Source organism: Pelobates fuscus, chromosome 5 (genome assembly GCF_036172605.1).
Source record: "Pelobates fuscus isolate aPelFus1 chromosome 5, aPelFus1.pri, whole genome shotgun sequence".
NCBI lineage: Eukaryota > Metazoa > Chordata > Amphibia > Anura > Pelobatidae > Pelobates > Pelobates fuscus.
This window is the reverse complement of record NC_086321.1, coordinates 322,738,193-322,810,281: the sequence shown is the minus strand read 5'-3', so window position 1 is coordinate 322,810,281 and position 72,089 is coordinate 322,738,193. Positions and strand designations below refer to the sequence as shown.

General features: G+C 45.1%; 1 protein-coding gene across 1 annotated transcript; it reads right to left on the bottom strand.

Annotated features, from left to right (window-relative positions):
- Positions 1 to 36,750: 36,750 nt before the first annotated feature.
- Positions 36,751 to 61,189, bottom strand: UHRF1 (ubiquitin like with PHD and ring finger domains 1). Its single transcript, XM_063455598.1, has 16 exons — positions 60,804 to 61,189; positions 54,866 to 55,102; positions 54,626 to 54,783; positions 53,363 to 53,578; positions 53,112 to 53,221; positions 52,664 to 52,850; positions 52,369 to 52,492; positions 52,181 to 52,288; positions 51,451 to 51,555; positions 49,314 to 49,420; positions 48,537 to 48,699; positions 46,731 to 46,868; positions 46,316 to 46,421; positions 46,066 to 46,220; positions 45,870 to 45,968; positions 36,751 to 37,970 (listed from the first exon to the last, which is right to left on the bottom strand). The coding sequence occupies exons 1-16, from the start codon at positions 60,954 to 60,956 to the stop codon at positions 37,824 to 37,826; spliced, it is 2,313 nt and encodes a 770-aa protein (XP_063311668.1). The 5' UTR covers positions 60,957 to 61,189; the 3' UTR covers positions 36,751 to 37,823.
- Between the last annotated feature and the right edge of the window lie 10,900 nt (positions 61,190 to 72,089).

Sequence of the window (72,089 nt, the reverse complement as noted above, 5' to 3'; positions counted from 1 at the left end):
TTTAAGGACACAAGCCATTTTTGCATTTTTTGCTGTTTGTTTTCAAACGCAATTTGCATCTCTGTCATTTATTGCACCAACACATATTATATACTGTTATTCATAGGGTAAAAAGGGCTTTAATTCAATGTCACGTATACATAGATAAATTCTCATTAATTATATTTAAAAAATGCCCCCCAAAAATTGGCAATATTACCATGTGCATAATATGTCCAGGAAAAGTACGGTAATTCAAAATAAATTAATTTATATGTCTTGATTTTTAGAGTATATAATATGTATAGGATTTTAGCTTATTTTAGCTTATTTACAGCTCACAAAATACAAGGACTAAAATGAAATTTCAATGTGAAACAATTTTAGAAGTTGGTATGTTTGTCCTGTAGGTTTAGTTGCCATCACAGTAAACAAAATTGCCACACAAAAGTATATATTTATATAAAGTTGACATCCCAGGCTATTTACGTAAGGTTATTTTGACACTTTTTACGTAGCCATTTCATCGCCAATCTCTGCTAAATATTGGAGTAAAATTGTGTTTTTTCTCTATTTTGACATATACACACATAACAAGGTTTTTGAAATGTGTATTTCGTAAAGCTGGTGTGTGCATTCCTGCACAGAACCCCATATTGTGTTCAGCTACATCTGCTGAGTATAACGATACACCCATTGTATGCCTTTGGCGCTATTCTGTGAAGCTACAGTGCCATATAAGAGACAAGACTATTTCAGTTTCTATAGTCAGAATTTTCATATGTGGATTTGATGGGCCAATGTCTCATTTTGGAGTATTATAGCAGTTTGACTGTTCAAATAACCCCACAACGGGCTTCCATTTGATAAAACAGATGACACCCAGGGTATCTTATATGGCATGTATTGTGCCTTAAATTGTCATAATTTTTTCACCAATTTATGTCAATGTTTGTGGTGAGGGAAAAAAAAGTTTAATTTTTACATACATGTTGCATTTCTGCTGAGTATTTCTTATACTTGATATGTGCCACTGTCATAAAGTCCCACAAATTATGCTCAGTTACATTTTCTGAGTAAAACAATATGCCCAGTGTATGATCTAGACACTGTTTTGTGAAGTTACTGTAGCCCCATGTAGCTAGAGCGCAGCTAAGCGGAAAAAGGCCTTGACAGGGGTTAGGAGGCGGGCTTAGGAGGAAGTAAGCAAGGGTTGGATTATGGGTAAGTAGGATTGGCTATTTAAATGAGCAGCCATTTTAGGTGAGTCATTCTAACTTTCTACCCGGTTGAGTTTGTGTTCACCTCGGTGTGCGCGGACTTTGCTCGGTTGGATTTTCTTTGTCTCCTCTGCAGGACCAATGGACGACGTGGAGCGATTGCTGGAGGGGATCAGGTCGGCAGCACGGCATCAGGGTGTGGACTGGCTACGGGCACAGCTCGGCCCTGCCCTGGCGGAGGCGGCGGATCGGGACGGCGATGGCGGGAGACCGGTCAGGGCCCGGAGGCCCCCGAGGAGGCTGAGCCCGGGCACGGGGCCCGGTGAAGTTGTCCCCGGTAGCAGTGGGGTTCCGGTTGCGACCGGCAGCAGGCCCGGGAGCCGCGTGGTCGAGGCCTTGCCTCCCCGCGTGCGGACGGAGCCTCGGACGAGCACTCGGAGGCAGAAGGATGTCGTGGACGGGGGCGCTGCTGCTGTCGGGTCGGAAGTGGCCGGGCGGCCCCCTGGCGTTGCAAGACCCACGGAGGGGAGGTCGGGGCGGGCTTCCCCCCCATCGGAGAGTACCGAGGATGACGAGGCCGGATCCGGGAGACCGCATGGCCGGCCTGGGAGGCAGCAGGCAAGTGCAGGGGGCTCCGGCCGGGGCCCTCTTGGCGGGAAGGTTGTTAAGGGGAGCTCTGCCACGGAGAGAGGCGGGAATAGGCCAGTGGGGGGTGCCCAGGCCTTAGTCCTAAGGGGGGAGGGTCCCGGGGCCCCTAAGCGTAAACGTAGATCGAAAGGGGTGAGTTCCAGGGGCAGGGGGGGTCTCGAGAGGTGGCCAGGTCGGAAAGCGGGTCCCCCGTAGGGGTGGTGGGTAGGTCCGGGCTGTCGGGGTCTAGTCAGAAGGGGGGTAAGGGTAAAGGGGCGGTGGGGATGGGCGCAGGAAAAGGGGTTACGGAAGCGGTCAGTCGGAAGAATGCAGGAAGTCGTGGATCGGGATCCTCGGTAGTGGTCGGGCGGCGGGGGGGCCCGGATTCTGAGAGTGGTAGCGATAGTCCATCACCCGTTAGGTCGCAGGGGTCCCGGGAGGCGCGGGGGAGGTCGGGTCGGCACTGCTCCCCCTCGGACAGCTCGGCAGGGGAATGTGCGGCAGCCCCTAGGTATGGTCGGCAGGGGCGGCCTACTAGTAGAGACGGGAGGAGTCGTAGCCCCAGGGGTCCCAGGGTGCCACGTGGTGGTAGAGGTCAGCGGGAGGCTTCGGTACAGAGCAGGCGCTCCCGGGGTCGTGACGGGAGGGGTATTGATGTCCGTTACACCCTACCCAGGACTTCTTCTCCTTGTCCTAGGTCTCGGAGCCGTTCCGCCTCCTCGCAGGCTGATCACCGGGTGGGCTCCCTGGTCGGCGAGACAGCAGCGGAAGTTCCTCTTCCTGGATGTCGGGCGATCCGCACTGCAGCCCCCGCCGTCCCGGTTTCGGGGGGCTTGGCCGGTGAGTCCAGTGGGTCACTACACTCTAACGCATTAATTACCACACTTCAGGCACTACTCCACTCATTGGGGGCGGGGGGTGACACTAGCGGCATTGGTCAGGTGTGGGCCCCGGGCGTTGGGGCTACGGGCTCTCGGGTTGGGAACTCCACTGGGCCTAGTTCGGGCGGGGATATGGTGTTGCCGCAGGACGTGGGGGAGATTGGGAGCGAGAGGGCTGAGTTGACAGGGGGCATTCCCGACGCGGCTAGACAGCACGCGTATGTGTCGTTTGCGGGCCCGTTGGGGGTCCATTTGAAGCAGGAAGTGAAGGATAAGATATGGAAGGGGGAGTTTTGTGAGATCTTCTCCCTCCTCCCCTTGGAGGACTTTATAGACCTCAAGGAGGAGGATAAGAAGGACGAGAAGAAGGAGGAGGAGGAGAAGAGGAAGCGGTATCGCAAGATTCCGAAATCCTTCGGGAATTGGCTGAGGGCCTTTTGCGTGCTGGCTAGCGTGCTCGGCGAGAAATCGCCGGGGTTATGCTCCTCGCTGTTTTGTTATTTGGATGGCATTTGGGAAGCGTATCGGACTTACGGAGGGTTGGCGTGGTGGCGGTACGATGAGCAGTTTAGGCAGCGGCTGGCGGCTAACCCGGGTATGCGGTGGGACCAAATGGACCTGCCGCCCTGGATGAAGTTAATGATGGCGCAAAAGGCGCAGCCCTTTCAGAACTCGGCCGGCGCTAGGGGGCAGTCCGCCTCGTCGGCCGCCTTACCAAAGGGCTTATGTTGGCTCTATAATGAGGGCCAATGCAAATGGGGGACCACCTGTCGCTTCAAGCACGAGTGCTCCGGCTGCGGAGGCGCTCATGGGCTCAACCGCTGCTTCAAGAAAGGGAAGTCCGGTGGCGCCGGTGCTGCGGCCGCGGCCGGTGGAGGGGGAGCATCCGCTTCCCCTGGGCTTAACCCCAGTGAGGCTAAGCGCGATGGAGCCATGGCTAAGCCGCTACGATAACAGGGCGGATGCCGCTGTGCTCCAGGCGGGTTTTGAGAGGGGGTTTTTCATTCCGTTTCAGGAGCGGGAGGGGGGATTGGGAAGGCTGCGCAACCTGAAGTCTGTGGCTGACTTCCCGGACGTGGTTAGGGAGAAGCTGGGCAAGGAAGTCGGGCTAGGCCGCATGGCGGGCCCATTCACAGTGCCTCCGCTGGGAGGCCTGCGGATTTCCCCACTCGGGGTGGTTCCCAAAAAGGAGCCGGGTAAATTTAGGCTCATTCATCATCTCTCGTACCCGAAGGGTGAGTCGGTGAATGACGGTATTCATAAGGACTTGTGCTCGGTGTCTTTTGCGTCTTTCGACCGGGCGGTCGATTTGGTCCGGCGGGCCGGGCGTGGGGCTCTGATGGCGAAGGTGGATATTGAGGCCGCGTTTCGGCTGCTGCCGGTCCACCGGGACTGTCATCACCTGCTGGGGTGTTTCTTCGAAGGGGACTACTTCGTGGACTTGTGCCTGCCCATGGGTTGTTCCATCTCGTGCTCCTATTTTGAGAAATTTAGCACTTTTCTCGAATGGGTGGTACGGGTGGAAGCAGGGAATCGTTTTATTGTACATTATTTAGATGATTTTCTGTGCGTGGGGCCGGCTGATTCCTTGGAATGCCTGCGCCTGCTGCGGACGGTTGAGTGGGTGGCGGGCCACTTCGGGGTTCCGCTGGCGGCGGACAAAACTGAAGGCCCGACCACGTGTCTGAGTTTCCTGGGTCTGGAGATTGACTCTGGGTTGGGTGAATGCAGGCTGCCTCGGGATAAGCTGGACAGGCTTCGAGGGGCGGTGGCCGCTGTGGCGGGGGCGCGCAAGGTTACTCTGCGGCAGCTCCAGTCTTTGATTGGGCTGCTCAATTTTGCGTGTCGGGTAATCCCGATGGGAAGGGTTTTCAGTGGCAGCCTGTCGGCTGCTACTGCGGGGGTTCGGTCTCCGCACCATTTCATCCGGGTGTCGGCGGCCATGAAGGAGGATTTGGGCATTTGGGATGCCTTCTTGCGGGATTTTAATGGGACAGTGTTGTTCAGGCAGGAGGGCCAGTCATCGGCCGAGCTCGAGCTTTTCACGGATGCTTCGGGTAGTGTGGGTTTTGGGGCATACTTTGGTGGCTGTTGGTGTGCGGAGAGGTGGCCGGACTCTTGGGGTTCGAGCCCTCTTATGCGCAACTTGGCTTTCCTTGAGTTATTCCCGTTAGTGGTTGCGATGGCACTATGGGGCGACAGGCTGCGTAATCGGAAAGTGGTCTTTTTCTCGGATAACATGGCGGTGGTTCACGCGGTGAATCGTCAGTCTGCGGCCTCCAGGCCGGTGGTTAGGCTGCTTAGGCGATTGGTATTGCTGTGTATGTCTCGGAATGTTGTTTTTCGCGCGCGGCATGTTCCCGGTTATTTGAATGAGGTGGCTGATGCTCTGTCTCGTTTTCAGTGGTCCCGATTCTGGCTGGTGGCGCCGGGGGCTTCGAAGGACGGGCAGGCTTGCCCGGACGAGATTTGGCAGCAGGGAACATCCTGCTTGGAGGACTTGTGAAGGCTTCTCTGGCACCGGCCACTTGGGCCTCGTACAGTAAGGTTTGGGGCCTGTGGGAGCGGTCGCTGGACGGGCTGGCCGTGGACAGCGGGGAGGCCCTGCGGGATGCTTTCCTGTGGTACACTTGTCAGTTGCTGGCAAAAAGGGCGTCACCTGCCATGGTGGACAGGTCCATGGCGGCGATGGCGTTTTGGTTCAGATGGCATGGGAAGGAGGACTTTACTAAGACCTTCATTATCAGGCAGGCCCTGAAGGGCTATCGCAAGGGACGCAGGTCGCCGGATACCAGGCGCCCGGTGTCGGTTCGACTACTGGGGGATTTGGTGGGTTTGTTGCCTGAAATCTGTTTCGATGGGTTCGAGGCTTCTCTGTTCAAGGTGGCGTTTATTTTGGCGTTTTTTGGGGCATTCCGAATTGGGGAATTGGTGAGCGCTAATAAGATGGTGCAAGGGGGCTTGCAATTTTCGGGGGTTCGTGTCTTGGATGGGAAGGTGGTGGTGCACCTGGGCAGCTCCAAAACGGATGTCCGCGGCGTGGGCCGGGACGTGGCACTGGGGGCCTTGCCGGGCTCGGCTTTGTGCCCGTTGGCTGCTACGGCAGAGTACCTAGCACGGAGGCCAGTGATGGGGGGTTCCTTGTTGGTGCATGCCGACGGATCCTCCCTCTCTCGGTTTCAGTTCACGAAAGTTTTTCGGTTGGGCTTGGGCAAGTTAGGGCTTCATGCTGAACGATTTGGAACACACTCGTTCCGTATTGGGGCTGCCACGGAGGCGGCTCGGTTGGGATTGGGGGACGAAGTGGTGAAACGGATCGGGAGGTGGGAATCAGTAAGATTCCGTTCCTATGTCCGATTGGGTCTGTTGGAATAATGAGTTTGGGGACCGTTTTATGCAAAAAAAAAAAAAAAAAGTATATATGCTAGGGATGAGCGACTTGTAACTGGCTGTACTGTAACGGTTCTCTGTGTTATTTGGGCTGGGGTGGGGGTCTCTGTCGGACTTCCCTCATCATTTGTTTTTCCCCCCAGGGCGTGAGGCATGGATCGTGGGCCATTCGTTTGTCTTCTGGGCCGAGAGGAGGGCCGCAGCTCGAGCGCAAGGCCAGCAGCTGGGTTTTCCGAGGGGCCAGTTGGCAGTTCGCTGGTTTGGGTATCGGGGTTTCTGCTGGGGGGATGTTTGTGGTAAACTGTTTGGGATGCTGGCGGCGGGATACACGCCGGACTTACTGGTCCTGCATATTGGGGGTAATGACCTGGGCCTTACGCCGCAACGACGGCTGGTGAAGTGGATGAAGCAGGACATCAATAAGTTGAGGGGCCTGCTTCCGGGGGTCATGTTGGTGTGGTCGGAGATTGTCCCGAGGCGCCGGTGGCGGCACGCTCGGGATCCGGTAGCTATGGATAGGTGCAGGAAGAAGGTAAATAGCTTGATGGCAAGCTTTGTGCGAAAGGTTGGGGGTGTGGTAGTAAGGCACCTTGAGCTGGAGGAAGGGTTGCCGGGATACTACCGCTCGGATGGTGTTCACCTCTCGGAGGTGGGTTTGGACCTGCTCAACTTGGGTTGGCAGGATGGTATCCGGATGGCTCTGTTTCTTCGGGGTGGCGGAGCTCAGACAGCTTAAGGGGTCAAGGTCTGAGCTTGTGGCGGGACGGGGAGCCGAAGGAGAGGAAATAGGCTCCCCTGGATGAACGTGAGGTGGAATAACAGATTGTGGTCATCGGTGGTTGAGAGGTTTCGAGTCCTGGAGGTGACTCAGAACCTGGTGTGGCAGGGGTATCCGGGTATACCCCTGCCGTGGTTAATGGTTGGTTGGCACTTTGGAATGTTGGTGTATGTTATAAATATGTTATAAATATGTATAGGTGTTATTATATGGGGGTCATTGCCTTTTGTATGGTAGCCGAAGGAACAGGATGCGAGGGGGCGGAGTATGGGGGGCAATGACCCATGTTGAATATGTTAATTTATTATTGTTATTATTATTATTATTATTATAATTATTGGTTAATAAAGCTGTGGACAAATTTCCCCATAATACTTAGTGTCCGTGTGTTATTGGGTTAGGTTATGGGGGTGGTTTGTCCTGGATTCCGACTGCCCAAATGGCGACTATACACCTGTCAAGTGCTGTAAAAGAGATGTGACAAGTTCAGGTTTTTTTAAGTGTGAATTTTCACACTTGAAGGAGGGGTTTGATGCGTCCGTGTCCCACTTTGGAGCACTTTAGCAGGCTACATATTCCAACTACACCATAAAGGCATACCATTTCTTAAATATGACATCCCATGGTATTTTAATTACCATATTTTGAAACTTAGCGTGGGATGATTGTATCAAGTGTAGTGGTCATAAATATTTTTTCTGCCTTTTTGACACACAAAGTGAGTCTTTGCACAGTATATTTTGCAAATCTTAGGTGAGCTACGGCTGTATAATATTTCATATGTTGCTCAGCTATGACTTCTGGGTACAACAATACCCCCATATGTGCCTTTGCCAGGTATATGTGAACGTTGAAGGGGCACACTTGAGACACAGCTATTCAGTTTTTATTTAACTTTGAAGATTTATGCTGTGTCCATTTTGGAGTAGTTTAGCTGGTTAGTTATTCAAACTACTAATGCATACCATTTTTAAAGGAATACACCCTGGGGTAATTCAAAAGACATATCTTGAACCTTTGCGTGCGATAATTTATTCGCTAGTTTGTTTTACTTTTTTAAAACTTGTTTTTCAACTTTGTTTTTACTTATTAAATTTATTAAACTTTGTAAAACTTTCTTTCAAATTTTTTTACACTTTTAACATTTTTTATAAACTTTTTTTATTGTTAACCCCTAACTAGCAGTAGATTTTCCAATTTCCCATAACTCCCACCCACCCCAGCGAGCAAAATATATAATTTTAAAATATTTAAATTCATGAATTAATTAAATAAATTTAATCTCTGAGGGTTAAAAAAAAAAAATGTGATCTGTATTTTGATCACTGTAAGCAGTAATCAACTGGCAGGAAAGGGGTTCATTTTTATTAGGACTGGGTAAAGAAGGGATGGATTTTTTTTTACTTTTTTAAAACGCTATTAAAACATTTTGTTTTTACTTTTTTAAACTTAAGCCCTAGCTAGCCTAACACCAAATTCCCCAATTCCCCGCTAACTTACACCCACCCCAGTTAGCTAAATATATAATTAATGCGTCCTTAATGATAGGACAAGCATGACGGAAAATTTCTGTCTAGTGTTGGGAAGGGGTTAATCATATTGCCTCTAGTGGTCGAAAATTATACAAGTTTATTCTGAATATGTTATAACATATGTTACTTTGTTACTCAGAGACGAATTATGGTCGCCCAGGCAAGGGCCCCACCCTACAGCCCTGTCCTCTGTTTCCATGTGTTTTGCGTGTGTGAGAGTGTGTGTAGTGGCTGAGTATTGTGTGTGGAGAAGTCTGCAAGTTGTATGGGGGGTGCTGAGTATGTCTAACGTTATGAGCCTGTATATGTGCCTGAGAGTGTGTGTGAATTTCTCACTGAGTGTGTCTGTGTCTCTGGCATTCTGTATCTGTATATGTACCAGAGCATCCTTGAGTGTAAATGTGTGTGTCTGTGCTTCTGATCGTATGTGTGTGTGGTAGTTGCTTGCAGGGCCGCCATCAGGGCATGACAACCGCAACGGTTGTCATGGGCCCGGCGGTCCTGGGGGGCCCGGACTGCTCAGGTCGTCCGGGCCCCACATTCAGTGGGAACATACCGGGTCGCAGGGGGCCCTGCGACCCCGTTATGTTCCCACTGGGCCAGCCTCTTCTCCTGGGGGGCCCAGCAGCCGGTCACCTCAGGGCCCCCCAGAGGCTGGCCCTGCTGACACCCGGCGGGCGCGCGAGGGAGCACTCTCCTCTGAGTGCTTCCTCTTCAGCTCCCTCGCGCACCGTACTGATGCCGGAGCCGGAAGATGACGTCATCTTCCGGCTCCGGCATCAGTACGCGGCGCGCGAGGGAGCTGAAGAGGAAGCACTCAGAGGAGAGTGCTCCCTCGCGCACCCGCTGGGTCACCGGGTGTCAGGAAATTTGAGGGGGTGGGGGTGGGGGTGGGGGGGAATTTGAATGAGTGGGGGGGAGAGGGAAGGGAGGAAATTTGAGGGAGGGGGGAGGGAGGAAATATGAATGAGTGGGGGGGAGAGGGAGGGAAGGGAGGAAATTTGAGGGGGTGGGGGGGGAATTTGAATGAGTGGGGGGGAGAGGGAAGGCAGGAAATTTGAGGGAGGGGGGGAGGGAGGAAATATGAATGAGTGGGGGGGAGAGGGAGGGGGAGAGGGAGGAAATTTGAGGGAGTGGGGGGGGGGAGGGAGGAAATTTGAATGAGTGGGGGGAGAGGGAGGGAAGGGAGGAAATTTGAGGAGTGGGGGGAGAGGGAGGGAGGAAATTTGGGGGGGAGAGGAAGGGAGGAAATTTGATGGGGGAGGGAGGAAGGAAATTGGAGGGGGGAGGGAGGAAGGAAATTGGAGGGGGAGGGAGGAAGGAAATTGGAGGGGGGGTGAAGGAAGGAAATTGGAGGGGGGGAGAAGGAAGGAAATTGGAGGGGGGAGAAGGAAGGAAATTGGAGGGGGGGAGAAGGAAGGAAATTGGAGGGGGAGAAGGAAGGAAATTGGAGGGGGGAGAAGGCAATGAGAGGGAGGGGGAGGAAGGGAGGACATTTGAGGGGGGAGAGGAAGGAAATTTGAGGGAGGGGGAGAGGAAGGAAATTTGAGGGAGGGGGGGGAGAGGAAGGAAATTTGAGGGAGGGGGGAGAGGAAGGAAATTTGAGGGGGTGGGAGAGGAAGGAAATTTGAGGGAGGGGGAGAGGAAGGAAATTTGAGGCAGGGGGGGAGAGGAAGGAAATTTGAGGGAGGGGGGGAGAGGAAGGAAATTTGAGGGGGTGGGAGAGGAAGGAAATTTGAGGGGGGAGGGAGGAAGGAAATTTGAGTGGGGGGAGAGGGAGGGAAGGGAGGAAATTTGAGGAGTGGGGGGGAGAGGGAGGGAGGAAATTTGGGGGGAGAGGAAGGGAGGAAATTTGATGGGGGAGGGAGGAAGGAAATCGGAGGGGGGAGGGAGGAAGGAAATTGGAGGGGGGAGAGGAAGGAAATTGGAGGGGGGTGAAGGAAGGAAATTGGAGGGGGGAGAAGGAAGGAAATTGGAGGGGGGAGAAGGAAGGAAATTGGAGGGGGGGAGAAGGAAGGAAATTGGAGGGGGAGAAGGAAGGAAATTGGAGGGGGGAGAAGGCAATGAGAGGGAGGGGGAGAAGGAAATGAGAGGGAGGGGGAGAAGAAGGAAATGAGAGGGAGGGGGAGAAGAAGGAAATGAGAGGGAGGGGGAGAAGAAGGAAATGAGAGGGAGGGGCAGAAGAAGGAAATGAGAGGGAGGGGGAGAAGAAGGAAATGAGAGGGAGGGGGAGAAGATGGAAATGAGAGGGAGGGGGAGAAGAAGGAAATGAGAGGGATGGGGAGAAGAAGGAAATGAGAGGGAGGGAGAGAAGAAGGAAATGAGAGGGAGGGGGAGAAGAAGGAAATTGGAGGGGGGGGAGAAGAAGGAAATTGACGGGGTAGGGAGAGAGATTGACATCCATCACACACACACACACACACAATGCACCCCTTGCACACAGAAAAACACACAATGCATTACACACAGACACACATACACAAGCAATGCATCCCTTACACACAGCAACACACAATGCACCCCTTCCACACACTCAGTGCATCCCTTACAGACACACACACTGCATCCCATACATACACAAACTCACCTTGCAGCCCTTACACATACAAACACAGATTCACACAATGCATTCCTTACACACATCAGGACATCCCCCCCTCCCCCCCCCACCCCACCCCACACACACACACACCCCTGTGAACAAACTCATTGGTGGAACATGAAGGTGGACCCTGGGACCCAGACCTTGAGCTGTGTAAAGGGCCCTCAAAAAATGGAGCTGCTTCTCGTTCTCCCAGAACATTGATTTTTGTGACCACAGTTACAAACCGCCTCCAGAGAGCCTGTTCTACACCAGACCAGTGGAGCCAGACGGCAGCTGAAGCCCATCATCATCCTCATCTGGTTGTAAGTAGGCAATCTAGTATATTATTCGTGGCACTAATCTTTAATTTACCTCACATTAAAGGGACACTACAGGGAGTGCAGAATTATTAGGCAAATGAGTATTTTGACCACATCATCCTCTTTATGCATGTTGTCTTACTCCAAGCTGTATAGGCTCGAAAGCCTACTACCAATTAAGCATATTAGGTGATGTGCATCTCTGTAATGAGAAGGGGTGTGGTCTAATGACATCAACACCCTATATCAGGTGTGCATAATTATTAGGCAACTTCCTTTCCTTTGGCAAAATGGGTCAAAAGAAGGACTTGACAGGCTCAGAAAAGTCAAAAATAGTGAGATATCTTGCAGAGGGATGCAGCACTCTTAAAATTGCAAAGCTTCTGAAGCGTAATCATCGAACAATCAAGCGTTTCATTCAAAATAGTCAACAGGGTCGCAAGAAGCGTGTGGAGAAACCAAGGCGCAAAATAACTGCCCATGAACTGAGAAAAGTCAAGCGTGCAGCTGCCAAGATGCCACTTGCCACCAGTTTGGCCATATTTCAGAGCTGCAACATCACTGGAGTGCCCAAAAGCACAAGGTGTGCAATACTCAGAGACATGGCCAAGGTAAGAAAGGCTGAAAGACGACCACCACTGAACAAGACACACAAGCTGAAACGTCAAGACTGGGCCAAGAAATATCTCAAGACGGATTTTTCTAAGGTTTTATGGACTGATGAAATGAGAGTGAGTCTTGATGGGCCAGATGGATGGATTGGTAAAGGGCAGAGAGCTCCAGTCCGACTCAGACGCCAGCAAGGTGGAGGTGGAGTACTGGTTTGGGCTGGTATCATCAAAGATGAGCTTGTGGGGCCTTTTCGGGTTGAGGATGGAGTCAAGCTCAACTCCCAGTCCTACTGCCAGTTTCTGGAAGACACCTTCTTCAAGCAGTGGTACAGGAAGAAGTCTGCATCCTTCAGGAAACATGATTTTCATGCAGGACAATGCTCCATCACACGCGTCCAAGTACTCCACAGCGTGGCTGGCAAGAAAGGGTATAAAAGAAGAAAATCTAATGACATGGCCTCCTTGTTCACCTGATCTGAACCCCATTGAGAACCTGTGGTCCATTATCAAATGTGAGATTTACAAGGAGGGAAAACAGTACACCTCTCTGAACAGTGTCTGGGAGGCTGTGGTTGCTGCTGCACGCAATGTTGATGGTGAACAGATCAAAACACTGACCGAATCCATGGATGGCAGGCTTTTGAGTGTCCTTGCAAAGAAAGGTGGCTATATTGGTCACTGATTTGTTTTTGTTATGTTTTTGAATGTCAGAAATGTATATTTGTGAATGTTGAGATGTTATATTGGTTTCACTGGTAAAAATAAATAATTGAAATGGGTATATATTTGTTTTTTGTTAAGTTGCCTAATAATTATGCACAGTAATAGTCACCTGCACACACAGATATCCCCCTAAAATAGCTATAACTAAAAACAAACTAAAAACTACTTCCAAAAATATTCAGCTTTGATATTAATGAGTTTTTTGGGTTCATTGAGAACATGGTTGTTGTTCAATAATAAAATTAATCCTCAAAAATACAACTTGCCTAATAATTCTGCACTCCCTGTATAGTCCCCAGAACCACTGCAGCTTAATGTAGTGGTTCTGGTGTCTATAGCCTGTCCCTGCAGGCCTTTTATTGTAAACACGGCGGCACTGCAGCACTGTGTTAGTTAACATGGCAGATCATATGGGTGGGGCACTGTGATGTCACATGGGGGGGCGGCAAACTTTAACTTTGCCTAGGGCGGCAAAAATCCTTGCACCGGCCCTGCAGACACTGCATCCCTGTGGACGGACTCAGGGGGGAGGGGGGGGGGAGGGGACTCGGGTGCAGGCACCGGGGGGCCCAGACCTTGAGCTGTGTCAGGGGCCCCAAAATTTCTGATGGCAGCCCTGGTTGCTTGAGTTGTGTTATATGTAAGGGTGGGCTGTGTATGGTCTTTGTGTGATGTGTTTATAGTGAGGCTGTGTTTCATGAGTACGACTTGACTATTTATGATAATAATAGTAGTAATAATAATAATAACTAAAGGGGAATATATATCCTTTTTAAATCTGTTTTTTTCCTTAATTAATAATGTTTTTAGCCTTTAACCCTCCACTACTGCCCCTTAACAGCTCCTATACCTCTCCCCCTCATCAACCACAGCATCACTACCCCTCTACACCCCATATACCCCTGATCCATCTACAACTCCTATTACCCCCAGGTAACCACTACAACTCCTATTACCCCAAGGCACCCACAACTACTGCTTATCTCCCACTGCAGCCCCCTATACCCCCTTGCCCCCACTACAACACCTACACCCTGCATCCACCACAGCCCCTACCCCTTGTACCCACCACAACCCCTGCACCCACTACATCCCATACCCCCAGACACCCTCTAGATCCCCATACCCCCTGTACCCAATACAGCCCCTTCCACCCTGCACATACTACAGCCAATACCCTCCTTGCCCCCTCTACAGCCCCTAATATCCCATGCCCCCACTACAGCACCTTTTACCCCATTACAGTCCCTACTCCTAGGCACCCTCTAGGTCCCCATACCCCTTGCACCCACTACAGCCATTACCCCACTTGCCTCTTCTACAGACCCTATTATTCCATACTCCCACTACAGCCCCCTGCACCCACTACAACTCCTACCCTCAGACACCCTATAGATGCTTTATACCCCCTGCACTCACTACAGCCCCTGTACTTATTACATCCCATTACAGCCCCGACCCCCTGCATCCGTTACAGCCCTTACCCCACTACAGCCCCTACCCCCAAGCACCATCTAGATCCCTATACCCCCTGTACCTGTTACCCCTACCACCCTGCACATACTACAACCAATACCCCCCTTTCCTCCTCTACAGCCCCTATTATCACATGCTCCCACTACAGACCCCTATACCCACTACTGCCCCTAACTCCAGGCACCCTCTTAATCCCTATACCCCTTGCACCCACTACAGCCCCTACCTCCTTGCTCCCTGTAAAGCCCCTATTTTCCCCATTCTTATACCTCATTCCCCTATACCCTCTGCACCCACTACAGCCACTACCCTCTGCAGCCCATACCCCCCTTAAAGTCATTATTAAACCCTTGCCCCCTTTACAGCCCCTCCCTAGCATCCACTACAGCACCTACCGCTCTGCACCCACTACAGCTCCTACCCCCAGGCACCCTTTACAGACTTTCCCACCTACGCACCCTCTTGATCCCCTATACCCCCTTGCACCCACTACAGCCCCTACCCCAGTTCACCCTTTACAGACCCTACCCCCACGCACCCTCTAGATCCCCTATACCCCCTTGCACCCATTACAGCCCCTATTAACCCCTGCACCCACTACAGGTCCTTACACCAGGCACCCTCTAGATCCCCTATACTCCCTGCACCCACTACAGCCCATACCCACTCTACAGTCCCTATTAACCCCAGCCCCCTATAGCCACTACAGCCTTAGTGGTGGTTATTATTATTGTATTTACAATAACTCCCCTGCATTCAAGCACATTCACTCTCCGTACATATACACCCCTGCATTTACAGACTGTGCACACACATGACACATACAAATTATTGATTCAATGCATCTCTATGAGGATATGCTGATTGGCGCAGCATGGCATTTTGCTGCTCATGTTCAATTTCCTTCCAATGCTTTCCTATGGGAAAGTATTGGATTGTCTGAGATCTAAGTCGATTATCTCAGCCAAGGAGAACACCCAGGCTGCACCTTTTTAACGGGGGAGAGAGGGGGGGCTGGGACCTAAACGTCTATTTTTAAACCTATAGTGTCAGGAATACACGTTTCTGTTTTTTGACACTATAGTGTTCCTCGTAACGGTTAACACCTGATTTGTAATTTAAGACGCAAAATTTGGAGGCCTGCATACCCTTTTATACGTATTGCCATGCTACCTAAACACACATAAAAATTACTACCCTATTTAAAAAGAAAAAAAAAAACATGTATTTAACTATACTCTGAAGACTTACACCAGAGCTCACAGTGAATATGCACACAGAAACACTCATTCACTTTACATGCACATACAATCAAATACACGGTACATCTACACCAACATTTATATTGGTCCTAATTTTGCCCTGGGGCCCTGACCACTGTCAGTCCGTCCCTGGTCACATCTGCAACCAGTGTTAAAAAGGGATGAATGCACACTATATTTTTTTAAATGGAAGCAACAGGATTTAGTGATTAACTGGATATGAGGGGTGAAGGAGAAGTTGGAGTGAAAGAGAACTCATAGGCAGCAATCCTGTGAGGTAGAACTAATGCAATGCCATTGACTAGGAGGTAGACAGAAATGGGAGAAGCAACACTTGAGGAAGGAAAGACAGGAAGTTTTGTTGTGGACAGGTTAAAGGACCACTCTAGGCACCCAGACCACTTCAGCTTAACCCCTTAAGGACACATGACATATGTGACATGTCATGATTCCCTTTTATTCCAGAAGTTTGGTCCTTAAGGGGTTAATGAGGTGGTCTGGGTGCCAGGTCCTTCTAGGGTTAACCCATTTTTTCATAAACATAGCAGTTTCAGAGAAACTGCTATGTTTGTGAATGGGTTAAGCCTTCCCCCTATGTCCTCTAGTGGCTGTCTCATTGACAGCCGCTAGAGGCGCTTGCGTGCTTCTCACTGTGATTTTCACAGTGAGAGCACGCCAGCGTCCATAGGAAAGCATTGAGAATGCTTTCCTATGTGACCGGCTGAATGCGCGCGCAGCTCTTGCCGCGCGTGCGCATTCAGCCGACGGGGAGGAGAAGAGGCGGATCGGAGGAGGAGAGCAGGAGGAGATCTCTCCGCCCAGCGCTGGAAAAAGGTAAGTTTTTACCCCTTTCCCCTTTCCAGAGCCGGGCGGGAGTGGGTCCCTGAGGGTGGGGGCACCCTCAGGGCACTCTAGTGCCAGGAAAACTAGTATGTTTTCCTGGCACTAGAGTGGTCCTTTAAGTTTAACCCCTTAAGGACCAAACTTATGGAATAAATGGTAATCATGACATGTCACACATATCATGTGTCCTTAAGGGGTAAAGGAAGTGAACAGCTATCCAGTTAGAAAAAACATTGAGGCAGTCAGAGACATGAATCAAAAGCGAGAGATCAGTAGAGGACACAAAGATGTGTGCGTCATCTGCATAAAAGTGGTATTGGAAGCAAAAGGAGATGATGAGTGTTTACCAAGGGAGGCAGTATAGATCGAGAACAGTAGGGCTCCAAGAAACACTAAAAGAATGCTAGGAGAGGTAGGAGGAGAACCAGGAGTGAGCAGTCTTGTGGACCAAGATTATGGATGATAAGCAGTAGAAAGGTCAAGGAGAAATATGAGAGAGTAGCTACCACTGGATTTATCAGCAATTAAATCATTGGACACTGTAGTCAGGGCCATTTCAACAGAGTGCCGAATGCAGAATCCATACTCAAGCAGATCAAGCAGAGAGTTGAATTCAAGGAACTCTCTAAAGGATCTTGAAGGCAAACGGTAGTAGAGAAATAGGGAGGCAGTTGGATGGTGAGTAAGGGTCAAGATTGGATTTTTTAGAATTGGGGTTATGGTTGCAATTTTGAAGGTGAAGGAAATATGCTGCAGGAGAAGGAGGGATTGTATATTTTAGTGAGAGATAGAGCAAGAGAAGGAAACAGAGTGCAAATATGGTTACTTTTCTATTAGTATTGCTGTTAATACCACCAAGACCTTGGTGAAGACTCTTTGAGGTGAGGAAAGGCTTAAAGGGACACTCCAGGCACCCAGACCACTTCTGCCCATTGGAGTGGTCTGGGTACCAACTCCCACCACCCTTAACCATGCAAGTGTAATTATTGAGGTTTTTATAAACTGCAATAATTACCTTGCAGGGTTAAGTCCTCTCCTAGTGGCTGTCTATCAGACAGCCACTAGATGGACTTCCGTGCTCTTAGAACACCAAAAGTGTTTTAAACGACGCTGGACGTCCTCACGCTATGCACGAGGACCTCCAGCATCGCTGGAATCCCCATAGGATAGCAATGAATAATGCTTTCCTATGGGGAGGTCTAATGTGTGCGCGTGGCCATTGCAGCGTGGGCGGAGCCTGACCCAGCGCCGAGGGACATCGGCGCTGGATTCAGGTAAGTCACTGAAGGGGTTTTAACCCCTTCAGCAACATGGGATGGGGGGTGGGAGAGAGAGGGGCACTGCAAGGTCCTGCAGTGCTAGGAAAACAGATATGTTTTCCTGGCACTGGAGAATCCCTTTAACGCTAAAGCCTTAAATTGAGGATGAAAGATTTTGTTTTGACTTGTTCTGCTCGGCTACAGGAATGTGGAGATATGCAGCTTTTATATCTAAAGATGCTAGGAAGTCTCCTTCCCGATGGATAGTAAAAGCATGGTTTCCATCCTGTATCTTTTCTTTGAAAGAAATATAGAGTTAAAAGATCTGCCTGGTTTCTTTACCAGAAAGAGTTTTGAATATGAACCTCAAAATGATAATTCTTTTGTATCTTGTTCTATATCCTCTTTCATTTGAATATTGTATACTTCTTCTCTGAGAGCCTTTCTTATATCCGTAGACAAAACCTTTAAGCAAAGAAACATCTGAGAAGGAAGATTGTCAAATTCAATTCATAACCACATTGAATAGTGTTTAGCACCCAACGTTATATTATTTTTCCATCTGTGGGAAAAATGGATAACCTTCCTCTTTCGGACCTGGCTTTAGTATTTCTGTATGAATTTCTGTATGGAGACAAGTTACCGTATTTAGGTAGAGAAGTCCACATCTTAATTCTTCCTTTTTTCAATTGTTCTTACTGTAAAGAACTTTTCCCCTACTCATAGGCGTGCGCAGCCTATTGCATTAGGGTGTGCACCCTAAAGCACAAGCCGCGTGTATATCTATGTATGTATATATATATATATGTGCATACACATATATATATATACTCATAAATACATACACTGCTGTGTGTGTGTGTGTGTGTGTGTGTGTGTGTGAGGGTGCTGGTAGTGTGCTATGTGGGTGAGGGTGTTTGTGTGTGTGTGTTTGTGAGGGTGCTGTTAGTGTACTGTGTGTGAGGGTGCTGTCTGTTTGTGAGGGTGCTGTTTGTGTGTGAGGGTGCTGTTTGTGTGCAGTGTGTGAGGGTGCTGGTAGTGTGCTGTGTGTGTGTTTGTTAGGGCCCTGTTAGTGTGCTGTGTGGGTGTCGTGTGCTGTGTGTGTGTGAGGGTGCTGTTTGTGTGCTGTGTGTGAGGGTGCGGTTTGTGTGCTGTGTGTGTGAGGGTGCTGTGTGTGTGCTGTGTGTGTAGGTGCTGTGTGAGGGTGCTGTTTTTGTGCGTTATGTGTGTGGGTGCTGTGTGTGTGCTGTATGTTTGGGTGATTTTTGGGGGTGGAGGTGGGGGCAGATTAGTTAATAAATATCCCCCCTCCCTTCTTACCTTATGTAGGGAGGGGGGATCCTTGTTGCTGCTGCCTTCCCTGGTGGTCCAGTGGAGAGTGAACTCTTTGATCTCCCCACCGGCCCATGGAGGCTTAGAGCAGAGCCGGCGATTGGATAGCGCCGGCTCCTCATGAACCAACAGGGGAAATCCTGAGATCTCCCCTGCCGGTCTCACTCCAGAGGCATGCCGCTGGGATTAGGGTGTGCCCAGGCACACCCGGCACACCCCGTGCGCATGCCTATGCCTCTACTGTAAGCTCAGTGGTGACCTCTTGTCTGTTGTATACAATAACACAGCACAAAGCGGTTTGTATTAACTCTGTATATATTGGTATAGTGTTATCATATCCCCTATGAGTGGGAAATTTTCTATGGAAAACAATTGCAGTTTTTCTAGCCTTTCTTTATAAGTAATATTTTCCATCCACCTTATTAATTTTGTAGCTCGCCTCTTAGTTTTTTCTAGTTGTTCCATATCCTTCTTTAAAACTGGTGCCCAAAATTGCACCACATATTCAAGGTGGAGTTTTACCATTGATTTATAAAGCAGCAAAATTATAATTTGATAACATGAATCAATACTCCTTTTTATACATGAAAGCACCTTACTAGTTATCTATAATTGTTACAAATTCTTTTCCATTTAATGTTATCCCTAACTCAACCATATTTAATGTATACATACCTTGTGGGTTTCTTGTTAAAAAAATGCATGACTTTGCATTTATCTGTATTGAATCTCATCTACGACTTGCCTGCATAGTCCACCAATTTATCCAAAACCTTCTGTAGATAAGTTTTTGTTGCGCAACGACAAAATCAGCGGCAACAATAGACATGTCATCGTGAAAAAGAGGCTGCAGATAAAGTGTGATATACATGCATAGATATCTGCACAATTTTTAAAATATCTTATTTTATAATAATTAGAGAATGTATAAGAGATATGAATATAAACAATGATAACTAGAACTTTATCTAAACAAGGACATTTGCAAGACAAAATGAGTCATCTGTAGCAGTCATGTGTATGAAATATGGAATACCACTGGGTTTTAGAGAAACAGACATATTGAATAGACGGAGAGACTAGTACAATATAGGATCTATAGGACAAGTCACTGCCATGATAATATTTGAGTCCAGTAAACCACAGGGAATTGCCCCATGAGCCAGGCATTATCATAATCCAGCACAATGCTCCCTCCCACCAGCTTCGACACCGGAATTAGTATTTTGGGATCTTTCCATAGAACGCACCGAACAGTGTAGCTCAAGGACCTCCCAGTGGTGTGAGCTGTGCATAGGGCATAGAGTGCCCTGTTTGGCTCTAGCCCTAGATAAGTGGTGGTGATGTTGAGAACTGGATACTTGGAGATGATGTGCTGATCGCAGCTTCTGCTACCATCTCAGCTCCTGTGATGCTTCGTTAGAGAAAACTGGAGTAAGCTTCAACTTGTGGTGTCGAAGGAGATGTAGTCTGAGAGTCCTTGGCATGGAGCGTAGATAAGGTATTAACCACTTGTTGGTGTAGCTTAGCTCAAAATGTTGTTCATAGTTGTTGAAAGGCTTCAGTAAGTGGGTCCATGTGGGAGAAAGCAGATGGTAGAGTAGGCCCCAATCAACAAATACACTAGACTAAACGTTTCTCAGAGGTCAGGTAAGCTCAAATATAGTGACCAGGATATCTCCCACCAATCCAAAGGGTGGGAGCATTAGAGCCTAAAGACAGGTTGGAAGAGGTCCAGGACTGAGGAGTGTCTGTCTACCCGACCTGAAATGTGTCAGCAGTCCTCAGAGACAACGCTGGCAATATTCGATGGGTTCAGCCAAATGCGGAGCAAACATATTATTGTTCCCTGGTAGATAGGGCAGGGCATCTGAACAAAATAATGTGTTTTCACAGGGTAAATGTCTTTTCAGACTTTACTTGAGAAGTACAAACTACATGTCTTGGTCTGCTGTCAGGCATCACCCCTCTTCTCTAGAGAATTTATATCATGTTTAGACTGTATTATCTGTAATGTGGTGCTCTCAATTTGACAAATACCACCACTCCCAAGCAGACACGTAACTTGCTTCATTGGGTGAAAGTGTTTAAATCATTATTTGCACTAGAATAAAAGAACAATTAAAAAATTCCTTCTTAACACCCACCATGCCTATTCTAGTATAAGAGCTACCAACAAGACAATTTATAAATGGGACATTTCATATTACCAAGTGGCGTAGCAAGAAGGGGGGTGGTCCGTCCAAGGCGGCACTTTTTTTGGTAGGGTCCCTGCTACCTCCCATACTGGCAGTGACTCTCCTCCCACCTTCTGAGTGAGACCTGACAGCGATCCTGCTCTGCTTGCCAAGTCTCATCCATGCATTGCAGTGAGTGAGGGGAAGAGGCAAAGCCGGAGGATGAGAAGTGAAATCACTTCCTGTAATCTCCTGTGCTGTGGAGTGAAGAGGTAGTGCAGGCTGGCAGAGACACCAGGTATCCTCCCCCTCCCCTGCACAGTTACCTGCCCCCAGTGACGTACTAAGAGGGGGGCAGGGGGGGCGGTCCGCCCCGGGTGCCACTCAGCAGGGGGGTGCCAGGCTCTGTACCTCCTGCTCTCCCGCAGCTCCGGCAGACCGGCGCTCAGTTTGTGAGTCAGAGCACAAGGAGGGGATTCCCAGCCTGTGTTCTGACTCACACTGAGCTGCAGGGAGGCTATTTCGGAGTGTACCATCAGGGGGCGCAGAGCCAGGTTGCTCCCCCGCGGTCACTCTGTACAGATCCCCTGCACCTGCTGCCTGCCTGGGAAGGAGCTGCTGCCCATGCACCCTCCTAAATGCCAAATGGTAAGTAACTTTTATACCACCCTTCCTGCCCTATACCCCACCCCCCCCACTGCCATTATAACCCCCCTCCCTGCCCTGTATCCCCTGCCATTATAACCCCCCTCCCTGCCCTGTATCCCCCTGCCATTATAACCCCCCTCCCTGCCCTGTACCCCCCTGCCATTATATCACCCACCCGCCCTATACCCCCTGCCAGTATATCACCACCACCCCTGCCCTATACCCCCTTGCCATTATAACCCCCCTCCCTGCCCTGTACCCCCTGCCATTATATCACCCCCCCTGCCATTATATAACCACCACCCCTGCCCTATACCCCCTGCCATTATAACCCCCCTCCCATTATATCACCCCCCTGCCTTATACCCCCTGCCATTATATCACCCCCCTGCCCTATACCCCCCTGCCATTATATCACCCCCCTGCCCTATACCCCCCCTGCCATTATACCACCACCCTCCCTGCCCTATACCCCCCTGCCATTATACCACCACCCTCCCTGCCCTATACCCCCCTGCCATTATACCACCACCCTCCCTGCCCTATACCCCCCTGCCATTATATCACCCCCCTGCGCTATACCCCCCCTGCCATAATACCACCACCCTTCCTGCCCTATACCCCCTGCCACTATATCACCCCCTGCCCTATACCGCCCCTGCCATTATATCACCCCTCCTGCCCTATACCCCCCTGCCATTATACCACCACCCTCCCTGCCCTATAACCCCCCCTGCCATTATACCACCACCCTCCCTGCCCTATAACCCCTCCTGCCATTATATCACCCCCCTGCCCTATATCCCCCATGCTATTATATCACCCCCCCGCCCTATACCCCCCTGCCATTATACCATCACCCTCCCTGCCCTATACCCCCCTGCCATTATACCACCACCCTCCCTGCCCAATACCCCCTGCCATTATATCACCCCCCCTGCCCTATACCCCCCTGCCATTATACCACCACCCTCCTTGCCCTATACCCCCCTGCCATTATATCACCACCCTCCCTGCCCTATACCCCCCCGCCATTATACCACCACCCTCCCTGCCCTATGTCCTATACCCCCCTGCCCTATACCCCCTGCCATAATTTCACCACCCTCCCTGCCCTATACCCCACCACCCCTGCCCTATACCCCCTGCCATTATACCACCACCCTCCCTGCCCTATACCCCACCCCCCACTGCCATTATACCCCCACCCTCCCTGCCATTAAAACCCCCTGCCATTATACCACCACCCTTCCTGCCCTATACCCCACCCCCCACGGCCATTATACCCCCACCCTCCCTGCCTTTATAATCCCCCCTGCCATTATAATCCCCCCTGCCCTATACCCCCACCTCCCTGCCATTATAACACCCCCTGCCCTATACCCCCCTGCCATTATACTCCCACCCCTTTACCCCCACACCCCCTGCCCTATACTCCCACCTCACTGCCATTATAACCCCCCTGCCATTATACTCCCACCCCTCCTGCCCTATACCCCACCTCACTGCCATTATAACCCCACAGCAGCAACCAAATGGTGAAACAGACCCTGCTGATCCTGCACCCTCCTAAATGGTAAGGTACTACTATACCCCCCGCCCTATAACCCCAACCCCTGCCCTTTATCCCCCACCCTCCGTGCCATTATACCCTCACCCTCCCTGCCCTATTCCCCCATGCAATATCACACACGAAGTCCCAGACCCCAATCTACTCCGACCCACCCAGGCACATACAACTGTTCCCCTACTGTCACATAGACACATTACACACAGGCTCACATTCACAAATTACATATGCAGTCACACACAATGCACATACATACGCTGTCACAAACACATTTTTTTACACAAGGGACAAGGACAGATATATTCTGGGAGGCAGTGAGGTTAGTGCGCGTCCTGCAGTGAACCAGCAGCTGGGATAAGATGGCATCGTCATCACTACTGGGAGCACAAGTGAGCTGTGCAGGAAGAGCGCCCAGCAGCAACCGTTAATCACCATGGGGAAGATCCAAGAGCAAGGTAGGGAAGCTGGGTGGACATCTTAATTACTAAATGTGTGTAAGAATGTGATTTTTGTGTGTGTCTGTGATTGTGTGTATCTCTGTCGTTAAGTGTGTGTTTATTGTGATTGTGTGTCTGTGATTAGGTATATGTCTGGGATTGTGTGTGTATTTATATACACACACAACCACAGATGTACAAGTCTGTGTGTATATAAATGTGTATGTGTTTAGTAGATAGCTCCCTTATTTGGTGTCCTTAAATATGTCAATCCCACATAAGGATAACAAATACGGGAGTTATCTACTAAACAACTGAAAGATTAAAATTAAGTAAAAGGCTTTTAAATTTTGATCTTTTAGCAGTTTAGTAGATAATTCCCTAAATTAATGCTCTTATGTGAGATTTCCATATTTAAATATGCCAAATTAGGGTGCTCTAAATATGGCAATCTCACATAGGGATATCCCATTCTGAAGAAGCCACTTATGGTGAAACGCGTTTATGGTTATTAATTCTGTATTTTATTGTGTATTTTAGATCAATAAAAGTTTTTTGGCTACTTTATTGTACCAATCCTCTTTTTATTGCACTCTCTATGCACTTTAAACTTTTTTTTTTTACCTATTCCTGGCATTTTAACCTTTCCTGGTTACTTTTACTTCCACTGGCAATTTTAAAGTTCCAGTACTCCAAGAAATCCTAGGTGGGGATCATAGCACCAGCGCCTATCCATAGAGCAGTACCTCTGCTCTATCTTTGTGAGTATTATTTTATTTCCTCTACTACTCTCTTCACCTATCACAATTGAGAGCACTATTGCTGCTTTTTATTTTTCTATATTGAGCCTTGGATCACCAGACGGTGCTGACGGACGTATCGCCGCTACAAATCCTATAAGCGGGGATTATACCGCTGTACGCTATCCACACCAGAGCTGGCCATAGCTCCCTCAAATGTGAGTTTTTTACCTCTTCTTATCTGCACACTGAACCACATCAAAATTGAGAGCACTATTGTCGCTTTCTGTCTTTCTTTTCCGAGTTCTGGACTACCAGACGGTGTTGACGGAGACCCCCTCCCTACATATCCCATAAGCGGGGATTATACCGCTGTACGCAATCCACACCAGAGCTGGCCATAGCTCTCTTGAATGTGAGTTCTCTACATTTTGTTACCTATCACACCCTGAACTTTCATACTATACCATTAGTCGCCTCTACCTCTCTTGTATTTACATATACGGAACGGTCTACACTAGACGCATCCACAGAGGAACTCTATCAAGTATCCTAGACCATCTATTGGCACCCTAGCAATACTTTACTGGACTATCTACCCTTATTTGGCGCAGCCCTTCCATATCTTTTTATATCAAATGGAGGAGTTATCTGCTAAACAAAGATCGAAGTTTAGAGGTGTCAGCCAGCGCAGAACAGGAAATCTGGGTGGCTAATATGAATTCTATGCAAATGTGTTGTCTGATTGTGTGTATATATTTGTGTATGTGTATATGTGCATACATCTTAGCATTTTGCCAACACTACACACAAGCACACCACTGCATTCAAACAACACTACAAACAAACACACCTTTAAAACATCACCATGTTTTTGATATAACCACACCACTGCCCTATACTGCCAACACTACACACAAATGCATGCCTGCATTTAACCCCTTGAGGACGCAGGACGGTTCAGGACCGTCATCGGCATTTTTGCGTTGCCGACCGACGACGGTCCTGAACCGTCCTAAATTTAAAATGTACTTACCCGATCGCCGTCGTTCCCCCGGCGGCGATCGGCGGTGCTCCCGTTGTGGGGAGACTGCCTGCAGCCCAGACAGTCTCCCCATGGCGGTTTAGGACCCCTGGGGCCATGTGATCGCCCAACAGGGCGACCACATGGTCACAATAGGTGTCCTAGACTCTGCCTGCAGGGGGACTGTCTGTGCTGACAGGCAGTCTCCCTGCAACTGTAAAATCAAAAAAAAATTTAAAGTTATAGTTAATAAAAAAAAAATATATTATTATATATGTGTATATATATGATATATAGACATATATTATACCTATATAATATATGTCTATATATCATATATATAATGTCATGCTAAGTGTATTTTTATATTAATATGTACATATATTAATATAAAAATACACTTATAATTAATTTGCACACGTATATATATAATATATATAATAACTATATATATATTGTATATATATATTATTATAAAATATGAATAATAAATAATTTAAATTAAATTAAAAAAATTAAAAATAATAATAAAAAATTGAAAAAAAATTATATATCTATACGAAATTTTATTCTAACTGTATTTTGATATTAATATATATATATTTATATCAAAATACACTTAGAATGAAATTGTATATATATCTATGTATATTTAAATAAATAAAAAGAATGCAAACTATTCATATGTCGATATACAAAATTACATAAATAATTATATAAATATACACGTAGACTTCAAATATATAAATATGCATATATATTTAAATTCTACGTGCGTATTTATGTAATATTTTTACATAATTAAGTTATTTTATTGATTGCAATTTAAGGGACCTGCCTGCCAACCCAGGCCGAAAGACCAGAGAATTTAATTTGCTATCACTGTATTTTACCCTGTAACGTTCTACGACACCCTAAAACCTGTACATGGGGGGTACTGTTTTACTCGGGAGACTTCGCTGAACACAAATATTAGTGATTCAAAACAGTAAAACATATCACAGCGATGATATTGTCAGTGAAAGTGACTTTTTTTGCATTTTTCACACACAAACAGCACTTTTACTGATGATATAATTGTTGTGATACATTTTCCAGTTTTGAAACACTAATATTTGTGTTCAGCAAAGTCTCCTGAGTAGAACAGGACCCCCCATGTACAGGTTTTATAGCGTTTTTGAAAGTTACAGGGTCAAATATTTTTACATTGAAAATGGCCAGGTTGGTTACGTTGCCTTTGAGAGCGTATGGTAGCCCAGGAATGAGAATTACCCCCATGATGGCATACCATTTGCAAAAGAAGACAACCCAAGGTATTGCAAATGGGGTAAGTCCAGTCGTTTTTAGTAACCACTTAGTCACAAACACTGGCCAAAATTAGCGTTCAATTTAGTTTTTTACTTTTTTCACACACAAACAAATATGAACGCTAACTTTGACCAGTGTTTGCGACTAAGTGGCTACTAAAAAAGTCTGGACATACCCCATATTGAATACCCTGGGTTGTCTACTTTTAAAAAAATATGTACATGTGGGGTGTTATTTAGCAATTTATGACAGATAACAGTGTTACAATGTCACTATTGATACATTTTAAAAATGTATGTTTTGAAACCGCAATATCCTACTTGTACTTATAGCCCTATAACATGCAAAAAAAAAGCAAAAAGCATGTAAACACTGGGTATTTTTGAACTCAGGACAACATTTTGAATCTATTTAGCAGTTTTTTTCATTCGCTTTTGTAGATGAGTAAAAGATTTTTCACATAAAATTCAAAAAACGTGTATTTTTTTCAATTTTTCATCATATTTTTTCATTTTTTTTAAATTAAATTAGATGAGATTATATAAATAATGGTATGTAAAGAAAGCCCCTTTTGTCCTGAAAAAACCAATATATAATTTGTATGGGAACAGTAAATGAGAGAGCGGAAAATTACAGCTAAACACAAACACCACAAAAGTGTCAAAAAGATGCCTGGTCGCAAATGTACATCGCAAAAAAAGTCCAGTCCTTAAGGGGTTAAACGCCAACACTACACACCCCTACATTCACTCACACATTTTCCATACAAAAACCCATGCTTACATTTAGATGCACAAACACTGCTCAGTGCTACATTCATTGTAAAAAAAAATTTGGGTGTTACATTTTAGGGGGGTGCCATAAGGAGGATCCGCCCCGGGTGCCAAATGCTCTAGGTACGCCCCTGCCTGCCCCCCACTCCTCTGCACAGATCCCCTCCCCCCTGTACCCTGACAGATCCCCCACCCTCCTCTGTACAGGGCCCCTCTTCCCTTGCCTCCCTTAAGTCCTTCTCCCTCCCTTGCACATATTCCCTCTCTCCTTGCACAGCCACCCTCTCTGCACTCTGACAGTCCATCTCCCTCCCTGTACAGATCCCCTCTCACCCTGCCTCCCCTGCACCCTGACAGTCACCCTCCCTCCCTGCATAGATCCCCCTCACCCCTGCAGCCTGAAAGTCCCCCCTCCTCTGCAGATTCCCTCTACCCCTCCCCTGCACAGATCCCCTCTCCCTCCCCTGTGCAGATCCCCTTGCCCCTGCACCCTGACAGTCCCCCACCCTCCTCTGTACAGATCACCTCTTCCCCTGCCTCCCTTACAGTCCTTCTACCTCCCCTGCCCATATCCCCTCTCTGCACTCTGACAGTCCATCTCCCTCCCTGCACAGATCCCCCTCCCTCCCCTGCACAGATCACCTCTTTCACTGCTTCCCTGACAGTCCCCCTACCTCCTCTGCATACATTCCTTCTCCCCCTCCCCTGCACAGATCCCCTTTCCCCTTCCCTCCCATGTACAGTTCCCCTTCCCCCTGCACCCTGACAGTCCCCCACCCTCCTCTGTACAGATCACCTCTTCCCCTGCCTCCCTTACAGTCCTTCTACCTACCCTGCACAGATCCCCTCACTCCCCTCTCTGCACTCTGGCAGTCCATCTCCCTCCCTGCACAGATCCCCTCTCCCACTGCTTCCCTGATAGTCCCCCTACCACTTGTACATAGATTCCTTCTCCCCCTCCCTCCCTGCATAGATACCCTCTCCTCCCTCCCCTGTACAGATCCCCTCCCCCTGCCAGTCCCCCACCTTCATCTGTACAGAGCCCCTCTTCCCCTGCCTCCCTTACAGTCCTTCTCTCTCCACTGCACATATCCCCTCTCACCCTGCACAGCCACCCCTCTCTGCACTCTGATAGTCCATCTCCCTCCCTGCACAGATCCCCCCTCCTCCCCTGTACAGATCCCCCTCTCACCCTGCCTCCCCTGCACCCTGACAGTCATCCTCCCTCCCTGCATAGATCCCCCCTCTCCCCTGCAGCCTGACAGTCATCCTCCCTCCCTGCATAGATCCCCCCTCTCCCCTGCAGCCTGACAGTCACCCTCTGTCCCCTGCACAGATCCTTTCTCCCCCCCTCCTCTGCACAGATCCCCTTTTCCCTCCCTCCCCTGTACAGATCCCCTTCCCCCTGCACCATGACAGTTCCCCACCCTCCTCTGTACAGATCACCTCTTCCCCTGCCTCCCTTACAGTCCTTTCCCTCCCCTGCACATATCCCCTCTCTCCCTCCACAGCCACCCCTCTCTGCACTCTGACTGTCCATCTCCCTCCCTGAACAGATCCCCCTCCCTCCCCTGCACAGCTCCCCTCTCTTCCCTCCATCCCATGCACAGATCCCTTCTCCCCCTGGAACCACAATTAATTCTATGTGTCGTCCAACCCAGAAGACGAATGAGATGTCATCCTGCGTGAAATAGAAACACCATCTGGTGAGAAGGAGAAAGAGTCTACATCAGAAGCACTACATCACATCTGCAATCAGCCAGGAAGTTCAGGACTGTCATGATAGGGGCCGTAAAGGGATCCAAACTTCTCTCCAGCTACAAGCCAGGATCGCCAGGCGTGCAGGTATGATCTTTTGGTGCCAGATGCCCAAGAGTCCCAGAGTAGCTCTCTAACCATTGTTGATAAGCCCAACACCTCCCCGGAACCCCGGAAACGGTCCAAGCCACTGAGCAGTAGGTGATCCTCTAATATCAATGGATGTGGATTCCCTTGTGGATCCCGTAGGAGACACGTGGAGACAAGGAGTAGTAGAGGGCCTTCGCATGACAACTCCAGCAAGAGAGGGAACCATGGTTTGATCCTCCAAAGTATTGTGACCAGGAGAAGCAACACTCCTAGGAGTGTGGTCTGATGCAATGTCCGAAGTATCATGGAGAAAGGGGGAAACACATACACCCACGAGGGAGGCCAGTCTCTGAGAAACGCATCCACCACTTCGTTCAGGGGTCCAGCAGTCCAGAAGGTTCACCCTGGATGTGAAGTGAAGGGGGTCTCGGAATGAGTCCAGTAGTCGAAACTGGAGGGTGAAGTTGCCAGTGTCAGGAGAACCAGTCCGCTACTTGATTGTCCTGTCCCGGTAGATATTCTGCCACAAGTGACAAATTTGGCGATCAGTCAGGAGAGAGTGCAACACCGTCTCCCTCACCTAGTCGTAATGGCCGCTGAGAAAAAACCCTGCAGTGGAGGATGTGGCGCCAGAGCTGTCGGTCCGGTACTCATCCAGGACGTCACAACTCTCTTCCACTGGGTGGCTGCCTGAACCAGACGCTATCTTGGTTTACTTGGCAGACAGCTTCCTCTTTATCGGTGGGAGCGCCATGGCCCTTCCAAGGTCCCTTACGTGTGGAGCCCATATCCACAGAGCAGAGGGAATTGCCCGAGTCAGAGCCCCGAGCACCTGAGGTGCTGGGTGCAGAGTCCAGGGTGGTCAGTGGAGCATTAACATGGAAGGCAGCAAGGGCTTCGGGCACTGAGACCACTATGGTAGCACAAAGCCAGGGCTCGAGTCCTGCAGGAACGTGTGGGAACGGCGTTCCTGCACTTTTTTCACAGGAGGAACGCCGTTCCCCCTGCAGGCACTCAGGGGGCTGGAAAAATGCCGCCCCCAAATGCCCTGTGTTCCACCTTATTGTACCCCCCCTCCCGGCGGGCGGCTCTCTCCCTGTCACACTCGTCCTCTCTGCTCCCTCTCGCCGCGCGCCGTTTTCTGATACAGGAAGCCGGAATATGACGTCATATTCCGGCTTCCTGCATCAGCAGACAACCCACGCGGCGAGAGGGAGCAGAGAGGACAAAGCTCCCTCGCCGCGTGTGACAGGGAGAGAGCTGCCCGCCTCACTGCAGCCCCACTGGACCCCAGGGACCCATCCATGCCAGCTTTCCTAAAAGGTAGGGAGGCTGGGTGGGTGGGTGGGCAATGTTAATTTTTATAATTTGTATATATGTATGTCTGTTAGTGTATGTATGAGTGTGTATGTCTGTTAGTGTATGTGTGTATGTCTGTTAGTGTATGTGTGTATGTCTGTTAGTGTATGTGTATGTGTGTCTGTTAGTGTATGTGTATGTGTGTCTGTTAGTCTATGTATGTGTGTGTATGTCTGCTAGTTTATGTCTGTTAGTGTATGTGTGTGTCTGTTAGTGTATGTGTGTGTCTGTTAGTGTATGTGTGTGTCTGTTAGTGTATGTGTGTGTGTGTGTCTGTTAGTGTATGTATGTGTTAGTTTATGTCTGTTAGTGTATGTGTGTTTGTGTCAGTGTGTGTGTATGAGTGTATTTACGTCTGTTAGTGTATGCATGTTTGCGTGTATGTGCTTCTGTTAGTGTATGCACGTGTGTGTGCATGAGTGTATGAGTGTATGATGAGTGTATGTGCTTCTGTTAGTGTATGCACGTGTGTGTATGTGCTTCTGTTAGTGTATGTTTGTAAGTGTCTGTCAAATCAGTGAGAGTCTGTCATTTAGTGTGTGTGTGTGTGTGTGTGTGACTATTAGTGTGTGTCTGTCTCTCTGTCAATGAATGAGAGTGTGTCAGTGAATGTGTGTGTGTGTCAAATCAGTGACGTCTGTGTGTTTGTCACTGAGTGTGTGTGTGTTACTGTCAGTGTGGGTGTCTGTCAGAGAGTGTGCTTAGAGGGACACTGTAGGCACCCAGACAACTTCAGCTCATTGAAGTGGTCTGGGTGCAGTGTACCAGTCCCCTTAAACCTGCAAGTGTAATTATTGCGGTTTCTCAGAAACTGCAATAATTACCTTGAGGGGTAACTCCACCTCTAGTGGCTGTCTAGGTGACCAAAAGTCGCCTAACTGATGCTGGACGTCCTCACCCTGTGCATGAGGACATCCAGCATCTACTAAATACCCATAGGATTTTAACCCCATCAGTGTCGAGTGGGGGAGGGGAGGACATGAGGGAGGGGGGAACTATAGTGCCAGGAAAACAGCTTTGTTTTCCTGGCACTATAGTATTTCTTTAAAAGGAGCAGGAAAAGGTGGAGTCTAAAGAGGAATCACCCAGGGCCGCCATCAGGGGGTGACAACCATAACGGTTGTCGCGGCCCTGGGGGGCCCGGCCGCCCAGGCCCCACGTGTAGCGGCGGAACTGCGGCGCCCGCACGCTGATGGGGCCCATCGGGTGGCCTTAGGGCCACCCGATGGGCCCCATATCTTCAGGGGCCTGGTCAGCGCTGTGGCCGTGGTATAGCGCGACCGGGCCCCTTTAAAAAATACATTGCCGCCGCAGCGCAAGTGCTGCTGGGAGGAAGTGGTCACTTCCTCCCAGCTCACTCCGCGCGGGAGGAGGGAGCGCCCGCCCGACAATGAAGAGGGAGAGCCAGCCGACTGACAGTCTCATCAGCCCCAGCCAGCCACCCTCCTGCAAAGACAAGGTAAGAAACAGGAGGGTGACTGGAAAATGAGCTCTGTGTGTGTGTGTGTGTGAATGTCTGTCTGTCTGTGTGTATGTCTGTCTGTCTGTCTGTGTGTATGTCTGTCTGTCTGTCTGTCTGTCTGTCTGTCTGTCTGTCTGTCTGTCTGTCTGTCTGTCTGTCTGTCTGTCTGTCTGTATGTATGTCTGTCTGTCTGTCTGTCTGTGTGTATGTATGTCTGTCTGTCTGTCTGTCTGTGTGTATGTATGTCTGTCTGTCTGTCTGTCTGTGTGTATGTATGTCTGTCTGTCTGTCTGTCTGTGTGTATGTCTGTCTGTGTGTATGTCTGTCTGTGTGTATGTCTGTCTGTCTGTCTGTCTGTGTGTATGTATGTCTGTCTGTCTGTGTGTATGTATGTCTGTCTGTCTGTGTGTATGTATGTCTGTCTGTCTGTGTGTATGTATGTCTGTCTGTCTGTGTGTATGTATGTCTGTCTGTCTGTCTGTATGTATGTCTGTCTGTCTGTGTGTATGTATGTCTGTCTGTCTGTCTGTCTGTCTATGTCTGTCTGTCTGTCTATGTCTGTCTGTCTGTCTGTCTATCTGTGTATGTCTGTCTGTCTGTCTGTCTGTGTGTGTCTGTCTGTCTGTGTGTGTATGTCTGTCTGTGTGTATGTCTGTCTGTGTGTATGTCTGTCTGTGTGTATGTCTGTCTGTGTGTATGTCTGTCTGTGTGTATGTCTGTCTGTGTGTATGTCTGTCTGTGTGTATGTCTGTCTGTATGTATGTCTGTCTGTATGTCTGTCTGTCTGTGTGTGAATGTATGTCAATCTGTATGCATGTCATTATGTGTATGAATGTCAGTGTATGTATGCATGTCATTATGAATGTGTGTATGTCTGTCTGCATGCATGTATGTCTATGTGTATGCATGTCAGTGTATGTATGTCTGCATGTCATTATGAATGTGTGTCTGTATGAATGCATGTATGCCAGTATGAATGTATGTCATTATGAATGTATGGATGTCAGTGTCTGTATGAATGTATGTATGCCAGTATGAATGTATGTATGCATGTATGTCTATCTGTATGCATGTCATTATGTGTGTATGAATGTCAGTGTATGTATGTCTGCATGTCAGTATGAATGTGTGTATGTCAGTATGAATGTCTGTCTGTATGTCCTTATGCATGTGTGTCTGTATCTGTTAGTATGTGTCTGTCACTATGTACGCCTGTGTGTCTGTATATGTGTGTATGTCTCAGTATTTGTGTGTCAGTATGTATGCCTATATGCGTATCAGTATGTGTGTCTGTTAGTATGTATCAGTGTGTGTATCTGTGTCCTTTTGTATCAGTGAATGTGTTTGTGTGTATTCCTGTGGGCGGGATTTGGAGGCGGTCTCTGTGGGCGGTTTTGGAGGCGGGCCCCCCAGGGGCCCAGACCCTGAGCTCAGTTAGGGGCCCCAAAATTTCTGGTGGCGGCCCTGGAATCACCTCATTGTAGAGACTACATTTTTTTTCCTGGGTCTATGTTCAATCTGCTCCTGAAGTCTGCTAGATTCTTTCCCCAGAGGGTATACTGCCTTGAGACCTTTTAGGTAATGTATAGCCCATACAATAATTGGCAGTATTTATTTAATTAGCACAGTAATTTTGAGAAGAAACCAAGTCAACAACATAGTCTGATCATGCAAATACCTCATAAATAAAGTATGACCAAAAAGTCAATTTTCTTTCTTCCTGAAGGATGCTGAATTAATTTTTTTTAGCCATAATATCCCTTAGACTATGTTCTCCAAACAAGCAGCCCCCCCACGCATTTGGGACATTAACTTTAGGCAAAAGGTTTTTTGTTTCTTCTTTGGAAGCAAACAATTAGGTTATTTACTAAAGTGAGAATTCAAAGTGAATTTCCAGTTTGAGACTAGAATAGCTTAACTGAAAGCATAGCTGACCTTTTTGACCTTTAATTTAAACTTCCCTTTGCATTCTCACTTTAATGAAGAACCCTTTTAGTGATCTAGGCTTTCTTGATTTTGCCACTTTTTTCCCCAGACATCTTGAAATCTGGGATGTGAAGATTCACCAAGCTCTACTATGTTAGTCACTTCCTCAGTCAGAAACATAAATATAGCATGACGAGCAGAAGAAATGAATGGAGCTGGTACTGGATTCTTTGAAATCTGGAGAAGCTAATTTTATATACATTTTGAAAAAAGATATACTGGAGAAAGCTCTATCCAAAGTCAGATTCCCCTAGCTGGTAGATAAGAAATTAGACAATAATACGCTCTACTAAATGGTGTCTAAAAGTAGCTCTATCTCCTGACTTTTGAGTGCGGCCTTAAGCAGTGTGGCAAAACACTTCAACCCCTAGTAAGCGTCGCATACTAACTCAGTGAAGCCTGACACATTGATACTCTTATCTAACAATATATCTAATTACATCATGGAGGCAATCCTAATCTGAAAAATGTTGGAATTTAGCTTGTCTGATTGGACCAACGCAAGGGTAATCTGGACTTTTGAGGAGGGGCCGTTTCTGGATCTATTGCCTTGGAACACTTAGGCCTTTAGGCTTGAATGATGGTTTTTCGAATACCCCATTAATGAACAAAGAGTTTTCTTTACACAGATTTTTTTTTAATAGTCTTTTCGCAGACTTTGTCATTATACTGGTCACTTCTATTCAAGTACACAATTACTTTTTCAGACCACCCACTATCATTCTTACTCCCAATACAGTATCTTTTTGTCGCTACATTTTCCTAGTTAGAGAGATTCTTGGGCTGGTTGGTATTTGTGAGCATTCCAGTTCCAGCTCTCATTCCCTTAGTACTATACATGTAAGCTACAGGCTGGTACATGTATAGTACTCCGTACTATATTTAGTAATAACTGGTTTAGCTATTAACCGAGTAGTTTTGCTCTTATCTAAATTACACGCAGCCTCTCCCTACTTAAGAGAGACTTTTTGGGCTGTCTCAAAGTAGTGAGAATTCCAGTTCTTATTTACTCAGCACTATATATGCAAGTGGCTAAAGTCATGTTTGATTGTTCTGTTACACACATCTCAACTGATTTGTCTTTTATTATACAAGATACCAATTGGTTCCCCATTATAAATAGTGGAATGGAAAATGTGTACTTAAGTTTAAGCAATTGCCAAGCCTCTTTTTTCCCTCAAATCCCCCAACCCTTTGGGAGTCTTCTTTGGCTGATTGTGGGTTGGTCTTGCAGTATAGGTGTACGTAGATGAGGAGAGTTCCTAATCAATCCATTATGCATTGCTGATTGGCTATCGACTTGCTTAGGAGGGATTCTGATCCCCCATTTAGACCAGCTCTTTGGTCAGTATAGTTTTCTACCCCTGACAAAGGTATGCACTGAAACTCACGTCGTGAATTATGATTTATTGTTTATTTTTCACCGGGCACGATTTTGCTCACTCTTATGGCACCTATTTAGTGGTAGTGTCATTCTCTTAGCTCAGTTTAGCTATAGAGGGTAGTAGGTTGCCGTCACTACAGCAACTAAGACCACCCTCTATTTACACAGGATTATCTGAGGAAACTGCTATCCCTCTACTTATATTCTTAAGCTCCTGTGTACTACTTATTTCAATATAGGTCTCTACCACAATACATTTAGCAGACATTACCTTGTACTTTAACCGAACTTAAAGTCTGTATAGTACATTGTAACCATTTCTGGCTTATACCTTTATCTAGTTACGCTACTTTTAGACAGTTTAGTATTATGGTCTAATTTCTTATCTACCAGCTAGGGGGCTCTTTTTTTGGATAGAGCTTTCTCAAGTAAATATTTTTCTCAAAATCTACATTTGGGTTTGTGCCCTGGGTAGACTGGTACTATCCACTGACACTCCCATTGAGAGCAGTGCTCCACTGTTGTCAAGTGCCCAATCTCAGCGAGCTTTCACACTTTCTTGGAGCTAATTTTATAACCAGAAAAGTTTGTAAATTATGTAGAAACCAGCTCATGAATTAAATTTTTGCCTTTTACACCTTTCCAGCAATTTCATGGAATACAGGCATTGTCATGCACAGTGGGCATGATTTTGTCCCAGCATCGCAAGAGTTGAGCTGCCTTTGTTTTTTCGGTAATTAAAAAAATGTAATTGTTTTTGAGCTCTAGTATGTGGATTCACACATAGTCTAATTTTTTTTTTCCAACACAAATAATTAGCTAAGTTGTGTTATTTTGATTAAAAATCGGATTATGGGTAACCAAGAGACTCCTTTATAAATTTCCTTTGTAGTGGCAGCTTTGATCGCAAGTGGGGCTTTTTTCCCTTCATTTTTAGTCTAGTGCAGGCAAACCGTGATTGTTAAATGGACATTGTAGGCACTTTTTGCAACTTCATCTTATTGAAGTTGGTCTAGTACCTGCAGTCCTGCCCTCGCCCTATCCCCCCAAACCCAATACAAAGTCTTGGAAGTGTGTTTGTATGCAAAAGATAGCCTTGACTAATAATGCTTTGCGCCTTTAGAATCCTGACCACCATGTTTGTTTTCAAGTTCTTTATCACAAATGCTTCATTACATGAAAAATGTATTATGATGTTTGCAATAATACACAGCCAATGGAGGAAGAAACATTTTATTTAGGCCATTTTTGTTTAATAGATATAGTTTAAAACGTCTTTCTGCTCCCCTTACATTGGGCTTAAAGCATGACTAAAAAAACCTGCAAATCACTCAAAAGTCTAGTCCAAAAACTGAGGGGAAGAAAATAAAAGTTTAAAATTACATATAGTACAGCTAGATAAGCAATACTATTTGGAAAACAACCAGTGGAAAAATATTAAAAAAAAAAATCTGCTAGGTTTACATTGGGCTCCTGATACACCAGTAATAAAAAGCTGCAAACCACTTGAAAGTAAAGTCCAAACAATCAAAATATAGAACTGATAAAAATGGCACAGTACTGCTAGATAAGCAAGACTACTTAGAATACACAGCTAGTGGAAAAGTAATATATTTCATTTAGGCCAGTTTTTGTATAATAAAAATTAAACAGCTTGGACGTGTAAAAATTGCTATCTGTAACTTGGCAAACTACAAAACTGGAAGCTACCAGCAAACCAAGGAGTTGATACAAAAATCAAGAGGCACATTTATTTGCAAATTTATCAAAATGAAGCCCCACGATTTGAAAAGTTTACATTTAAATGCTAAAAATAAAAAAAAACATTAAATCATGAAACAAATTCAAGACCAATCTACCTAAAGCACTTATGGCAGTGAGACTGAACATTCTGCGGCTATGGCAGGCATGCAGTCTTGAGAGAAAAACAAACAGTCAAGGTCTGATTGAGGTAGAAGGATATCCCTGGACCAAGAAAAAAAAAGCAAATAGGTGCTGCAACTCTCCAAAGGGAAATGGGTTACGAGACAAAACGGCTTTGCACACGACAGTCAAATCTGAGTATACCTGTCCAGGCTTCTAACAAGACAATAGTATCCCAATTAGCCTTAATTTTACAGGTAGAAAGACAACTTTAGATTTCCAAAACCTGAAGTGTCCCCACAGTACAGATATACATCTGCAATAGGAAAGGAAGAATTTTAAAATAATCCTATTAACAGGATTCACAAAAAAACAGTCCCTTAAATCCATACAGATAAAGGCAGATCATTCAATATATGCATCCTTATCACCGTCCACGTTCATATCCAGGAAACAGTTGTAGGAGGATGGTTTGAAGTGGCTTGTTCACACTCATGGAATAGTTTTTGCCCAGGTCAAATCTGCAGGCTGGGCAGCTGTACACAGATGCTTTAAAGGAACGATCCAGGCAACCCTGTGTAAAGAATGATTTTGGTTAAAGAAACAGCTTTCAGATTTTTAAAAACATAACAGTCTTGGTTAAACAAGTGAAGTTTACCATTGATTTTTGGTTTATTAGACATTACAAAAAGAGCTACCTTTCTGAAAATATGGCTAATAGTGTACCAAGGAAGTTTGTAATCTTCTGATGAGGCTAGGTACATCTTTTAACAGACAGGCTTTCCACTAACCAGAAACCTATTCAATACCCTTTAATGCCAACATGCCTAAAAAGTACAGAAAAAAGGTTCAATCTGACAAATGTGGCTTTAAAGTATTGCAGACAAAGGTATATACACGATTTCTCAGGGAGACCATTCTTCCAAGTAGTATGATTTATGTCATAATCCAGCACCATAGAGAGACAGGGACGCTCTGGACTTACAAGACGTTGCTTTAGGGCGGGCTAGGCAACCTTTTAGTAGTGTGCCAAAATAAGATCTTGAAATCCCTTGGTGTGACTTTTATTTTAGGTATGTATGTTGTGTTATGAGTGCTGTATGTAATTTCTTTGTAGTGTCCTTTTTGTGCGTATCTGGGCTATTGTATGGTGTATATTTATGGAGTAGTTTGTGGCATTGTGTATGAAACCAATGAATGTGTGATGTGTATGGTGGCTGCTTGTGGAATTGTGTGGATATGTCACATTGTGTGTTTGGTAGTGTGTATGTGTGGTATTGCATGTGAGAGGCTGCTTGTGGAGTTCTGTGCATGTATGTAGATTGTAAGTGGTGTGTCTGTGGGGAATGTGTGTGTGTGTGCGGTTTGTTTGTATGAGGGGGAGGCTTATTCTGCAGCTCAATGCACATCTAGCAGTGTGTGGCTTCCCTGGGGTTCAATGGGGACCGGACTGGCAAAAGCTGCAATAGCTGCTGCAGGAAGTTCTACTTTCGTGTGGTTTCCTGTTCAAAATTGCAGGGAGGAAGTGATCTCTGATCATTCCTCTAAGTGCTGTAATGCATAAATTGAGGATTGTCCCTTACCACCTTTTTGCACGAACAGATATGAAGTTCCACTGGGACTCCTGATAGGCCAGAGCCTGTTTAGCAATAGGTCCTGAGTGCCGTGCAAAGGCACATCGAGTACGTGTTGCCTACCCCTGCTCTAGGGGTACAGTGCCTTCAAGTCCCTCCATGTCAACAATATATTTTTTATTTTTGTGATTGAAGGGCAAAACAAGCATTTAGAGGAATATAAGTGTCACCTATTTAAAAATGATATCAAGGCTTCAAATCTGAAGTACTATGTCAGACAGGCTTAAAAGTTACTCACCTCTGACAGGGAACGGCCGGAAGAGCCGGATATCCACGCAGGGCTGGGGCCCTTAGGACTTACCTATTACCAACGAAACCCCATCCTTGCCGCAACACATCACCCGGGGGGGTTGCCATGGACTGTCCTGAGGCAAGCTGGACCCCATGAGACACCCTTGACTTACCCAATGTCCGCTTCCCCACGTTGCATTAGGTGTTGGAACCTGGGGTCATATCGTTTTCATGGTACCCTGACCGGGGTATTGGGGCCGACTGTTATGCCTATGCTTTATGTTTATTGTTTTATGTTATATGTTCAACTATATGCATGTTTCAATATGTTGCCACATACCTCGGCCTTTCGAGGTCGGTGACACCATGTGCTATAATATATATTGCTAAACGCTAGGCCCACTCCATTACACCAGGCGGCTCCAACGGGCGTATGCCCCATGGGTCCACCTGACACTGAACGCAGGCGCGACCCCGGGTTCGCGCTTCAACATGCCAGTAGAGCCGTCCATCGCCACACTTGATACAAACCCTGCGGTAACACCCTGGTGCTACCGAGAGTCGGCTCTGCTGCGCCCCGGGGGTTGCCCACATTATGTTTTCATGTACTAAATTTTTGTTGCCAGGAATTTCATGCCGTTACTGTATTATAAAGTTATGCATTGTTCAAGATGTTATTCACTGTCATTCCTCTAGGTGTTTGTGCATACTGTGCTCCCAGGCTTCAGGCCTCACCGGGAGTCCCGCCCGGGTTACTTTCTTCTCCCAAACCGGGGTCCCACCCGGACACGCCTACTCACGGCCGCACATTAGCCTGTCCCCGCCCAGCGGGGTGATACCCCAAGGTCCACCACCCGGCCCAAGACACGACCCACATCTGTCATAGCAGTGGCCTATGCGTCCCCACCGGGAGTGCCTATACGACAACTAGGGTTGACTGTCCCTTCTCCTACCCATAATGGCCCCCTGAGTCGACGCCCCCCCCCTCAAACACCCATCCTGCGGGTGACGCAAAGGGCGCCCCTAGTCGTGGGTCGAGGGTAATCGGACTCCGACCGTATATGACGGACTTCATCTACTGTTATCCATCACCCCCCTGCAACTGACCCACCTGTAAATTAGGTCCTCCACACCCGACCTAGGGCCATAGTTGCCTTTTGCCCTCATTTCCTTGACGGGATTCCCCCCCCCCCCCCCCCCGGTACAAGGACAGTTCTTAACTACCCACCTTCCACTGCCCTACCCCCCCCTCCCCCTTTCCCACCCAGAGCTCCTCTCTCCCCCCTCCCCCCTTTTCTCTCTCTCTCTCTTCTCTCTCTCTCTCTTCTATCTCTATCCACCTCACCCCCCCCCCCACCTTCCTCCAGACCCTCCTCCACCCCCTCACCCACTCTTGCGTACTACCCCCCCCCCCCTCGAGGCTCGGCTCCCGCCCCCCCCCCAGGCAGACATGGCGACCACCTTCGCGCCTGCACCCCTACTCTTACACTCTCACAACGTACGCGGCCTCAACCTCAACGCCCCCGAGAAACGACGTCACCTGTTGAGATCCCTATGGTCTCAGAGGGTCTCAGTAGCGTTTCTACAGGAGACGCACCTTAAAGGGAGTGACGCCCCACAGGTGCGGGACAGGAGGTTCCCCTTGGGATTTTACGCCAACAACCCCGAAGCTAAACGCACAGGCGTTGCCATTATATTTGCTCATACGGTCCCGATCGAGAATACCACTGCTCTGGCCGACCCTGCCGGACGTTTTCTGTTTGTGAAGGGAACGATCGCGGAGCATAAGTATACTTTCGCCACGATCTACTGCCCCAATAAGGGACAACACCGATTTTTGGCGAGATCCTTGTTGCAGCTAGAGAAATTCCGGGAGGGTACCCTAGTGCTAGCTGGTGACCTTAATATCCCTCTGGAACCCCGGATGGACACATCCACGGGCACCACCACGATCCCTACCCATTGCATTCGACAGGCCAGGCAGGCCTTGGCCAAGGCAGGCCTGGTCGACTGCTGGAGGGTGGCGCATCCTGAGACCAAAGATTTTACATGCTACTCTGCAGTCCACCGCAGATACAGTCGGATTGACTACATTTTCCTAGCCCAAGAGTTCCTCCCTTTCCTCATCACATCCACAATAGGTATACAACACGAATCGGACCATGCCCCAGTGCAAATTAGGCTCTCAACGCCGCTTCTTAAGCCCCGAGAACGCCAATGGCGATTGAATGAGAGCGTTTTAGCCGACCCTGACGTAACCACCCAAATCACTCAATCTCTGACGCACTACTTCGCGGACAACAACACCGCGGACGTACCCCCACTTACGGTTTGGGAGGCACATAAATGTGTGATCCGGGGCCAGTTCATCAAACTCTGCACCCAACGGAAAAAAGCCCACTCCGCCCAGATCCAAACATTAATACGCACAATAGCAGACTTAGAGACTAGTCACAAGCAGGACCAAACGGACGACATATACTGCAGACTCACTGACCAGCGCAGGCAACTCAGAGACTTACTTGCACAGAAAATGCTTCACACAGTACGTAAGTCCAACAGACACTTCTACGAATTCTCCAATAAAAGCGGGAGACTGCTCGCCCGTACACTGACCCAGAGACAGAGGCAGCGCCACGTACACCAGATCGTGGGGGAGGACGGGACAATTAGGAGGGCCCCATCGGACATCCTGAAAGCTTTTCGGCTTTTCTACTCAGACCTTTACAACATTGACAGTACCACACGACGCGCGGAGTCGCCACGACGCCTACAGAAAATAGAGGCCTTCCTCTCGGAATATGTAGGGGGCAAAGTCCCGAGTGACCTGGCCGAGGAGCTGGAACAACCTATTACCCTAGAGGAACTTGCCGCAGCTCTCAAGGTATCCAAATCAAATAGAGCCCCCGGCCCAGACGGCCTGCCGACAATATACCTCCGTAAATTCAAGGACACCTTGCTACCGCAACTACTGGAGGGGCTTAATTCCCTACTAGACGGTGGGAGGTTCCCGTTAGACTCACTACACGCGACGGTGACAGTCATCCCTAAGGAGGGGAAGGACCCCACCAACTGCGGGAGCTATCGGCCGATATCGCTCCTTAATGCTGACCTCAAGGTATTTGCCAAGACCATGGCCCTTAGACTCGCACGCGTGCTACCCTCCTTGGTTCACCCCGATCAAGTGGGTTTCATACCCGGAAGGGAGGCCCGAGACAACACCATCCGAGCCCTAAACATGATCCACTCCGCCCGATCGACAGGCAAGAACCTGGTCTTGGTATCCACAGATGCCGAGAAAGCCTTCGATCGGGTAGATTGGCAGTACCTTGAGGCCACCCTACGACATATGCAATTCGGACCCCACGTTCGCTCCTGGATCCTAGCCCTCTACTCCAACCCCACGGCCCGTATTCGGATCAATGGCGCGCTATCAGCCCCGTTCACCATCCGCAATGGCACCAGGCAAGGCTGTCCCCTGTCCCCCCTCCTGTTTGCCCTCACCCTGGAACCTTTCCTGGAGGCGGTCAGACGGGATGGGGGCATCACGGGGTACAGTCTGCACAACGTGGAACACAAGGTTGCCGCTTTTGCGGACGATATGTTGTTTTTTATCGACAGCCCGACAGTCTCACTACCCAACCTCCTCCGGGCATTCCGAGATTTCGGTGAATTATCTAACCTTAAGCTGAATATGAGTAAATCTGAAGCCCTGCCGATTTCGCTTGACGCTGAGAGAACCGCACACCTTTGCACACAATTTCACTTCACCTGGTGCACCTCTAAACTGAGATACCTAGGGATCTGGCTCCCCACAGACCTGGCCCTCCTATACCAACTGAATTTTCTCCCCCTACTGTCAGACATTCAGCTAGACCTCCGACGATGGCAGGGCCTTTACGTCTCTTGGTTTGGCCGCATTAACGCCGTCAAAATGAATGTCTTACCACGTCTCCTATTCCTCTTCCAGGCGGTCCCCATAACCCCACCGAGAACTTTCTTCAATACCATAACTAAGGCCGTACGTATTTTTGTGTGGAACGGGAGGGCTAGCAGGGTGAGTAGGGCGATTCTAGAACGTCCCAGGGCCAAGGGGGGCGCGGGGTTCCCGTCCTTCCTAAGATACTTCCAGGCGGCCCACCTACTGCGGATGGTGGACTGGCACGCACGACCTACGACCAAATTATGGGTTCCCATGGAGCTCACACAGACGGGTGGCTCTCTCCCATCCCGCCTGTGGCTGAGCTCCCAGGAGACGGGTCCCCTGCGGACTGGAAACCCACTCATAGACGCCACGTTGAAAGTCTGGAGGTCACTGCGGTACTCACACCAACTCACGACTGCCGACGGCCCCCTCACACCCATTACACATAATCCTAAGATTGGTGGGGTGCTCACCCCCGCAGACCTGCGTGCATTCACCGACTCGGACTGGCTATACTTTCGCCAACTTTTACAAGCGAACAGGCTCAAGCCCCTGGCGGACCTCGTTGGGGACAAAGCTCCCACGGGCGCGGACAGCTTTCATTACTTACAAATCCAGGCATACTATAGGTCCTTTCCGTCCACACAACCCCTTCACAGGGAGCCCACTCAGTACGAATCGCTCTGCACACAACGAAATCACCCCGATAAGGGGATCTCCAGACTCTATGCACTACTGCTGACCAACGAAAACCTTCCGCTCCCTAGATATGTGTCCAGGTGGGAGAGGGAGACGGGGACCACACTCACTAATCAGGAGTGGGAAAAGATTTTTACCCTCACGCATAAATGCTCCATCAGCTCCAAATACCAGGAGACAAACTTTAAAATTTTAACCCGCTGGTATCGAACCCCCGACACCTTGCACCGAATGGACGCAGAGACGTCTGGGGACTGCTGGCGATGCGGATCCACAGACGGCTCCAACCTCCATATCTGGTGGTCCTGCCCCAGTATCGCTCCCTTCTGGACAATGATTAGGGACACCATCCGACAAATCACGGACACTACCATACCGCTCCAACCCCTGTCCACGCTCCTGCACCACACAGACATACCAACCACCACCTATAAAAAGTCACTGCTTAAACATTTGCTGACAGCCGCTACTTCCTTGATACCCACAAAGTGGAAGAAACGGGATGCGCCCACTCTCCAGCAGTGGTTAGACAGAGTGGGAGACATCTACACCATGGAATCCCTCACGGCTACGCTACAGGACAGGCAGGAGAAATGCACGCGCACCTGGGCGCCCTGGCTGTGGTACCTCACGGTGGCAGGGGCGCGGGTCGGGGCCTCGGATTCTTCTCTCTCTCCCCCCCCCCCCTCTCGTCTTCCCCCCCCCCCCTCTCTCCCCGCCCCCCCCCCACCCCCTCCCCCCCCACTCTGCCCACAAGACTGTCTCAGACGGTCAGACTAGCTGACGCTCGGCCATACGCTCAAACCACTGACGACTATAAACCGACACCCGTATGTGTTACCAGATTTGGACTGCCTTTCTATAGGCCCATCCGTGCGGGACCCACAGACACGCCTCTCCCATCCGCAGAGTCTCCTAGCCACTGACCATAAGGGCCACAATGCGAAAGACATGATAAACAGCTTGACACCCTAAACTGCCAGCCTGTGGCTACCCTCTAATCACTAGATTACCTGTTAGCCTTGCTGTGCCCCATACGCACCTCGCATGTCCTCAATATGGTAGATAGCAGTGCATGCACCCACCCAGTGGATGCTCTTGGCCCCACAATCTGTGGTCGCCCATACGATATGGGACATCCTCTACAGTGGCTCCTTTGCGATGATTCAGTCCAATTTTATACCAGTAGCACCCGACAATCTCCCTGAAGATACTGCTTGACCGTAAACCCGTTCTTGGTAGTCAACTTGTTCTGATACTATTTATCATACAGTGTTTCTTATATAAAATGCCTATCATAGCAACCAGCTACACTCTTTGCATGTAAATGGTGCGATTAATTGATGTCATGCTCCCAGATTGTATGAAAATTTTCATTTGTACCCCCCTTCTTCTTTCTGTACCCATATCTCTGCCTGAATTAATAAAAATTGATTGACTAAAAAAAAAAAAAAAAAAAGTTACTCACCACTGCAAGCAATAGTATATCTTCCATGGGTGAATTTCTATTTGCTAGGACTCAATTTTCACTTGCCACTGGTTAGTGGAAATTTTGAGTCCTGATTTTAGTAGTATATAGATTGTTATACAGTGATAACCTCTTAAACGGCTACTTCAGTCCACAAAGCAATCTCAAATCATGGAGCCTAGAGTCACCATGTGCCATGTTAGAGCAGCCAAAGGAATCATTGCCTTGACTATTACTTGTAATGGACAACCAGTGAAAGGTTTTTCACACCAGCTGATGCAGATAATATCTCAGCTTACTTAATGGTAATAGAGAAAACCGACAAGGCATCTGTTGATCCAATTCCCCGATACATAACTTGGCATTGCAATTAGGTCCCATTAAAGGCAAGTCATATTGCAGTTTATTTTGTCCACAAAAAGAGAAGGGAAAAAGAATCCAGTTACCTGAAAAGCAATGGGCACTATATATGCTACTATTAATACATTACCAAAAATGTTAAAGCAGTTTACTCACCTTACAAATATTATGCAAGCATTCAGTTGTGATTGGTTCATAGACTACTTCTTGGCAGCATATACACAGGAATGTTTCTTCGACCTTGCTCAAAAATTTCTGCAGGAAAAATTTTATATTTTTAAAATAATTTTCTGAACTATAAACCCCTTAAAAAGCCAAAGTTAATTATGAAATTACAATGTGGAAAACTTACAGGTCCTTCTTTAAGGAATGGCATTACTTCATTCCATGATTTTGTGTTCAGTGTATCCTCTTTAATAAGAGCTTTCTGCTCTGTGCTGAGCTTGTATAGTTCCACCTTTACTTTCTTTGGAGTTCCATCAAGTACTTCAAGAACATCACCTTTATCTAGAGAGTAAATATTTGCAACAAACTTAGTTCTTACAAAATAAAGTCTACTTCGTGCATACATATTTTTACATTTCAAGAAAATAATTACTAACCAGATTTCCTCTTCCGTTTTCCTTTTTCAGGAGTTTCCAGATCATTCAGCTTATTTTCCTTCTCCCTCTCCTTATTTAAGACAGATTCCAAATAACCTTCAGGATACTGACAAGGAAGAATAGGACAAGAAACCTTTTAACTATAGATTTGACAAGTACCCACTTTAAAAACTAATTGCATGCTAAAATCATGAATATCTATTTGAGAAGTGTATTAGGATGCCTTTTATCACAGAGCTGCAGAAACAAGGCTGCTTACAATATTTGTGCATGTGCTGCCAGTACACAATCTCAATGCTCTTCAAGCCATTACTGGCCCACTGGAATAATTCCCAATGGACTGCAGTATCTGGAGCAGACCAAGCAACAAGTATATATTTATAAATTGGTGGCAGTAAGTTGTGGAAAGTTATACCTGCAAAGTGAGGCCAAGCTTTTCTACTCTTTCCTTGCCACCCTTGCTCCATGGAGCTGGTTCTTCATCATCTCTCCTCAGCATGTAGCGCCATACAAGGAACCCAGACTTCCCTTGTTCAGGCCAATACTTCACTACCTACAGCAGATAAATAAGAAAAAATGTCACAGACCATAATTTCCATTTGGTTAGCAGCAGTATAACCACATGGATGTTCCTTCTAAATTCGCACTGGACAAAAAAAAAATTAAAAAAAACACTTTAAAATGTGCTTGTACAACCCCCTATCTCCTCCTTACCCTCCAGAACCTTAACAATCAAGACACCAGAATACTGCAGATTTTATAGAAGTTATGGATGAGGTCTATATTGTGGCTAATCCGGTGGAAAATTGATTTGACGTTAAGGAATTACACCCCCCTCCACCCAAGAGAATAGGTTGAAAAATATTTTGCCCCAAAAGAGACTTGAGGCAATGTTTAATTTTTGTTTGGTGAATGAATGCACTTAAGATCAAGTTGCTGCTTTGCAAATCTGTTCAGCTGAAGCATGCAAAGCCCAGGATGTAGAGTGGAATGATTTTCTACATGAAGGAGACACCTTAGAACACAAGCTTTCTGAAGAGCATTTCTTATCCATCTTGCAAAAGAGGGTTTGGAGGTGGATTTAACTTTATTTTTCTTACATAGAGGCCAGGTGATTAGATACAAAAAGCAGTACGCAAATATTTAGAGCATATTTAACATCTAGTAGGTGAAATTGTCAAAAATCAGGAAGAAGTTTCTTGAAGCAGATTAGTCAAATAATTTACTTTTGTTCTAGAGGGAGAAAGTAGTGTAACAACCCCTTTATCTGCATGGGAAACCAGGTAAGGTGACTTCGCACCCAACAATTGTAGTTCACTTAGGAGGAAGTCATTGAAAAAAAATATTTAGTTTTAAAAGTCAGAAAAGTTTTGTAAAAGCACAAATGTATCCAAGGACAGAGAGGACAAGACCAAATTTAAATCTCAAGAGTAAGTTCTCCAAGGTGAGATCTAATATTGATAGTTCTCACAAACCTGACTATCTTGGTGAGCTGTGAGAAAAAAAAAAAAACCCACAACTGAGGGCCTTAATGTGCTGGGTGGTATGGCACTTCAAAGAATACAGACAATACATTGTGGTGAAGGATAGTTTCCTCCATAACAGGCAATCAGGACAAGTCCACAGGTTTAAAGAGGATAGGAACATAAGTGTAGGAACACACAAATCAATAAATGTTTCAGCCACTAGGCCTAAATCATGTGCAACAAACCATTTTAAATACTGCATATTAAGCACATAAATGTAAAGCCTTGCATCAAATTTCATTAGTTCCTCCTCTAACCAGTGACATTTGGGTGCAACTTAAAAAGGTATATAACTTTGTCAGTTCAATGAGTGCTATGAGGAAGTGGTGCTAATGTGGCTCCAGGGGAATGAAATGTGTGAACCACGACTTGGCATGGGTATGGTGTAAAGCTCTAGCACTAGACTAGTGACGCCATCCATGGCGGACATTAAAAGCGCTAGGAAAAAGACAGAAAATTACATTTTTAACTTGCAGAAGTCCTGAATGAGACCAATGGCTCAAAGTGATGTATGTCCCTTTTAAAGGTGACAAACATTTTAAAAGTGTGAGCTTATATACAAGTCTCTCCTTCCAGTGGGAGGTCAAGAAAAAAAAAAAAATTGGTTTTGTACAACCATCAACATGCAAATCAAGTTTAACAAGAAATTAACAAAAAACATTTTACAATAATCTTAAGATGCATGAAATGTTCACCTTGTAGATCCCATCATAGCGGTTTCCATCTTCTGGTGCATATTTACTGTGTTTCCGTCCCTTAGCATTACGCACAACTCGCACTGGTTTGCCGGCTTTCCAATCCTTTGCTACGGCACCAGTTTTGTCATTGATAGGAGCACTGCAGTTTAGTGCCAAAGCTCTGTCAAAGAAAGTGGTAGTCAGCATGCATTAACGAATCTGACTTATGCAAAGCATTAGCGATTAAATCTTCATGAACCACTTGCGTGTAGAATACCAGTTTAGGTCAAAAAAAAAAGTCAGAAATAAAAACTAAGGAACAGGCCGGTATCAAGACAGTAAAACAAAATCAGCAAGGAGCATATTCGCAATTGTAAAAAAGTTTCTATTGTCCAACATGTTTCAGACACGCTTTAAAATTAATTTAGCTCTATCACAAGCAAGTAGCCTCGCTGCTACAGGGAATCTTCAAGTCGTAGGTCAACTCAGTGCTGGATGGGGTAGAGAAAACTAAAGCTGGCCAGGTGAGTGAGACCCTTGTGTGTACTTCTGGGGCAAGTCTTCCAAGCCTGGTAAGAAGCTTTTGAGGCACATGGTGAAAGGGTATTTGTTGAGCCAAGCCACACTATACAAGCTTGCCGTTCACATCCCTGCTATGGAAGTTGTCTGCATCAGCTTCTGGTTTTCTTGACAAGGTTTATTTGGCTATTGTTTTTGTACAAAAATCTTTTTTCAGTTTCCACACGTTTGCGGTTTCAAAGGCAAACTAGACAAACTAAAGTTTTGCATACAAACCTGTTCATATTTGTTAATTTCTGATCACATGACTGCTCAGCTGTACGCTTGTTTCCAGAAAGGTCACGTCCTCCACTACCAGTGTAAGTAAATTCATTCCCATTATCCTAAGAAAAAAATACAAGGCAACGGTCATTACTTTTATTTCTAATATTTGAGAATTTACCTACTATTGAATCGCTCCATCCTATTTTCAATGTTTCAGATGCTTAATGTTTGTGACAATTGCATACCAAAAGAAAGGCTTGCAGTCTTGGAAAGCTAAATCACAAGCAAATCTAAATTTTTTATGTGACTCATGACCCATAAGGAGTGTATATATAACAAGTACATCCACAGGTAGGTACAGATCTATAAGCTATGCTTGAGACTCACCAGTAAAGGCATATATTATTGGGACATTGTAGGCATTTTAATCATTTTATTTCAAAGACTTGGTTACAGTGCTGAGTCCCTTAGAAACGTCCCTTCATTCAATCTTAAACCATTTATAAACCGTTTTAACACTAAATAAAGGTGCCTGGTGACACAGCTAGCCCTCACTGGAGGTATGGCTAAGGCAGAGATTCCACAATTCCCTCAAGCCATACCAAATCATCTCCGCAATAAGCGCGGTGATAGGATGAATTTGGTAAGCTGACTCAGCTAATCACAACAGCCCATTGCTACTCAGACTAATGCTTCCTCTTTAGGCCAATCAGCACAGAGGAGATCGGCTTCTGGGGATTCTTGTTTAGCATTAAACAATGCTGACTGAAAGCACAGTACTAGAGTAAACTATCACCACTTCAATACGATTTCGGTAGCAGTGCCCTATTAAAAGATTTACTTGAATCCTGAATCTGATCCTTCACCCATAAGAGAAACCAATAGCTGAACAAGCCACAACAAATGTCCTTAGAAACTGGCCGTATGGACAGACAAAAATATTTATTTTATTCAGAACCTGCTGCTTACTTGAGCAATAAAGTTAAAGGGACCCCAAGTACCAAAACTTTGGCTTGAGGTTTTGGTGTGTAGATCATGCCTCTGTAGTATCAATGCCCAATTCCACACAATTTAAGAGTTAAAACACTGTTATACAACCCTAGTCTCCTCTCCTGTAGGACTCACCTAGCCTCCCTACACACCTTCCTATTGCACAGTGTATTAAGCTAGACTATCTTCTGTTAAAATGACACTAGTCACCCAGACCACTTCAGCTCTTTGACGTGGTCCAGGTACTGTGTCTCTATTGCACTTAGTGCTGCAATATAAAACATTGCAGTTTTAGAGAAATGGGGAAGACTGAGGGAGCTATAGTGCCAGGAATACAGATTTGCATTCCTTTCCCCATAGTATCCCTTTAAGGTTAATTAATCTGTTTTAGTATATAGATCATGCCCCTGTAGCATCGAAGCTCAAATCCAGCATTTTTATTTTAATGTATGCACTCTTCTGGTTGTGCCTCACAGCCAGTGAACAAAAATGGATTTTCAATCAAATCTTAAAATTACTTTAGAATTTTTTTGCTCCTGCACTGTAAATTGTACTTTAATCACACACTATGCTATTGCAAGCTCTAAACAGAGTAGATATAAATTCAAAATTAAACAGAATGTGCAATAAAGCATGTTTCAATATTAGATCTTTCCTTACAGGAAATGTGTAGGAAGATCAGTCACATGCTCGGGAGGTATGACAAAAAAAAAAAACAGTGATTTAATGTCTAAATGATAGAAGTGAGCAGTGAGACTACAAAGACAACTATTTCATGCTAATTACAAAGACTTAATTTCCTAGAAGCAGAAATCCTTGTTCATTACTAGACAGCTTCCACATCATCTTCCGTCATACTGCAGTTACCCACATTTACTATTTTTTCTTCCCAGATTTTACAACACTCATAGCGTGAAAACTTAGAACCAGCCTACTAAATTTAAGCCAGCTTAAATGCTGTAGCATTGTGATTTTCTCTTAAAGTTCATTTTAACTTTAGCATATACCCGTTACGAAGATTTGTGCTGATGATTTCTAAATAATTGTCAGGCTCATGCTTTTGAACCCTTTATGCTTTCATCAGTACATTACATTATTCAGACAGACATGTGAAATCTCAGGCACTACTAAAACATTTCAAAATGTAATAATCCCTTACCACATCATCCTCATAACCGCCTGCCAATACCAGGGAGTATGAACCATCGTTGCTTCTTCCATGGATACCAGCTACATGTGGTCTGTGTACACCAGCTTCGCTAACCTAAAGACAAAAAAATTAAATGGTGAATACAGACTACAATAGAGTGAATTAGCAAGTGTCTCCCAGACAGAGTTAGGCATTGGGCTGCTGAAAGTGACATATCAATATATAATTTGTTTCTTTAATGTTAAGGTTTTAAAATGTTGTATAAGCAAACAGTGAAATGTTAGGCATTTGTGAAAACACTAAGAAATTTCTGAACTAAGATTGCAGTCAAATTAAAAAAAAAAAAAAAAAACGACCCTTTTATAATGCACTATAGGCAATTTTATTTTTGGATTGTCAGTGTTTAGCCCCCTACATTTGGCATCTTACATGGCTATTCACTAAAGTGAAAGATCAAGGTAAATTTAAAGTCAAAAAAGATTAACTAGAAAAATTCTCTAATTCAGTAATGCTTCCAGTTTGGCTACTCTGGCCTTAGGTTTGAAATGCACTTTGAATTCTCACTTTGATTAATAACCCTAATAATCACATATGCATAACTCCTATGGAGGATTCACACTAGATCTTTAAAAATCTCACCTGCTAGGCAAAGACATATCTACAACTTCTGAATTCACTCAAATGTTAAACTTAATTTTACTTAGAATTATAAAATGAACTTAATGTGATGCCAATTTACCTGAACTCTGAATTTCCACATAGTACCAACAGGTACACCAGGAATTGGTCCATAATGATTGGAAGGAACAATTGTGCATTCTCGTGTTCGGCCAACACACGCCATTCCCTAAACAATGCAGAAAACAAGTTTAAAACCCACAAAACTGTTTAAATGTTGGGTGTAAGCATTCTGTATTTATTACTCACTTTCCCCCAGTCTCTCTGAGAAGAAGAGCTAGCAGATGCCATTTTTGATTTTTTCTTGCTTTCTTTCAGTTTCTCTCCAGCCAGGACCACTTCACTAGCATCATTTCTGCAATCTGGACAGTACCTGTAAGAGGACTAACTCATTAAAGGAAAGAACATTTTAACTCTCAGCTTGAAACTGATCATGTCAAACTGACTTCTAATGATCAAAACTGGGGTTAAAATTAAAAAAAAGTCACTAATAAGAGTGATATATTACGTGTGACATTGACATTAACAGTAGTTGCAAACTTACCAGTCTTCATCTTGAGGTATGCTGGAAAGGGGAGGATTAAGGCAATATATGTGGAATGCCATGTCGCACTCATCGCACAGTAGCTGTTTCCCAGGGTCCTGTTTGCCTCCACAAACATGGCATGCACACATACGACATGTTTTTTTAGGATCATCTTTACAGTCTTTACATTCTGGACCATTTTGCCCTGTAAAAGAAAATTTCCAGTAAGATCTCAACATTTAACAAGGCGACCTCTTATGTTGGAAATAGCGCTGCTGAAAAGAGACATGTGGGTAGAAACATTTCTAGTGACTATTCTATACTAAATTTTTGTTCCAGCATTCTAAAAAAATTTCTTGTCATTCAGACCGAGAACAAAGAATATTTAGGAAGTAAAACACTTTCAAGTATCAACTATGCATTACAGGCAAGTAATTTGGTAAAGGATATTGAAGTCTCAACTCACTTTTTTGCGGACTCTCTGTAATACCAGCGGGTGCACAGCCAGGTTCCTCAATCTTGTAAATCTCCTCAACAAATACAATTTTGCAGTCATTCAAGGAGTCACCTGCATCTCTAATAAACAGACAAAAGTTAATACACTGAACCACACGGCTCCTAAAAAGGTAAGACTTAAAAATGCAATTACCATAATTAAATTCAAGACTATACAGTAGTTCTTAGATATAAGCAACATAAAAACATGGCGTTACTCACCCCAACACCACCTTTGCATAGATTTCTTTGATTGTTCTTGTTTCTCGCTTTTTCTGAATCTCTGCATCATACCAGTAACCCCTTTCTTTGGGTTCATCTATATTATAATTCACCATCACAACCTGCCCCACGGCTAACTCCTTCCACTTGAGGATGGTTCGGGCTCGTGCTCTGACATCTTTTCCAGTAAGCTGGACAATACCATTTTCAGGGTAGCTTAAAAAAAAAAAAAGAAACAAAAAGTTTAGTACAATCATTGTTGGCTTAAATCAGGGAGGCAGAGGTGCCTGAGCCCCAACTTCAGAGTAAAACTGTTAAAGACCCTCAAATGTAGGATGGTGGGTGGGAGTTTTCCTTTACACTCACTCATAAGTTATAGATGACCACAGTAGTAGTAGTGGAGGAAATATTCACCTGTAAAGATCACTTACAAGTGAAACATCTAAAGAGGCTATTTAGCCACAGAGCTCAATTGCATTTGATGAGTTTTTGCTTTTATGCCATTTTTCACCTCATTCAAAAACTTTAAAGAAAACTGGATACAAGCATAGCATAACATGAGGCCCAAACCTCACTCAAATCAAATTCACTTAGCCCCTTAAGGAAAGGGGGCAATTGTGCAAGTTCTAATCAAAACAAAAAACTTAGAATTTGAAATATGTCTGTTCAAATACTTTACCTTTCATATTAAATGAAAACCCACATTTTGTTGAGGAGAAACAGGGCTAAAAAGTTTGAATGTTAAGAAAAATAAATCATGAATACAAGGCCAAAACGGTTGAAATCCACAAGCTTTGTTGGTACATTGAGTACCCAGCTAACCGAAAACCTTCGGCTTCTGATAGTGGAGTGTTGAATGGACTCAATATGGGCTATTGTATATAAAAACATTTTTTAAAAACCCTGACTCAATTCTATTCCAAAAGTGAATGTCCCACTCATTCAACTACTGCAGGACGTTAGTGAGCTACAAGACCAAAAATCCAGCATTAGCTTTTTTTTATTATTTTTTTACAGACCAGACTGAGGACTGCAAACTCATTTACCAAATCTCTGCCTTAGAATTTTAAAGAACAATAATCAGTGACACTGCAGGGGTATGAGATGTACACCAAAAACAGTTTAAAGGAACTGTATAATGTATTCCTGACCCTACAATGTTAAAAACACTAACTAGCATAGGAATGTCACATTTTATCTGTAAATGGGAGCTCTTAAATTCACACCAATATTCTCAGCTTTTTAAACAGGTAAGCTACTCACTCCTCATATTTCACATGGTAGATCACTTCATCCTCTGATGCTGAAGGCTGACCTTCAGACTCTGTCCCATTCTGCACAACTCTCTTTGTTTTGTTAACCACTTGAGCCTCAAACCACGCACCCATGTTGAGATCACGAGCATCCACAAGTTCATTTATCTGTTAAAAAAAAAAAAAAATGTCTGTTAGTAATAGTTTTTTGGCTTAAAAATATTTCAAAAGGTACAAGACCTCAACTTACCTTGTACAGGCCAATATCTACAGAAGCAGCTGGGGTAGGCTCTGTATCCATTGCAGTTTCTCCATTGTTCGAATTTTTATCAGAATCACTATGGCCTGAACCACAGCCCGAATCTGTATCCGAGAGTTCACACTCTTTCTCCTTTGCAGGAACGGAAGCTGGAACCTGACGCACCAGCAACTGGACAATGTCATTAAGCCCAACATTATAATCAAACAGTGTGTGGCCATCTTCCATCTATAATAGAATAATGTTTCCTTTAGAAGTCAGCTAACAGTAAACATTTTTTTCTTTAAAGTTTAGTTTGCATGGACATTTGAGTATACTAAAAAAAAAAAAAAAAGTATATAAAAATACATATGTAATAGTTTTAAAAAACACTAATCACCAAAACAACTTTAGCTTAAAGGGACACTATAGTCACCAAAACAACTACAGCTTATTGAATTTGTTCTGGTGAGTAGAATCATTACCTTCAGGCTTTTTGCTGTAAACACTGTCTTTTCAGAGAAAATGCAGTGCTTACATTACAGCCTAGTGATAACTTCGCTGGCCACTCCTCAGATAGCTGTTAGAGATCCTTTCTGGGTCATGGCTGCCTAAAATGCATCCAAACATTCAGTATCTCCTACCTCTGCATGCAGACACTGAACTTTAATCAGAGATTCATTGATTCAATTCATATCTATGAGGAGATGCTGATTGGCAAGGGCTGTGTTTAAATCATGCTGGCTCTGTCCCTGATCAGCCTCTTTGCCAGTCTCAGCCAATCCTATGGGGAAGCATTGTGATTGGATCAAGTCACCACTTCTGATGATGTTAGCAGACAGCTTGTTTCTCTGAGGCAAACAGCATGCAGATCTGCAGCTTCAGGCTTGAATACATTAAGATTATGCTATATTTATAGAGGCATGAGAGGCACAGGGGGCTAGATGGTGGTTTTAACACTATAGGGTCAGGAATACATGTTTGTGTTCATGACCCTATATTAATCCAGACCCCTTCAGCTCAATGAAATGGTCTGGGTGCCAGGTCACCCTAGTTTTAACCCTGTAGCTGAAAACAGCAGTTTCACACTGCAGGGTTAATCCAGCCTCTAGTGGCTGTCTCCCTGACAGCCACTAAAGGCCTCTTCCGCGAATCAGTGTGTGAGAAAAAAAAACAAAAACAAAAAAAAAACGCATTTAACTCACATTTAATGTCCATAGTAAAGCATTGAGTAATTCGCATTCAGCTCTGCTCGGGAGTCGATGTAGGCAGGGGGAAGAGAGGCCACCAGCGCCGAGGAAGCCCAGCGCTGGATTAAGACAAGTGGCTGAAAGGGGTTTAGCCCCTTCAGCCCAGCGGGAGGGAGTAGAGGACCTAATAACCCTATAGTGACAGGAACACTTTTTCTGGCACTATAGGATCCCTTTAATAAAGCAGTTTTGATGTACAGATCATGCCCCTGTAGTCTCACTGCTCAATTCCCTGTCGCTCAGGAGTTAAATCAATCACTGTTTATGCAGCCCTTGGTACACCTCCCAGCATGTGACTTACACAGCCTTCTTTGACACTTCCTGTAAAGAGACCGCTAATGTTTACACTTCCTTCATGCCAAATTCTGTTCAATTTAGAATTGTTTATCTCCTACTCTGTTTATAGCTTGCTAGACCCTTCAGCAGCCTCCTGTGTGTGATTAAAGTTCAGTTTACAGAGCAGGAGATATAAACTTAAAATAAGTTACATCTGATTGACACAGCCTGAAGGAAAACAAATTAGTTTCATTTTCAGTCACAGCCAGGGGAGGTGTGGCTAGGGCTACATATACAGAACCAAAGGTGATTAAACCCCTAAATGGCAGAGAATTGAGCAATGAGATTTCAGATGCATGACCAATAAACAAAAACTGATTCATTAAAGGGATCCTATTGTGCCAGGAAAACAAACCCTTTTCCTGCCACTTTAAGATCTTTGAGTGCCCCCTTCCCTCTACGCTAAACGGGTTAAAACCCATTCAGCCACTTACCTTAATCCAACACTAGTGGCCTCTCCTCCCCCGCCGACATCAGCTCCCAAGTGGAGCCGAATGCACAGCCAGAGGTGCGCACGCATTCAAACCAGCCCATAGGAAAGCATTACTCAATGCTTCCATATGGGGGATCTTATTTGACGCTGGACTCCGTTAGAACGTCCAGCGTCAAATAACTGCGATTTACTAGTGTAAATCGCAGAAGCGGCCTCTAGTGGCTGTCAGGGGGACAGCCACTAGAGGCTGGATTATCCCAGCAGTGTAAACATAGCAGTTTCAGACATAGGGTTAAAACTAGGGGGGGCCTGGCACCCAGGTCACTCAAAGGAACACTATAGTCACCTAAATTACTTTAGCTAAATAAAGCAGTTTTAGTGTATAGATCATCCCCCTGCAATTTCACTGCTAAATTCACTGTCATTTAGGAGTTAAATCACTTTGTTTCTGTTGATGCAGCCCTAGCCACATCTCCCCTGGCTATGATTGACAGAGCCTGCATGAAAAAAAAAAAACTGGTTTCACTTTCAAACAGATGTAATTTACCTTCAATAATTGTATCTCAATTTCTAAATTGAACTTTAATCACATACAGGAGGCTATTGCAGGGTCTAGCAAGCTATTAACATAGCAGGGGATAAGAAAATCTTAATTAAACAGAACTTGCAATAAAGAAAGCCTAAATAGGGCTCTCTTTACAGGAAGTGTTTATGGAAGGCTGTGCAAGTCACATGCAGTGAGGTATGACTAGGGTTCATAAACAAAGGGATTTAACTCCTAAATGGCAGAGGATTGAGCAGTGAGGCTGCAGGGGCATGTTCTATACACCAAAACTGCTTCATTAAGCTAAAGTTGTTGTTCAGTTGACTATAGTGTCCCTTTAAGCTGAAGTGGTCTGGGTGACTATAGTGTTCCTTTAAGCTCAAATTATTTGGTGACTATAATGTCCCTTTAAGGACCAGAGCCAGTCTATGTAGTCAAACTGTCCTTTAATGATCATATTCCAAAATTGAAATGCGCTGCCAAAACGTAAAAACATTGCAGCCTTTAACCCATAAGTGCTTAAAACTGGTATCAAGTTTTTTATAGAAGTGTCATAGCAGATAAGAGCAAGAGATTGCTTTGAAACAGAATGAACAAAGGAATGATTTAATATTATTTCAGTGGTTATGAAATACTTTTCAAATGTCCGTTGTCTTTTTACGAAGAACGTTAACAAGTACATTTTGTACTATGGAGTGTTTTTGTAAGCAAAGCTCCATTTCAGCTGCTAAGCTAATTCTCACATTTAGTCAAAACAGAGGGTTTTATTTGGGGTAATTCACAAATAAGTTTTCTAGAAGGGAAAACTGGAAGCAGGCAGATGAGAACAAAATAGCAGTGCCAAGATAATGAGATTAACAAAAGTAAAAAAATAAATTTTAAAAAAATGCAACTTTAAAAAGAAAAGCTGCTAAGCTGAATCTCACCAAGACACGATATTCATTGCCCACTGCCTGAGCCTTGGCTAAATAAATGCCACCGACTACTATCAGTTATGTCTTATATGGCAACAAGTACTCTAGTACTAGTTACTATATAGTAACACAAATCAATCACACTTGGAACTGGTCCGACTACCTCCGATATTTACACGGGCTATAAGCAAACTAGCCATCCCTAAACTCCCACAGCAGGCACCATGATCTGCCTTTGGTCTGGGTCACTGCTATGCCCTTAAAGGAGCCCTACCTGGAACTTGCACAAAGGGAAGCACCAAACACCTAAACAAAACTGTACAGACCAATCGCGACTGTCACCTGCCCAAAACGACAGACTGCACAATTTTTTTTTACTTGTCAGGCAGAAGTGTTAACGTTTTCTCTTTGTTCCCCAAAATGTATCAAAACGCTAAAGAATTTAAAAAAATAAATAAACAAAGCCAGCAGAAACAGGGTCACTACACCATAACTTTTATGAATCTCATTTGGACAGTCACTAGAGTGACTTCCTAGACAAGGTCCTGCAAAAAATGCAGGACGCATGTTCAGCGTCTCCATGAACGCCTACTAATCCCATAGCGATTTACTGACAAAACATCTGAGGTGTTGTGTCCCTGCCAAAACGAACATGCCAGCGGTTGCAAGGTATGTAAAAAGGCTTTTATATCAGCATAACAATAACACGATCAGAATAGGTTTGTATACCTAACGTTATACAGACCCCCTTTTTACAACTCTAATCAGAAATACATGCAAGATTCCAATAGATGCACAGCTCCATGAGCAGTGCACTCCCCCCCCAAAAAAATAAGTACATACACCCTGCATTCCAGTGGAATAGGTTAGGGAACATAATTTACTAGAAAAGTCAGTCACAACCAAGTTGCAGCAAGTGATTATCTTTCCACTGAAGTAGAGGTAGATTAAAGGAGTTCTTGTGTGCCGGGGCCGCATAGCATCTCTGCTAAAATGTGAGTAAACCATTTTGCACTTATTTAGGACCCCAGGCACCATAACAAACGCAATCAATTTAAGTAGTCTTGGGGCCAACTTCTTTAGCAAGTCACACAAAAGATAGCATTTCACAATCAGCACACACCACCAGCATAATTAAATTGACTAAAGTTTGATTATTCCTTTAAAGCAGGCTAAGGGTAAATGCCAGGGCTAAGTGTAAGCCACTGTTCGCCCTTGGAGGAACTATATAAATTTACCAATTTTAACATAGAATGTGACGGCAGAAAACCATTCGGCCCATCTAGTCTGCCCAAATTTCTAAATACTTTAGTCTCTGGCCTTCTTATAGTTAGGATAGCCTTTAAGATCACATTATGAAGCTTCCTCAACTAATGTAGCAACAATACCAGTCATTGCATGCGCAAAATCAACCACACCCAGAAACAAAAGACTGAAGCAAGTCACTGAAACTTGCTATCGGCATTCGGTCTTGATCAGATTGGGACAAAATGGCACTTCTTTAGCTGCAAAGCTATAACATTTGAGGCTCATGTAAACAGCTGGAAATTTACCATTACATAATCTGTACTGATGGTAAGGTGAACCTTACCACATATCAGGGCAAACTCAGCTGCAGCACTACCTAATGTAGAGATATAACTTACTGTATATAATTGGCAGTGCTCGAAATTCACCTCTGGTGAGTGTACAACAGACCTTCCATGCATGGAACTTTGGGTAACATATCCTGGCTAGTATTATTACCTTTCTATTAGTCATCATGATGGGCTCATGCAATGCTGATTTTATATGTAACCTAGAGGATCTGATTGCTCACAACCACAAATACTACAAAGCCTTTCCAGCCTAAGGAGTCCTTTCATCTGACCTTCAGAAACTCCTAGCTTTTAGGTCTTTGTTTGTATATTTGTAAAGGGCTTTGAGTCTCAAAGGGTGAAAGGAGCTTTACAAATCGCAAATTATTATTATTGCCATTTATACAGTGCCAGTAGATTCTGTAGCACTTTACAATATTATAAGAAGATAGGGATTTAACTATAAACAGAACAATTACAAAAAATGTACTGGAATTTTAGAGGACCCTGCTCAAAAGAGCTTACAGTCTATAGGAGGTGGGGGTATAAAACACAACAGTTGTAGTTTTAAACAGCAGGAGATCTAATCTACTCGCGGCATTCCTGAAATCCTGGCTAGTAGTATTACTTGGTGTGAGTCATCAGGACGGGCCCGGGCAATGCCGCTTTTACAACTAACCTAGAGGATCTGGCTGCTAACAACCACAACTACTACAGAGCATGCCCAGCCTTGGACTAGATGTAGTTTATTTAAACAGCACTCCTGGCATTCACTGAATTATGACCATATTTATCCATAATTTATCTACTCAGTCTTGGATTAATATCCCGGTAAGGCTGAGCTGCTGGCTGAGATTAATGGGCGTGGGATTACAGATTGAGCGGTCGGGGATCACCTGTTTCCCTCGGTAAAAGAGCCGCTGTTTCTCCATGTCCACCCCGAACACCTCGTGGATCTTCTGCCGCAGCTCCTCCAGCTTGGTCAGTTTGGACAGGGAGTCGATGCGGTGGGTCTCCCGCCCGTCCATAGTCCGCACCTGGATCCACATCTCGGGAGTAACAACGACACGGGCCGTCAAACAAACTAACTGCAAAAAAAACTAACTCCGACTGAAAGTAAACTCTGTGTATCGGCTCAGTACAGCGCCGCACGGTCACTCGGTCGGTATGGATCACACACGGGCAGTTTTCCCGGTTACGAACTGCTGAGTGAGCGCTCGAGCTGGCCGTGTTCGCGCGGTTTATAGTTTGGCGGGAGTCTGAGTGAGCGAGCGCTGCCCGATGCCGATTGGAGGGAGTTGGCGCTCAAACGCAGTGTGGGCGGAGTTACGGGAGGAGGGGGGCGGTCCGTGTGTGAGACTGGGCTCCGTTCGCCATTCCTATCACTGTGTTATCATCACTGTGTTTGGGACTTGGGAAGTGTGTGCTTCCTTCCGCCCAGGGTTATTCACTAAAGTGGGACATTTAACGGGAATTTAAAGTGAATTACTTTTACCCGACCCCCACGTTTAATCAATAAAGTGGAAATTGTGAGGAATTCAAAGTGGATTTTTAATTTATAGGAACACTCTCAAGTACCATAACACCTACAGAGAACTGTAGTGTTCATGGTGCTGGTAGTAGGCCACCCCACCACCACCATATTAAGTAATAAAAACATTTTAGAACAGTTTGAATTTTTACCTTGGTAACTGGGCGCAATTCCTCGCCGACACTACATCAATAAGAGTGCCGGAAGCCCCATGTCTGAGATAAGCCTGGCGGTGAAAACTGCAATAATTATACTTGCAGGGTTAAGGGTAGTGGGAGTTGGCACCCAGACCACTCCAATGGGCAGAAGTGGTCTGGGTGCCTGGAGTATCCCTTTAACAGAAACTCCTAAACAGAAGCTTTTTGGCTAATGTACTGGAGGCAAGGAAGCAGCGTCCTGTGCACCCGTGGTAAGAAGTCAAACTGTTCGGAAAATGTTTGGCTAGTTACAATATATATATAAGGGCACTCCTGGAACCATAACTACTACAGTGGTTATGGTGCTTGGAGTATCCCTTAATGGCTAGAGTGACAAGCTGGAAGCATACATCACTGGAAAAAAATTCCCATTTCCGCTGTTATGGCCTTCCGTTTGAAATTCACTTTCTGACAATTCTCATTTTAATGAGTAACCCTGACAGTTAGATTTGCAGTTTAGCTATTTGTGTCTAAAATGTGAAACAACTAAAACTGCAAACGTGACATCATACTTGTAAGGGATAATGTTTGAAAATTGTCAGAAATTGCCAGAAAAACAGCCTACAGAGTGAACGATACATTTTTGTACATAGCCTCCATATTTAAATTTAACTGTACCTATACACAACCACCATCACCCTAAACCTTTTTAAGAACCTAGCATCAACCCTGACTGCTTATCTGCCCTTTATGACTTTAGTACATGCCATTATTTCCTAACTATACTGGGCCGTTCAGACATAGTGACTCATCCTAATCTTTTGGTGTAAACTGGGTTAAAACCCTGCTCACACCAGGAAACCCAGATTTTAATTGATACCTGGGGCCGTTTGTAGTGGCCCCAGACGACAAATGAACTGTATAGAGACATTTAAATCCCCATTGACTGCAATTAACTGCAAATTATGCTCATTAGATTGAGCATACCATTTAATCTATACATTGTGCTAGCAGGTTTTCTAGAAAATGTATAGATTAGGAGAAAAACATATATAAAAATAGTTTTTTCTCCCAGGTGCCAGCTCGGCGGGCCAAGGCATTGGCTGACAAGGGAGAACAAAAAAGACCTCCCACAGGAAGAAAATAATAACACATACTAAAATTGTATCAATACTAAGGAGAACAAGAGTAATCTGTTCCCAGACCCCTCTATTCATGATTGGAATTTTTTAAATATAAAATGTATAAATACAGGGCCGATCCTGGGGTCACTCATGCCTGGGTGCAAGAATATTTTTGGTGCCCCCCTCTCCTCCCGGTGGGTGTGGCTATATTGCTAACTCCTTCCCTTTACAAACATAACACTTCTAACCACACCCAATTTTTATGGAAACCACATACCTTCAACCCAGGTCATATGTCACCTACTTCCTACAGTGTTAGTTATGCCCCCAAAAAGCTTATTAGTGCCATATTTGTGCCCAGCTTCCCAGTGCCGCCTCTGTCCACGTACAGCTTCCCAGTGCCATCTTTGTCTCAAATAGCTAGCCAGTGCCATCTTAGTCTCAACATATTTTTGTCCACATCTTTTCAGTGCCACTTTTGTGTCCAAATAGCCATTTTTGTGCCCAAACTGCTGACCAGTGTCAGTGTTGTCTCAAAATTACTAATCAGTGACATTTCTTTTTCAAAACAGCTTACCAGTGCCATCTTGTCAGCTGGTAGTGATTTTGTATGAACTGGGTGTAAGCTGGGTGTATTTTGCAGAGTCAATGTATTTGTAATACAGAAATGTATTTACAGATGTATGTGAATTCAAATGTATATTTGTGTATAATATTAATGTGTGCAGATGCAGTTATTGAATATTTGTATGGAATGTATTCGTAAATGCAAGAATCTATTTGTGAGACGTGTGTGTGTGTGTATATGTTTGTATGTATGAGTGTCCTTCGCTGGACGTTACTGTGTGTGCATGCATTGTTGTTTTCAGCAGTATGTTTGTTTATTTTTCTGAATATCCCTGTGTGACTTATCTCACCATTCTCTTCCACTTTTGGCTCTATCCCATCCCCAGGGGCGTTGCTCTGTGGGCTAGGGTCTTCAGCCCAAAAAATACATTTGATAACCCCTCATATAGTTGACATTAAGCTTGCCCAATCATCCACCTCATCTGCACCATAAAAAATATAAAATGCTGCCCAACCCTCTCCCCTCCCCTCAACCCCTCTTTGTGTCTCTTTAGCCACCTCCCCTCCTGTGTCCTCTTTAGCCCCTATACCCTCCTATCTGCTTATGTGGGCCCCCCCCTCCTGTGCCCTCTTTAGCCGCTTTCCCCATCCGGTCCCCTTATGTAGCCCCTCCCCTCCTGTGCTCTTCTTTTGGCCCCTCCCCTTCTTATGCCCTCTTAGCCCCCTTTCCTCCTGTGCCCTTATGTAACCCCCCTCCTGTGCCATCTTTAGCCCCTACCCCACCTGTGCCCTTATGTAACCCCCCTCCTGTGCCATCTTTAGCCCCTTTCCCTCCCGTGCCCTTATGTAGCCCCCTTCCCCCTTCCCTGTGTGTGCTCACCTTCCAGCCTTATCTTTCAGCTTTACCTTCCAGCCCAGCCAGCCTTCCAGGAGCTCTGAGGGCCTTCAGACAGGAGGTGGAGTTTAAAATGAAGGGTGGGGCCTACCACCGCAATGTGCCTCTACACACAGAGCGCCTGGGCACTGCACACCCCGTGCACCCGCCCCGGATCGGCTATGTATAAATACATATTGAACACCTGTGATGTGCACGTTTCGCCATAATGAGGTTCTTCAGAGGTATACCATTAGAAATATAAATACAGTGTTCGGGTTGGTATAGCATGGGGGGTTGGAAGGTTGTATAGGGTTAGCATTAACCAACAAAAATGTATTTAGATCCTAGACATATCAGACATTTAACAATCAGTGAATTTTGAATTTGTTTTCTTTTTACATTTCACATTTATATTATAAATAATATTTTATTCACATGTAATGTTGTGTGGGTCTCAGTATCCCAGCTGGATATACCCTGCTTAAGTCGGCTTCCCCCTGCCAACTACTGACCACTAAATCTTTCACTGATTCCTGGTTGATAGAGTATTGGCCATTAAAGTTGATATAGCTACCCCAGGGACGTGATTTCCGCGAGGCAAACAAGGCATTTGCCTTGGGCGGCATTCTGCAGGGGACAGCAAACAAAGCCGCCCCAAACGCCCAGGCAGATCTCTTGCTTGCCTCGTGTCCTGGGGGGCTCAAGAGCTGGCCAGCTGGCAACTTTTGAGCCCCCTGAAGCGGGCAGCGAGGGAGCATACTCACCTGAGCTCTTGCTGCTCAGCTCCCTCCGCGCCGCTTAATGAAGCCGGGAGCCGGAATATGACATCACTCCGGCTCCTGGCATCACTAAGCGGTGCACGAGGGAGCTGAGCAGGAAGATTAAAACTCCCTTGCCGCCTACTCTGCCTGTCCGACCAGCAGCCCCAGTGGACCGCAGTTAAACCTCCCCTCCATTAGGACACAACAGTATAAGTCCAAGGAGAAAATTCCATTAACAAATAAATAAAATACTTACAGGACAAGGAGAGGAATAGTTTTCTTCCTGGCACATAGCAGTCTGAAGGTAATAAAACAATACATTCAGGGTTTGCAGGAATTAATGTCTCGCACCAGGGAGGTATTATCACATTAACCACTTAAGGATGCGGCAATTGTACAAGTTCTGACCAAAACAAAACTTTGAATTCGAGCCATATGTCTGTTCAACCATAATTTATATCTTTCATATTAAGTACATCCCCACTTATTACAAATCATTTCATTTCAGGAGAACAGAAGGGCAAGAAAGAGAGGATTGCACACAAGCAACTATATGGAAGTGGGTCGATTTAATGCTGCCACTTGTTTTGTGAGGTGGCCAAAGAGGTCTGCTAGTCTGGGATTCAGCCAGCACTCACCGCGCTAAAGACAGAGAAAATAATAGATCCAGTAATGATTCCTGCAGGAATTACTGGCTATCTCCAGACTCTTGATAGTGCAATAAACAGGCCATCCAAGAGCCATCTGTGTCACGGTTCTTATTCCTCGGAGGCTGGACCTTGGTGGCTCCAGACGGCAGACCTTGGTTTATCTCATCGTTTATCCTGACCTCTGGCATCCTCTGACTTTGGCTTATCCTCGTTTATCCTGACCTCTGGCATCCTCTGACTTTGGCTTATCCTCGTTTATCCTGACCTCTGGCATCCTCTGACTTTGGCTTATCCTCTATTATCCTCCTGCATTTTTTCCTTGCCTGTACTGCGACTTGGAGCTATATCCTGCACAGCCCCGTGCACAGACTCACAGCCCAGGTGGCTTCTTATCTGGTCACCTTGGAGTGTGTATATTTGCAAGATCCTGACAATCTGCGCATGTAAATCATTGAATACATTGAAAAAAGAATGAGAGAAAGCAGCGTGGAAACTTTGTGAAGTCTAGCCTGCAAGAGGTTGTGAATTAGGTGAAGAATTCATGGGAGAAAATTATTGACAACTGTGTTGCCAATGCACTACGTGCAGGCTTCATGGACTAGAAATACTCATTTAAGGAGAGCTATATTGCTGGACATGAGAGATTGGAGTCAAAGCTTCTACAGAAAATGGAGTTGCAAGAAACTCAGGCCGAAATTCAGGATTTGGAGAGCTATGATGATGTTCCAGAAGAAGATGACATGATTGTCTTTGAATAAATGTTTTGTTGTACATTAATTGTTGTAGTTGGAGATAAGGTGATTGCGCACACATTGGTAAATATTTTTTTGGTTTTTGGTGTGTCATTCCTAGGCTCTGTAAATATAAAAAAACGACATAGGGTAATATGTATCAACACAGTAAATACAATAAAAAACTTGGAACACCCACAATATTTAGAGCCGATATGAGTTGGCTCTAAACTGTAACAGCAGGTACATCAATCAGATGTAGATATGGAGATGTATGGTCAGGTCCCCTAGAAGGTGTTGAAATGCCTCTGTGTACTAAATCAGAAATAGGTAGATAAAAGGTACTTTTATAAAGCAGCATAAAATAAAAAAGCAGAATGCGTTTCGACCTTATAAAATAGGTCTTCCTCAGGTGAAGCATATGAGCAAATGCTCTTATATACCGTGCATAATAGATAAAAACAATTAACAGGTGATTGTTCATTACATAGCCCCATCCCCTTCCCCAAATATGGAACGTTTCCGCCTCACCCAACATGGCCGGCGAGGTTATATCTTAGATGGAAATGTGCGGTCCCACGCCGGCGATCGCGGTTGGGGGGACTCCCAGGGAGCCCCCACGCGGCACATCTTCCTCCTCCGGTCTCTCCCAGTCATGTGAGAGTGAGGTCCTTGCGAGGACCTCACAATCACATGGCCGGGATAGCTGGCTTCTGTATTGCCAGCAGGGGGACCAACTGTAATGACAGTTGGTCCCCCTGCTGGCTGAAAATAAAATTTAAATAAGTTAAACAAGTGTAAAAAAAAAATATATACTTAGATCATATATATATTATATATATATGATCGAAGTATATATATACACATATACATACACACACATACACCGTCTAGGTGTATTTTAATATTAATATATATATAATTATATATATATATTAATATCAAATTACACGTAGACTGATACTGATTAAATATATATATAATTATTGTTATATATATATTTATAAATAATATAAAAAAAATAAATATGTAAATACGTAAAAAAATAAAATAAAAAAATAATTAAAAATAAAATATTAAAAAATATATAGATGTGTTTTATTTCGTTCTAACTGTATTGTGATATTAATATATATATATATTTATATCAAAATACACGTAGAACGAAATAATATATATATCTATATACATAAATATATACGTATATATCACTATATATATACCTATTTATAAATAAAAATATTTAAAAATATATATATATATACGTATATATAAACATATGTATATATATACATATATTAATTCTACACATATATTTATGTAATAATTTTACATAATTAGGTATCCTAATTAATTACAATTAGCGGGACCTGCCTGACCACCCATGCCGAAAGTATAGGGAATTTAATTTGCTAGCACTATATTTAACCCTATAACTTTCCAAGACACCATAAAACCTGTACATGGGGGGTACTGTTTTACTCGGGAGACTTCGCTGAACACAAATATTAGTGTTTCAAAACAGTAAAATGTATTACAACCATGATATCGCCAGTAAAAGTGATGTTTTTTGCATTTTTCACGCACAAACAGACGATATTATTGCTGCAATACTTTTTACTGTTTTGAAACACAAATATTTGTGTTCAGCGAAGTCTCCCGAGTACAACAGTACCCCTCATGTACAGGTTTTATGGTGTTTTAAAAAATTACAGCGTCAAATATAAGGCTTGTGTTTAATTTTTTTCACATTAAAATTCGCCAGATTGCTTACGTTGCCTTTATGACCCTATGGTAGCCCAAGAATGAAAATTACCCCTATGATGGCATACCATTTGCAATAGTAGACAACCAAAGGTATTGCAAATGGGGTATGTCCAGTCTTTTTTAGTAGCCACTTAGTCACAAACACTGGCCAAAATTGGCGTTTTTTGCATTTTTCACACACAAACAAATACTAACGCTAACTTTGGCCAGTGTTTGTGACCAAATGGCTACTAAAAAAGACTGGACATCCCTTATTTGCAATACCTTGGGTCGTCTACTATTGCAAATGGCATGCCATGCCATTATGGGTGTAAATTTATTTCCTGGGCTACTATACAGTCTCAAAGGCAACGTAACCAATCTGGCGAATTTCAATTTCAAATGTAACATGCTATATTTGACCCTGTAACTTCCCAAAACACCATAAAACCTGTACATAGGGAGTACTGTTTTACACGTAAGACTTTGCTGAATACAAATATGTGTATTTTATTGCAGTAAAAGCAAACAGTATTAAGACATTGACAGTTAAAATGTCATGTAGAACGAAAAAAAATAAAAAAAAATCTTATTTTCTCCCATTTTTTTCATATTAAATTATGTTTCATAGCTAAATATTTGATATTAAATGAAAGCCCTGTTTCCCCTGAATAAAATGATATATAATAAGGGGGGGTGCATTTAATATGAAAGAGGTGAATTACGGTTGGACAGACATATAGCGCAAATGCCAGGTTTTGTTTACGTTTTGTTTCGTTCACAACTTGTACATTTGGCTGCGGTGTTAAGGGGTTAATTATATTCTTATTACCAGGAATAAAATAATAACATAATAATATATTTGGTAGATTGGTCAAAAAAACAAAAAGGTGTTAATCATTGTGGCAATTGTAATGCCTGTAAAAATACCCACTTCATTAAGAAAAAGAAATGCATTTTCACATCCAGCAGAACTAAAAAAGATTTTAACATCACTTCTTTTGTTACATGTGAATCTAAGAATGTTATTTATTTATTACAATGTACGTGTGGTCTACAATATATAGGAAAGACATCAAGACCTTTAAAAACAAGAATTAATGAACATATGAGAAATATCAAAATCGGCTTTTTAAATCACAGTGTGTCAAAGCACATTTTGGAAAAACATAATTCCAATCCAAAAGAAATGGAGTTTGTAGCAATCCAAAAAGTGCTGACACGCTGGAGAGGTGGTAATGATGGTTTTAATTTAGGTAAAAAAGAAGCAAATTGGATATTTGAATGACAAACTCTGTGCCTTGAAGGATTGAATATAGATTTTGAAATTGGACCAATGCTTTAAGTAATATATTCCTCTTTTACACATTTTTATCACTTTTAATAATCTTAATTTTATTATTTATATGATTTACTACTGTTCTTAACATCCTTGTATTATTATATAATGCGTGCTGTTTTTTCATGGTGATTTGAATTAAATGAATCTGTTTTTATTGTTTATATTTTTGCCTATACTCTTCCCTGTTTCAAAATGGTGATTATAATGAATTCTCTTAACGAACACTGTTCCTATGTACCTTCTGATTGAACATTGCCTTCTGATTGGCAAGAACTGAGGGACAACAGGCATAGATGCCCAAGCTTACGACCGCCGGATACATGAGGGACGCAACCGTAAGTTAACAGTACACGTGATCGGCCGCGATATGGAATAGACGTGCGGCCATGTTGGGAAGGTCGTGCACATTCCCATCTAAGATATAACCTCTGAATGCAAAAGAAAAACTCGAAAAAGTTAGGAGGTGTCTGGGTGCTTCAAGAAGTATGTAGGGTGCGTATAAACACAGGTGTTCCAATCACCTTAGAGGTACAAATAACAGATATAGAGGATAATACAATTACCACATAAATACAACACCCAATGTGACACTTTTTGTGGGTATACTTCCCAATAGTTGCGTCTGATGGTAACAGTACAATTCTTTCTTGGAAAATCTACAAAAAACAGATATTGCCACACATAGTGAAATCCGTCTGATAATGTAATAAGAAGAGATATAAGATGTAAACTCACAAGTATAGAGCCGTACCAGGCTCTGTATGATCAGCGTTGGGGTGCCAATAACTGGCTTTGAAAATACTCCAAAAGCAGGATCTTTGCAGTAGAAGAAAATGTATTAAAACAATAATAATACCATGAAATAAAAATAGGACATAGATAAGCAGTCTGTAAAGAGATAATAGTATACACTACCGCAATGTATGTAATAAGTCCTTATTAAAAGTCCAAATTGCAAACGTGTTTCGACTATGAAAAGTCTTTCTCAGTGCAGACTTTTAATAAGGACTTATTACATACCTTGCGGTAGTGTATACTATTATCTGATTAAAACAAATGAGTATTGTGTTTTTTTTCTAAAATAAATAAAAGTATGCTTTATATCCTCCCCTCCCTGGGCAAAGGTAAGAAGGGAGGGGGGATATAAAGCATATTTTTTATTTATTTAAAAAAAACAAAACACAATACTTATTTGTTTTAATCAGCCCCCTCCCCCACACTGCCCCACCACACACACTACCCCCACTGCACCCCCATACACACACTACCCCCACACACACTTCTCCCCCATACACACATTGCCCAAACTGCATCCCCATACACACATTACCCCCACTGTACCCCCATACAAACACTGCCCAAACGGCCCCCCCATACACACACTGTACCCCCATACACACACTGCCAATATGCATCCCCATACACACACTGCCCCACTGTACCCCCACACACACACTTCACCCCCATACACACTGCCCAAACTGCACCCCCATACACACACTGCCCCCACTGTACACCCATACACACACTTCTCCCCCATACACACACTGCCCAATATGCATCCCCATACACACACTGCCCCACTCTACCCCCACACACACACTTCTCCCCCATACACACTCTGCACCCCCAAACACATACTGCCCCACTACACCCTTATACACACACTGGCCCCATACACACAGTGTTCCCACTGCACCCCATATATACACTGCACTCCCATGCACACACTACACCACTACACTGTAGTGGTTATTGTGCCTGGATTGTTTCTTTAAATAATCTATGAGTGCCCCTCCTGAGATTAGGCTCTGGATCCGCCAGTGGACTGATCTTTTTATTATCTTATTTTGACTGATTTCTAAACAATTTTACAATAATAATGGGAGTATTATCGCTGTGAAGCTTTGTGATACATCCAGACACACCAACAATATGGAGCTCCTAGAAAAGAGGGTCATTAGAACAGAAAAGAGGGACAGAGGGATTTATGTCCAAATTAGGGGCTGTCCCTCACAAATAAGGACATTTGGTAACAGAGATGATCCTGGGTGGGTGCAATTCTCCCAGGCACTCTACATAGAGGCGGATTTTTGGGTTATACAGCGCAACCCCCTCACATTAAGGTCCCACCCCTCTCGTTACACACTAACAATTTGTTTGAGGATTACATGCCATGTCCCTAAACAGCTTGTAAGCTTGTATTTTTTAGCCGTGGGAGCAGCCCCTCTAGTACGAGTGGGGTTGAGAGTGTAAGGAAGGCTAGACAGATTGTGGTGGTAGGGGACTCTATTATTAAGAGAGTATATAGGGTAATCTGCCGCTCTAATCGTCCCAACCGGACAGTTTGCTGTCTCCTGGGTGCTCGAGTCCGACATGTTGCTGACAGAGTGGATTATTGGGAGGGGCTGGGGATGACCCAGCTGTCATGGTCCATATTGGTAACAATGACAAAATCAGAGGAAAATGTAAGGTCCTAAAGAATGAGTTCAGGGAACTAGGAAGTAAGCTAAATAAAGAGACATTCTAAGTAGTATTTTTAAGAAATATTGTGTCGCGCGCTACAGCAGAAAGGCAGCGGGAGATTAGAGAGGTCAGTGCATGGCTGAAGTCTTGGTGCAGGAAGGAGGGTTTTGGGTTTTTAGAGCACTGGGCCGATTTCGCAATTGGGTACAACCTGTATAGCTGTGATGAATTGCACCTAAACGGAAGAGGG

What these genes read in the sequence shown, in the direction of transcription:
- UHRF1 (XM_063455598.1), bottom strand. Translation starts at nt 60,956, where the DNA reads ATGTGGATCCAGGTGCGGACTATGGACGGGCGGGAGACCCACCGCATC. An exon ending in TGTGGAAATTCAGAGTTCAG is followed by an intron (nt 51,556 to 52,180) that starts GTAAATTGGCAT and finishes TTTTGTCTTTAG; the next exon opens with GTTAGCGAAGCTGGTGTACA. An exon ending in CATTCCTTAAAGAAGGACCT is followed by an intron (nt 45,969 to 46,065) that starts GTAAGTTTTCCA and finishes TTTTTCCTGCAG; the next exon opens with AAATTTTTGAGCAAGGTCGA.